This window comes from Aythya ferina (assembly GCF_964211825.1).
Source record: "Aythya ferina genome assembly, chromosome: 9".
NCBI classification, from domain to species: Eukaryota; Metazoa; Chordata; class Aves; order Anseriformes; family Anatidae; genus Aythya; species Aythya ferina.
In genome coordinates, this window is record NC_140305.1 from 13175638 (window position 1) to 13244315 (window position 68678).

Below are 68678 nucleotides of genomic sequence, written 5' to 3' on the forward strand. Positions count from 1 at the left end.
CCCTAATTATTCTTTCAAGTGTGACAAACAGTATTTTAATTATAACGTCAGGGCTCAGTAAGCAATTAGCTTCACGGGCGTAGCAGAAAAGACACACCACCAGGGACTTTAGCCTTAAAAGCGCCTGTGTGCAGGCTGGCAGATGTATCCTAAGAATTTGTTTATTTGCATTTGGTTTATGTGGTTTTGGTGACCTTTCGTTCAAATCAGCCAGTGACTTACAGGAGGCGAACTGCATACTCACTGAAAAGAAATGCGGTAAAATAATCTAGCCCGGGCCTTTCTGCTGAATATCACATTTCTGCTGAATATCACATCCCCGCGTCAAAGGCAGGGATGGCTGAAGCTAAGGGTAAAGGGACACAGTCCATGGATGGGGTGGCTGCAGGGACATTGCCCCCATGTTCCTGGTGGAGAACAGCAGCCCAGATGTGGGTTATCAGATATAAGGCCTGGCTGGCTGGGTGCATCCTGCACGGCTACAGGGGGAAAGGGGGGCAGAGAAAGGCTTCAGTCCCTTACTGGGACGAGGTAATGTGATGCCTAAACCCATGCCATGTGGTTTCAACGTAGGCTGGACCCGAGGCAGAACCTTTTGCCCTTTAAGGTCCTCAGAGGGTTGTTTGGAGGCCACATTTCCTACCTCACTTTGAGGCAGGACAGGGGCATGGTGAATGTGTAGGTCACCTATGGGCCTGGCACCATCAGAGGCTGTTTTATGCAGGGAGTGCCACGCAGGCTGCCTGCTTGCCTCACTGGGAAAGGCCATCAACATTTTCATTGGGAGCAGGGTGTATTTCAGGATGCATGTCACTGAAACCCACGCAAGGGTGGCTCTGCATGAGAAAATACCACAAGTACAAGACTAACACTGCAGTGGTCATCTTCGAGCCATTGGGACATAACAGTGCTTTGCTCTCAGCAACCTGAACCGTGAGGGTGTTATTGCTGCTGTCAACAGGTTATTTATTTTAAGGGAATAAATGAGGTTTGTTGGTTGAAACAGGCTGATTTTGTATTATCTGAATTTCTCAAAAAGAGCCTGTGGAAGTTCCTGCTCATTTAGTGTGCTAGTTTGGTGGATGCTTTTGCGATGATTTTTCTAACTCAGTTTGGGAATCCTCAGCCAAAAGACAACGCTCAGTTTTGTGGGTGGTCACTTCAGACCCGCAAGTTGCCTGCCTACCCGTGGGTCCCTAAGTGAGGTCCTTTTGGAAAATTCCTGGAGTCTGAGATATCGACTGTGTCTGAACTGCATACAAACACTGGGTGTAGAGGGGTTGTTTTGGGTTTAGAGGCTGAGGACATTGTCTGTGGGGAAGCTGTGGCACGGAGGGCTCTCTTGCAGTCACCAGCCTGGTCCACATCCCACCAAACTGAACTCTTGCATGTAGTTTTCAACTCAATTTTTCACCTTTTCTTGTGCCTCGTACTGCTAAGTACACAGGTTTTATGTCTCAGGGGAAAGGTGGGGCATCCTGGGTTGTGGTGTGGCACCACACTGTGACGGAAATAATGACTTATGAAATTTGGCACAGAAGAGGAAAAGGTCGGGAATGGCTGTACAGGAGATTCAAGGTTTCATAGAATCATGTAATCGCCTAGGTTTGAAAGACCTACAAGATAATGTCATTGTTTGTCATGTAACATTTTTATTTGACACTACGTCCCTTCAAAGCAGCCTGGTGATCTCCACCTGGCAACTGCCTGAAAGGAAGTTGCAGCAAGGAGTTGTCAGTCTCATTTCTCAGGTGGCAAGTGATGGGACACAGGGAAAATGGCCTAAAGTTGGGCCAGGGGAGTTTTAGAATGGATGTGAGAAAGAATTTCTTCCCCTAAAAAGTGGCTGGGCATTGGAATGGGCTGGTCAAACACTGGACAGGCCTCCTAGCGAGGTGGCTGATGTCCCAAGCCTGTCAGTGTCTGGCGCTGGGGCTCAATGATCTCTGCAGGACCCTTCCAACCGAGCTGCTCTAAAATCACAGAATCACAGAATCATTAAGGTTGGAAGAGCCCTCCAAGATCATCTGGTCCAACCATCCCCCTACCACCACTGTCACCACTGAACCCTGTCCCCAAGCACCACGTCCAACCTCTCCTTGAGCACCCCCAGGGACGGGGACTCCACCACCTCCCTGGGCAAACCCGTCCCAGTGCCTGACTGCTCTTTCTGAGCAGAAATTGCTCCTCATTTCCACCTTGAACCTCCCCTGGCACAGCTTGAGGCCATTCCCTGGTCCTATCACTGGATATCTGCGAGAAGAGGCCGACCCCCAGCTCCTTGAGGGGGCACCTCAAGCGAGGGGGGGGGCGGGGCGGGAGAAGAAAGAGAGCGGCTGACTAAAACGCTGCACCCTCAGCGGGCAAAGTTGAAAAACTACCTCAAAAAAAAAAAAAAAAAAAAAAAAAAGTGAAAAAAAATAATAATAAAAAAAAAGTGCTGAGGAGGAAACTTTCGAGGAGGGCGCCGCCGAGCGGGCACCTCGGCGGGGCGGGGGCCGGGTGGGAGAGAGGAGGAGGAGGAGGAGGAGGAGGAGAAGGAAGAAGGAGGAGGAGGAGGAGGAGGGAGGAAAAGAAGGAGGAGGAAGAGGAGGAGAAGAGGAGAGGAGGAGGAGAGGAGGAGGCCGCGCGTGCGCGGGGCGGCGGCGGGCGGGCGGGCGCAGCCATGAGCGGCGGGGCGGGGGCTGGCGGCCGCGGCGTGTGAGGAGGGGTCGGCGGGGCGGGGGGGCCCCGTCCTCCTCCTTCCTCCTCCTCCTCCTCCTCCTCCTCCTCCTGCTCCCTCCCCGCGGAGATGGTGCCGGGGCGCCGGGGCCCGGAGCACGGCGGCGGCGGGGGGCGGCGGGGCCGGCCCCTCTCTGCGGCGGCGGGGCCGTGCCGGTGGTGGTGGCGGTGGCGGCGGTGGGGCCCTCGCCGCCATCTCCTCCGCCTCCTGCCGCTGCTCCTGCTCCTGCTGCCCGCCGGCGCCGCCGGGCAGCTCGGCCCCGGTTTGGGCTCCGGGCCCCCGGCCTGGCCCCCCGCCGGCCCCGGGCCCAGCCTGAGCCTGTACCTGAGCGAGGAGGAGGTGCGGCGGCTGATCGGTGAGTGCGGCCCGGGCCGGGGCGGCGGGGGGCTGCGGGGCCTGGAGGGGACCTGGAGGGGAAAGGACGAGGGATCGGGGGGCTGTGGGGCTGGGCAGGGGGCTGTGGGGCTGGGGGTGGCGGATTTGGGGGACTGGGGGAGGATGGAAAGGGCTGGGGGAATGTGGGGGTCAGGAGGGGATGGTGGCGGTGGGGCTGGCCAGGTGTGGGGTGCCACGGGAGAGCTGGGGGGCATGGGCAGGACCCCAGGATTGAGGCTGTGTGGGGATCGGGGGGCTAAAGGGGAGGGGAGGTGCCTGGGCTCTCGTGCTGTGGTGGCGGGGGGCTGCCTAGGCTGGAGAGAGTGGGGGTGATGCGCCCTGGGAGCGGGGTGACCCCGCCGGAGATGAGCCGAGGCCCGGGATTTAATTAGCGCGGTGAGTGACATCGGGAGGGCAGAGAGGAGACCTGGCGATAATTGGGTGCGTGTGTGAAAGGAATCTTAATTTCCAGGCAGGCTGACAATTGCTGCGCGAGGACTTGGAGGCAGTTTGTGAAGTCCCCCATCTGGCCCGCTGCAGAAGGCTTTTCGTAGTAGCTTTGTGCTTGGAGAGTCTCTGATTTAAACAAAGATTTGTTTTCTGTGGGCTTTGGCTTGCTTAGGGTTGATGGATGGAGTCTCAGAACAAGTATGTTGGTATCCCCAGAGGTTTGTTTTTCAGTAGGTGTCCTATGGCTCTGTAAGCTGAAAAACAAAATCTAACAGCGGCTTATGACTTCCTTTGCATCAAATGGACAAAATAAAAATATCCCCAGTGAATTTGGGCTCTGTAAGCACGTAGCTGACTGCAGTCAGGGGACCCAGGGGGTGAATAACGCTGTAAACATTTTTTTCCCTTATGGCTTGCTCTGGCGATTAGCATTCTGCTGTCATCATTTTTACATCGCATGTGCTTGCTGCCAGATGCTCTGTTGCAGATAGAGGATAAAACAGTCAGGCTTGCTGTTTAGCTGAGTCTCTAAACAAGTAATTAATCTTGGAAATACTGAATGGTAAGGTTTGAGCTATCCAAAGTCTAGTGCCTGAAATGTGTCGTAGATGGACTTGCTCAGGCTTCAATTGGTCCACTACTGCAATTATTCATCATTAAGCATAACATGAGGAAGGAAGATATTTTTTTAAAGTTAAATTGCACCCCATAGTTTCCCTTATGGGCGTGCTAACATGGTTAATGTCACTTAGTGTTCAAGTTGTCTGTAGCTGTTTTACATCACTTAAAATATCTGCAATGAAATGATCTGTTCCGCAACCCCAAAGGCCTGGATAAACTGGAGTCTGCCATGGAAATAACAGGTTTCTAGTGCTCTGGAAGAAATATCAGTTTATAGATCCTGATGAACAGATTGCGTTTTTGGGGTATTCTGTCCTACGTACTAGCTGTCGCAGATAAGGTGTTGGGCATCTAGGCACAAATCTCGGGTACCTGCAGGTATTCCTCACGCAGAAGAAAGCCCAAAGGGACACAGATGCTTTGGTTCCAGTTCTTCACACTTCTGAAGACAAAACAATCTGCTCCTTTAAAATGTTCAGGTCTGTAGTATCTGTAGTGTGTTTACATCAAATTTATTGATAAAAATGCTCCCATCGGCGTGTGTGAGCTGCCCAAGTGAGCAGAGGTTTTCCAGATCCTGCAGCTTCTTTGAGGAAGCCAGTGGTTCAGTGGACACTGGGACAAGTCACAGTAGATAGGAAAATGACATCGCTTGTGCAAGTAAACTGTGAGGTTCACTGAAACTGCGACTATAAACATAAAAGCTAGTTTCTTGTATCTTTTGTTTCTAAACAAACTCAGTCCCTTGCTACTGTCTTGCTGTGGTTGAAGAGAAAACTCTGAGGTTCTCTGAAGTGCTAATAAACCCAAGTGTTAGACAGTTGCTACAGCCTGTGGTGTGTTTCCATGTTTCCCAATGTTGCTCCCGTGCTTGTTTAGATCCCAAACTTGATCAGGAACAAATGTAAGCACGCAAACATGTTAATTTGACCATAGGCTTTGATAGAGTGCATCCTCCCTGCAAAGCTGGAGCATCCTCAGCAGCTGGGGTAAGGTCTGCTGGTCCCACTGCTTGCCAGGTTGTACTGGCCTGGGGGAGCACTGCTCAGAAAGAGGAGTTCCGTGCCGTACTGAAACGCTCTTTGTGTTTTTAATTGAGATTGTAGCTCTTCTACGCAGAAGGTGAAGAAATATTGACTTAAGATTATTCGTGGCTGCTCTTTCTGTGAAGCAGAGGCAGCACAAATGGTATGGTTTACAGTGAGAACTGCCTGCTGCTTCCCTGGGCGTTTATGCCAGATTTCCACCGTTACTCCGTGTGATTCTGACCATGTGTCTGCCTCAAGATGAATCGTTTTGAAATCATCAGAACTTTACGTTTACAGACGAAAACTGGTGAAAACTGGCTCGTCTTGTTGTGTGAGATCGATTTGTATTTTGAAAAAGCTGCAGCATTCCCATGATCTGAAAGCAGGACTTGCTATATGGCAGGCAGATGCTCCCTCTGTCAGAAATATCTCTTTGCCGTTCCCGTGGAATTTGTTCTCAGACGTCCAAACTGTGAGCCTATGGGAAAGAAAAGCTGCGGTTTTCACATGTGCCGGGTGGCGATCCTGCCAGGCAGGGCTTGGCAGCGGGTGGGATGGAGGTAGGAAGAGATGGCAGAGGGTCAGGGCACAGCCTGAGCGGTGGCAGCAGCAGCCAGAGGTACGAAACTGGGGTGACGTGGGGTGATGTTTGCAGGGGAAAGCTGCCCACAGCACCACAACTCCTCTTAGGGACGTCTGCGAGCGCTGCCGGCGTGGTGCCCCGGAGCTTTTTGCAGTTGGTTTGTGTGGACGATGGCAGTTTATCTCTTTTTCCAGTTAGTGTGAATCCGTGCATAAAACTAAACGTACTGTTAGTCTGGCGAAGCAGCTTCCTCCACGTGCACGATGGCGCCGTGTGGTTGTAGCACTTCATTCTAGTGACTGGGCCATGGTGCTAACCACGCAGGGATGATGATGATAAATCAGTGCTGTATTTCAGGAGGTGCTCTGTGCTTTTAGTTAGTGACTTCCATTCAAATCCTCCCATGAAATCAGAATGTGGTATTCGTCTGCTGCAGTGCTTCATCACTTCTTCTTTACAGGGTTTGTGATAAAGGCACACGTATCCCTGCTTTGCAGATAACAAACCAAGATTTAGAAAGTAACGTCAAAAATAGCCATTAATATAGGTAGCCAGTTCTAATTATTAAGGAATTGATCAGATCTTTTAAAAGTTCATAGCGTTATTTAGCATTTAATGCATTCAGGGTGCATCTCTCTCAGACTTGAGTTTCAGCTGTGAGTTCCTGGCTGTTCTTCCTGTCCCTGCAGTATTTTTTATTCGTGGGCCGCAAACCTGTCAGCTGTGACACTGGTCTTGTGGATAGTCTTCCCGATAACACCGCTCTGGTTCTGGTTAGAGACGGGTCCAGCCTGAATATTAACAAGACTGAAGTCCTGTGGGGAAAAAAATACCACGTGGTCCTGTAATTAAAGCTATTGTAATGCATTTATATGAGGGGCTGTACTAAAGGGAGGGGGCTGATGTGATTGCAGGAGAATCTCTAAGTCAGAAGTCCTACAGCGTTTGCAGGGAGTTTGCAAAGTTACTCGCTTTGTCCTAGTTTCTTCTGGTTATTCATACTGAGTGTGGTGTGCTGTTGGTTTTGTTTGCTGTTGCTTAATTACAGAGTTAAATTAACATGCGACTTCTCTTACGTGTTCTAGAAATTCATTTGAAACCAGCATGCAGCTGCCTGAAAGGGGCTGTCTAGTTAAGTGAGGTGCAAAACTGATGCAAAATCTGTCACAGTGCCCCCTGCCCTGTCCCTGGGCACCACCACAAGGAGCCCGGCTCTGTCCTGCCCGCACCTCCCCGCAGGCACCCATGGGCACGGGTGGGCTCCCCCGGCCCTCCTCTGCTCCAGCCCCAGCTCCCGCAGCCTCTCCTTGCAGCAGGGGGGCTCCAGGCCCTCCAGCAGCTCAGTGGCCTTTTGCTGAACTGTCTCAGGTGGCTCCAGTTAACAGTGTGGAGCGGGTTTCTTAACGTTGCTCTTTGGGCAGCGAGCAAAAGGAACTCATCTGCAGCGCTTTGTGGTGTTTGCAGTGACCAGAGATCCTCTTGGAGAACTAACCCAGCAATAAAGGGACCTGAAAATCGGTGTGCTGGGATGTTAAAATTATTGGGACGTCCAAGTACCCATTTCCTGTGATTCGTGAAATGGTTCAGAGCCTTGGTCGAAGCCTGCTCACACCTTGTACACGATACCCAGGACAGAAACCACCCACCAGCGTGCCGCTGTCACTGCAGCCCAACGGATGAGCTGTCTGCTGAAGAGCGGGTGGCTGAGTACCCTGAGGTCCTGAAGCACGTGTCCGTGTGGTATGGGACCTGTAGCTCAGAATCTGGTTCTTTTGGGCAAACGTTCCTAAATCTTCATTTTCTACCTTTCAAGTGCTTGCCACTGAAGAACTGTAGATTTTTGCATGGTGTATGCAGAATGAGAAGGATTTTTTTTCACTTGAAATGAACTCAAAAGCTCACTGCAAGTGCACACCGCTAGCAGGAAAGCAAGCTTCTGCCCCGACGGATGCCGTGCACAAAACACTGAGCTGCTGCTGCTGGCCTCAAAGTGTGCTCGTGTGTGCTGCTGGAATGGATGCACCGGGTTAGGGTAACTATTTTATCACCTGTCCCTGGAAAGCCCTTTAGGTGATAGGTGCTTACGGATGGTTTTTCAGTGCTGTGGGTGGACGTCTCTCGAGCCCCCAGCAGGACGAGGGGTGGTGGGGCTGCGCGAGGCCGCGTGCAGCAACATCTGGCGTGTGGCGAGCTGCAGCAGGTTGGGACAAGTCGCTTGCATCACGGAGTTGAGCAATCTGTTTTCGGTTTGGAGCCCTCCAGTCTGCTTGGATGCTTGTCCGTCTGATTTACCGAGTACCACAGTTCATGTCAATATTGTTCTGAGGCTTATGAGAACAAGCTGCATTTGGAGTTCCTCTGCCTTTCTCCGTGCTGTTACCTCGCTGTTAATTTACTCAGCTCAAGCAGCGGACGGACGGCTTTTTCTTCAGAGATGTGAGCAGTCGCATAATGCCATGTTTGTACTGTTTACAAACCAGCAGAGGAATATGCTTTCATGAGTTGACAGTAGCCCGTGGAGGCAGCTTGTAGCCTGGGTGAGGACTGCCTGGAAATCCCTTGTTCTGCTGCCATTCCGAGGGCTGTTGGGCTGAGGGAGGGCCAGGTCTGAATTGCACTGATCTCCCCTGGATTGCTGCGGTGGGTTTCTGAGGCTGGGTTAGTCACATCAGCGTGTGTGCTGAGACTGGAGGATGCTGGAAACCATTTCGACTCCTGCGAGGCCCAGGTCTGTCCCGTGATAAATGTGTGTGGTTCCTGTAATGTTCATGTGTCGGGGCTTTGGGAGCAGTCTGACCTCTGAGCCTGCCAGGAAAACAAAATCCCAGAGCTGCGTTCCTCGCTCCTGTGGTTTTACACCTGCGTTCGGTTGGGCAGCGTCTTATTTCTCACCATTAATTGTTGGGCCTCTGAGCACGTGCTCTCCTTCTCCCTCTGGTTCGTGGGCAGAATGGGAACGAGAGAGGGGAAATGAAGGCGAAGAGCCAGCAAGAAGGGCTCACGGTGCTGGGAGGAAGGCAGAGACTGCCCTGAGCTGGAGGCAGTTCCTCTAGTAAAGCAGCGTGCACTTACAGTTGTACCTCAGGATGCAGCTGTGAAGGCAAGGAGGCTGAAGCTCATTTAATCAGATGCGCCTCAAGAATTAAAGTTTTTTTTTTCTTTTTTTTTTTTTTTCCTGAATGGCAGCAGCACCAGCAGATCCTGTGTAGGAATGAATGCTGACGCTCCCTGCGAATGCCTTGTGGCGGTACAAAGGGCGCGATGGCAGAGGCTTCAAACGCATTATTCCTCTTCCAGCTCTGCCTTTGTCCTTCTTTCAAGCGGATAACTCACATATTTGCCCTGACCGCTCTGGAGATCTGGGAGCAGAAGCAACAGCATGAAACTAATGCGATGCTTTAGAATTGCGCTGCCACTTACCGGGTGTTGAATGGCCGTAATTAAATTAACCAGTATATTGATTTCACCATGCTGCTTGGGAAAGATAAGGGCAGTAACGTAAGCGCTGGGGCTGCTGCTGGTCGGCTTGAGAAGCTGTAGCCGTGATGCCAGGGCTAGCACGGTGAGTTCGAGGAGGTTGGTGAGCCAAAAGTGCTTGTCCTCTGAGACGTGCTGGCCTTTAGGAAGCTACTTGGTGGCCTTGTGGAGTAATTCCTTATAAAATGAAAGCTGCAGAGCTTTAATTTTTCTTCTGAGTAGAGAGGTCACCATGGAGGTGAAGGGACCTGTTTAGGTTTGGGTGGAGTTTGGTGGTGTTTCAGCCAAGTCATGGCGTTGTGTCGAAACCTTCCCAAGTGCCTGAACAGGCATAGAGGCTAATTTGTCCCTTCGGCAGTGCTGTCAGTCACGGAATTAAAGCAGGAGTCTCAAAGTCAACGGACCTGATGCATTGAGGAAGGGCTCTGTGTGTGTGTTATGTTTTTTATAACTTCTACTCAGCTGGGTACTCCTTCCTGAGCTCCTTGTGCCCGTGTGGCTGCTGGTTGGGACACCGCTCAGAAGGTGCCAGTACTGCTGAGCTGGAGTGCTTGTCCTGCTGGGATCACTGTCAGCAGGGGGATGGATGAATCCAACTAAAAGGAAAAAAAAAAAAGTGGCACAGCTTCTGTGGGTAGGTGACACCAGAATATTGCAAACACACGCTGCTCGTGAGTCCAAGTGACTCATGGCGTATCTTGGTTAGGTGGTTACCTTTTGGCCAGGAGGATTACAGCAAAACAATCCTAAAGGGTTTGTGACACCTGTGAGTGTTTCACTTGAAGCTGTTTATGTCAAGACACCTTCTGTCGCACACTGGCAGTTCATGAGCGTGGGACCTTTTTTCCTGTTATCTAGTCCCAGTGGTGCCTTTCCTTCTAATTCAAAAGGAACAAATGAAACACATGGAACTTCTTGATACAATGATGATATCTGGGATGTTTGCCATTACTAACAATTTACTTTTTTATTTCATAAATGTGCCTAGCTACTGTGTGCTAACAATCAAGTTGTACATAATTTAATCATAAAGCAAACTTTACTGAGCAAATCAGAGTGCCCTCTGTCACCTCCAGCCCTGTCTCTGCACCATTCTTATCCCAGCCTTCCCACTTACCCTCGCCTGCTGCTTCGGGTACTAGATACGTAGGTTCCTGGTACCAATTTTTGCGTGCCTTCAAGTATCTCAGTGCCGTGCTTCTCTTCAGCATCTCTATTTTGGACTCAACCCTTCAGGTAACTCACGTGCACTGACCTGGCAAAGCCACTTCTGGTTGAGAGGTGCCACCACCTTTTCTTTTCCTTTTAAGTTTCAAACGAGCAAATTTCATTTTTAAGTGTTCTCAGGACAGTTTACTTGTATTCTACTGCATTTTTTTTTTTTTTGCAGTTAAGGACAGTGTGGTCTTCTAACCCTTTTCTCAGCTGTCTTTGTAGCCTATCTGTCAGAAAAATGAAGATTTTTCTCTAAGTGAAGGAAGAAAGAATAAGCAGACAGGCTGCTGGGGTGGAGTTGTTGCTATTGTTCAGAGACAAACAGCAGGGTAAGCAGCTGGGCATTAGGAGCCTTCAGCGTCTTATGGTGTAGATTAAGTTAAATATTGCCAACCTCATTCTGGATAATAGAAAGGTTGGGGTGGGGAAGAGGCCTTTTAGAGATCATCTCGTCCAACTTGCTTTTACTTCAGCAAGTGCCATCTCCACGGGGAGGCTTCCTGTTGAAGGTCTGCTCCGTGACGTCTACAAATGCCTTTCGGTGAGAAAAATGTTGTTTGCCGGTGTGCTGAACTTGCAAATTCAGCATCTGTAAGGTGAGTTGCATCAATTAGGTGAAAACAGCATCAGGAGGGTACATTGTGGGTGATCTGTCAGTGAATATTTGTCAGGAGTTAATGAGAGCTCTCAGCTAAGGGTTTTCCTTCCTGTTTGCTAGCTGCTGTGAAATTTCCTCCTCAGATCCCCTGCTATGGAGTCTCGGTTGGTTTTCAAGGATGCAGTCATACCTTGAAGTTCTGGAAAATAATTCCTTAGGTTGAAAGCCTTGCCTACTGTCTGGCATCTCCTGCTGGTGAAAAGTTAGCTCTGCAGAGGTGTACCAGCCCTTTGTGTAAATAACCAGTCTGTACGCTTTCTGCTCCGGCCAGGCACAGAGCAGTTGTGCTGTTGGCAGTGGGGCGTATGCCTCTGCTGGGAGAGGTTTTCTGGCCAGGTAAGAATGGATTTCAGTCTGGAGCCTCACCAGCCACCACGCTACACGAGCAAGCTGATGTAGAGCACCTGCAGAAAGAATTTGCCTGTTTCAGGATGCTTTGCTGACGTGTCAAGCCATGAATTTACTTCTGACCTTTTCTGTGCACTTGATACTTTTTTTTTTTTTTTTCCCCAAGGTGTGTGGTACTGGGTTAGAAGATGCTCCTTTCTAGCAAAGCACAGACTGAAAGGTTAGAAAAATGGTTTAAAGAGCTCTTGGGTGAGACAGAGATGCACAAAGGCAATGAACTATGCAGAGGTGGGAAGCTGTTTAAAGAAAAAGTGTGTGGGGGAGGATTCTTCTGTCTTGTTCTCCCAAGTCTCAGGGCTTAGGGGAAGGGCTATTCAATAGTCAGGGAAGGAAAGTTTCTAAGCAAAAGTTAAAAAATGTATTGCTGAGCACTGGCAGGTTTCTGCCTGCTGGTTTGTTTTCCAAGTTTGCCACTGCACCATGTCCCTTGGCTTTCTTTAGCACCTGGGTTATGAAAGCAAAAGCTGCTGCTTCCTCATATTCATACTGAGGTTTTACTCTTTTCCTACTGGCATGTTGGTCATCAGTCATCCTTCCCAGGGCCTTGTGACCCACTCAATGTTTAAAAGCAAATATTTCCGCCCAAATTCCCAACTGGCAGCCATAACTGGCAGGTTGTGTCATCGTGGAGAACTAAAAATGCAGTAGGAGGTCTTCATCTGTTGCTCGTTTTATTAAAAATCTGCTTTTGTTGTTGGGTATGCTGGCTGTGTGCAAATAGGATGTAAGGACCATTTATATTTTCAGATGTTTAGTGTTACATTTCCAATAGTTCACTGTTTTCTAAATGAAACTGATGCATATGGAATTTGTGTTTGATTTCCTTGGTTTTTAACTCCCAGTTGTGTTTTCAGCCTTGTGTATGTTGATTGCCGAGCGGAACTAATTAAATACATTCAAATTAGGAAGGCTCGCTCTGGGAAAGCGCTCTCTTTTACCCTACAAAAGAAGTCTCTGTTGCCAAGCGCTGATTTTTAATTTTACAGCCTTGTTTTCATGTGCTTAGCCTGGTGTATTAAAATATCAGAAGTCTTTCAGCACGTATGTGTGGAACCTTCTGTGGAAGTCACCAGCAAGGCTTAGGATCTGAGGCGGGCGTTTCAAGCTTTGGGTGCATTTATAATGAGTGAAGATGAGCAGAGGGGACAGAACTATATGGTACCTTCCCTCAACAAACTCAGTTGCTCAGTGCTGGGAAAAACCTTTGCTTTTAAGGCGTAGCTTGCACGGACCAGGGCAGTGGATGATGGTGAAAGGATGTTGAAGCCTGAGGTTCTTCGTCTCCCGTGGATGTTCATCCTGGAGCACACGTCCCTGCTCTGCTCAGAGGCTGACCCGGATGAGATCCTCAGGAGACGAGCTATCATTCTCTGGAGCACATGAAGCCCTGGAGAAATGCAGCATCTACACAAAACTAGGAAGTTGTTTCACCGTGCAGCTCTTTCCAATTAGTTTATTTTGGTGCCTGTGAGTCAGGAGCAAGAGTGGCTTGCTTTGTGATGGCTGCAGTGATTTTTGCATCACGCTGCAGAGATTTCTCAGCTGTTTATGTTTCTTCATGAAAAGAAGAGTTTCTTCATAAACTCTTACAAATTACAGACTAGCATATTGAGAAAATTGGCATTTATTTCAATCATTTGTGTACGCAGACAGGAGTCTACCAGAGGGCTGGGTAGGCAGCTGGGAGGGCCAGTTGTGTCAGCTGTTGTTACCAGACTGCTCTTACTGGGATGCTTCTTATTGCAATATGAGTATGAGCTCTAGTCTAACAGCAGTCTGCCTAACTCTTGTGCTGCACATTTGTTTTAAGTCTCTCATTTTTTTATTTTTTTTTTTATTTTTTTTTTTTTTTAGACAGGGTATTTGAGAATTGCAGTGGGATGATTTGAGGTCTGCTGCTTGGGGTTTTATCCAAAACAGGCTCTTCTTTAAGGAAAACGTGTTACTACTAGTGCGTGTTGTAGGACAGATTTGCTTCATGAGAATAAAGTCTAATTTTTCCCATGCTGGTAGAGGCAAGCTTCTTTTGTATATTGTGCTAAAAAAAAAAAAAAAAAAAAAAAGAGAAGAAGACTTGAAGCTAGACTGCTTTTGCACAAGGGCGTTTGAAAAGAAGTGTTTTGTTAGGCTGCTAGACTGACATGATCCAATTTTGTAGTGAACACAAGGGCTGCCCAGCATCTTTTGCATTTGGGAAGGAAAATCAGCCTCTCCCCTTCCTTTCTGAGCTTCTTCAGATGTTTTGTTATGTTAAACAGCGAGAAGAATGACACTTTCTCTGTGGTGCTGCTTAAATTCACCTTTTTGTCTGTGCTCAAGTTTAATTTATTCTTTCAAGCTTGTGCCCAAGGCTGGCGGGGTACGAAGTTGTGGAAGTCCATAATGAAATTTAGGGGTTGCCTGGGTAAAAGGGTGTCGCTTTTGCCTTGAAATGAAAGCAAAGCATTGGTCTTACAGCTCACGTGAGCTGGTGTAGGTTAGTCAGGTCCCAGTAATGAGAAACTAGATCCCTTGGTATTGTGCACATGGGCTTGTTCAAGGACGCTTGCCAAAGCACAACCGCAGCCGATGTTTTAAGTTGTTCACCGATGGCCGATGTACTGCTTAACCCAACGGAGGCATCCCCGCCAAGCTGCCTTTCCTCCCCTGCAGTTTGTAACCCAACAATTTTTGGTATTTCTTTTTAAGGTTCTCCTCCCTTTTCTTTAAGTTTTACTACTTTGGCTAGAAAATCATTATTGAAGAGCTTCCCATGTTCTGTAGTGGTTTGTAATGCATCCTGTTATTTCTTCTACAGCCTTTTTCTCCTTTTATCACTGCATATTGCAAAAACATACCAATTTAGGCTTGTTCCAGGAGGTTCTGTGTGCTCTGGTGTATTTGCCCTACTTAGGATGTGAGGTGGAGAGAGAGTTTAACATAGGAGGAGCCTGTCATCTGGCAGAATTACATTTATTTTTTCCAAATGGTGTCAGTCAGTATGATTTCATGGAGCATTATTACTTTGTTAGGCATTATTGAAATCTTAGGTACTTGGAAAACTAATCTTTCTTTCTTCCTTTCCCCAGCAACCTGCTACCTAGGCTGTTTATGTCTTACACTGCTACTGTGCTTGAAAGAGACTTACACATTAAAAAAGCAAACATCAAAAATTGAGATTGCAGGTTTGGATTCTAAGCATGGTTTGGAGAAGGGGGGGAAAAAACCTTTATCTGGATAAGGTCACAGTAACGTTTTAGCATAAGCTCTAGGTTACTGTTGCTGCAGTCTTGCCCTTCATTTGTGGTGCTTCTGAGCATCCTCACTAACTCAGGGAGCTAAACTGACTGAGAAGTGTTCCCCTGTGGTGTTTTTGTTGTTGTCTTGAACCTGCATCAGCTTTTTGCCAGCTTTACTTCCTGAACTTGGCTTGCTGAAGGTTTAAATGTTGCATGTAGATGCAAGTATGTGTGTCTGAATTAAAAAAAAAAAGGTGAAATGCAGAATAAAGGCAATTCTGAATTAAATAAACTGTCATGGTAATGGAGCCTCAAGAGTTTCCTGCAAACTCCTAAATCAGTTTTAATGGCCCGCACAGTTTCACCACGTGTAAAAAGGTAGGTAGATAACTAAGAACAAAAATCCTAACTGCACAGGAGTGGTTCACAGCCAGTACTCAACATAACCAAACCTATTTGACTCCTCAGTGAGGCTGAGCGTTGTCCTCTTCATCCGAATTTGTGGGAAGAGAGGAGCTGGAAGCAACTCACCCAAGGAGTTTGCTGTGGTGTCCTCACACGGGGTGGCTGCTGGGGCCTGGCAGGCTGTGCCACGTGGCTTTTTCTTGGAGAGAAAAGAACCTGTGCAACTCATGTGGAGTGAGATTGTTCCTGTGTATTTATCTGTTTCAGCATTTGGACGTGAATTTATCCATCTTCATAGAAGTCCAGTGAGACAGGCAGATTTCTGTTTAAGAATTAAGAGCTGTACTAGAAAACCTCTTAAATTATTTTTATTTGCCAGCATTTTAATTGGAGCATAATTTTTTTGAAGCAATAAAATTTGACATTGATTCTCATGCTGCTCTTAAATAATGCTTTTATACTCATGTAATCAACATCACTTGTTAGTATCTAGCTTTTTATGGAAGTACAGGCATTAAAACACTAGCGGTCTATATAATGAAATTACTCAATATTGTAGCGTGCTCCCTCTATTAAAGCTTAAAGATGTAATTGATCTGCTGCAGGGTAACTTGGTTTTGTACACCCTTAGATCGCGTTGCACATCAAGATATTTGTTTGCTGGCTTCAGTTAAAGGAGCCTTGTCCGTGACTTTTATAAAGGCCAACTTTTATAATGTCTGCTTTTATTGCTGTGCACGTGTTCATTTCCTATAATCAGTTTCTCTACAAGGGTTATATCAAAACAGGGACTGTCACCTTGAAAATCTCATGATGTTACAAGTTCTGAACCATCGTTTTCTTGAACCCCAAATCATTGGCAAGACCCTTTATCAGCGAGAGAAGGCGGCTTTATTCTGAAAGCAATTTCATTGTTCCACTGCGTTGTTTCACCTGCTAATTCTTTTGTCCTTGTAATTTATTGGAGTAACTTGTACGTACTGGGTTTAATATAAATACTTTTGTTTAATCAGTTTATGCCTGTAAATTTTCCCATTGTTCAGATCTAACAGCAAGTATCAGATAGTTGTCAGCTCTTTCACACACACCTGTCCATGTTGTCTACGTCTGATGCAGGTTTCATGTATATGGGTATGTGCACATAGAAATTAGGTGGGTCAGTTCTTTGGAAAGTTCTCATTCTCTTTTAATTTTGGTTCAAGGTAGGTGTGTGCTTGTCCCCCCCCCTCCTCTGTGTTTTGCTGGTGGATGCGCTCTTGTAATTCTCATTAATTCTTGAGTGGAAAAATTGACAAATTGGAGAGATGAGGTTTTACCTTTACTTATATATATAACTTAACACTGTCTCAGGCTGACTATAGGCAGCACATAAAGGATCACATGCGTCTTTTCCTGTTCAGGATCTTGTTTGAGTGTGTGCCTCCTTCGGACCTCTCCGTTCGGTGGATGCATTTTGTACATCCAGTCTCTAGGGTTCTCCCCCTCTGCGTCTGTGGTTCTATACCCTTAGGTTTTGGTTGTGTTTCAGGATGTTAATGAGCCAGCAGGGTATAAAAGTGGTTAACAGTAACAAGAAGGAAGAAGAATGTCTTGGCTGTATTTCTGTGTCTTGTGAAAGCAAGGTCGATTAAATCAAGTGCTGGAATAAGCAAGCACTTAGCACTCTGCCCTGATCTGTGCTCCGTTTTTGCACAAAACAGGAAGAATTATTTCTCTTAAGCTAATTCTCCCTTTCATCAAATGCAGCATGTCTACACAGTTTGTTCTATTTCTTAAGAAAGAAAAAAAAACAAAACACAGAAATCACCACCACCAAAACATACAACCTTTTGTACTTCCCGAAATTCTTGGAATAACTTCAGGGTGCCTTAAACGCTGTCTTGTTGGAGTGGTAGCCTCTCCGGTTTTCTTGACTATCTAGCCATAATAAAAATAGCTCCATTATTTATGTTCCCCATCGTACTGTGAAGATTTTAATTGAACTCTGTTCCTGCTGCGTAGCTCCTGCTTGGGGCATGCACCTGTGTCTGATGTGCTCGGCTGTTCTCTTACTGTGTCAGCGTTTTGCTGGGCATGGGTAGCATTGAACAGGGAGCAGTGGAAGAAGATGCCTCGAGATGAGACAAGATGGTGTTGATTACAAACAGTATTGTTTTGGCCTGAGAATATGGAGCTGACAATTAATTAAGCAGCTGTAGGGAGTGGGGCTAATTTGTAGTGGCGGCTTTGCCACTAATTGCTGATGACACCCAGGGCAGGCTGTAGGGTCCTACCCTGTGTTCATTGTGTCCTTGGAATATATGCAGTGAAAGATAACGGGATAACGGCGGCTTCAGGATGTTTAATATCAGAATATGCTTTTTTTTTTTTTTTTTTTTTTTTCCAAAAAATGCACTTTAATATTCTGTAGTAAATAGCTCTGTGGGTCTTTCAGTTTTCTAGGTTTACTGAAATGTTCAGAAAGCAAACAGTAGACATTGAACATTAGTATTACTTAGTGTACAAATGTCATTTCTCATTACGTGCTTTGTGTTTCCAGTGCAATTGCCTTGAAGTTGACTCCATTGTGCATGTTTGTCAGCCTCAGTGGTTTGGAGGGTGCTCAAGAAATGGGCTATTCCAGGAGCAATTACCTACAATTAAAGAGTTGATAATCCAAAGCAGTTTGTTTTGAGGGTACACAGTTGTAAATAAGAGCAAAATCGGACATGTGATTCCCAGCAGCAGACAGAGGTTCATTCATGAGGGTCTGTAAAGATCCTAGTGGAGTAAGGGCTCTTTTGGAGGTAGTGCATCGTGTGAAAAGTCTTGTTTCCTTCCACCACATTCCAGCTTCTACCTGTTTATTAGGCTGCGGCATCTCTGTGAAATTGTTGCTTTCCCAGGAGTTTGAAGCACTCTGACATGTGAGCACTGATCTCCAAACCTGCAATTGCATTTATGGACGTGAGGAAGTATGTGCTTAAACATCCAAGCAGTGAGTGGAGCTGGTGGTACTGAGAGCTGCTTTGTTGTGGTGTGGTGCTGCTGGATCTGTCCTGCTCTCTTACTGCTTTCCTTGTTTGTTTTGCTCTTATTACAGGTCTCGATGCAGAGTTATCTTATGTGAGGAATGATGTTGTTAATCATTACGCATTGTCCTTCAATCTCTTAATACCCAGCGAGACCAACAATCTTCACTTCAGTTGGCATGCTAAATCCAAGGTAAGCAGGCATAATTTGTGTTTGAGTATTTGCTGCATGATTCGCTTAGTGAATACCTGCTACTATAATTGCGTTTTTTTCTTTGCAAAAAATAGCATCTGGTAGTACAAAAGAAATGAACTAAGAAGCTAAAATAATAATTACGTGATTGCAGACAATAAATTAAAATACTCTATATCCAAAACATCCCTCTCTTCTTTTAGAAAGGGTAAGCACTTCTTTTGAAATATGTTATACTTCTTGCTTCGGAATAGACAGATAGACAAGCTCCTGGCTCTGTAATATCATCTGGTGGTGAATTGAACACACAGAAGTGGCAGCCATGAACTAAAGCCTCTGGAAATCAGATGCAGAGCACTTGTATTTTAGAGTTTTCCGGAAACAAATGCTTGGAGATGAGGAGAATCTATAAAAGTAGCATCTAGTATGTTATTATTTGAGTCTCAATTAAATGGAAGGGGATTTTCACTTTGCTTAATCACCATATTTGGGGCATGCAGTAACAGCTGTCATAAGATTGCATATGCTTTTACATTTCGAAGGATTTTCAGTTACTTATTTTTGTAAATGAAATGATCTGTTTAGTCTCTGCCAGACGTTTGTTCATTTTTTAAACTCAAGCAATAATTGTTCTGCTCTTAAACAATAAAGACTGCGATAAAGCAAGTAATGTTTAACAGCTCTACCAATGCAAATTCTAAAGACTGCTTCTGCCAGTGTTCTTTCCTCTGAGGTGTAACTTCTTACAAGATGTGAATTTTGGCCCACAGAATTATTGCAGACAATGCAAGCCAGCCCTTCTACTTCATACCACATTCCACTTTCACAGACATTTCAGTCACTTGCCATTTGAATAAGACCTTTGAAGGAGTTTCCTTGTTACTAACAGCTTCAGCTAAGAGCTACGTGCATTGCTGTGCCTGCCCTGAGTTTCCTTGTCCCATCTGTGAGTTTTGAATAGAATTTTTTTACAGAATCACAGAATGGTTGAGATTGGAAGGGACTCCTGGGGTCCATCTGGTCCAACCCCTGATTAAGAAGGGCCAGCCAAAGCAGGTTGTTGCCCATGGCCATGTCCAGAAGCCTTCTGAAGACCTCGAAGGTGAAGACTTCACAACCTCTTTGGGCAATCTGTTCCCCCTGCACAGTCCGAAAGTGCTTCCCGATGTTTACAGAGAACCTCTCGTGTTCCAGTTTGTGCCCCTTGTCCTGGCACTGGGCGCCACTGAACAGAGCCTGGCTCTGTCCTCATTGCACCCTCTCTTCAGGTATTTATGTACGTTGGTGAGATTTTCCCGAACATCCTTTTCTTTAGGCTGAAGTCCCAGCACTCTCAGCCTCTTCTCACAGGAAAGGTGCTCCAGTCCCTCCAGCATCTTGGTGGCCCTTTCTTGGACTTTCTCCAGTGCGTCCAGGTCTTTCTTGTCCTTGGGGGGCAGAACTGGACACGGTACCCGAGGTGTGGCCTTACCAATGCTGAGTAGAGCAGAAGGACCACTGCTGGTGATACTTTGCCTAATATATAGCCAAGAATACCATTAGTCTTCTTGGTGGCAAGGGCACGTTGCTGACTTACATTCAACTTGGTCTCCACCAGGACCTCCAGGTCCTTTTCTGCAGGCCACCCAGACGGAAAGCAGCTCTGGAGTTGTTCCTGCCCAGGGGCAGCACTCTGCATTTCTCCTTGTTGAACGCCCCAAGGTTTTTGTCAGCCCACCTCTCCAGCCTGTCAAGGACAGATGGCTGCATGGCCTGCTGGTGGGGTAGTTTTGTGCCCTCTGTGAATTACCAGAGGGTGCACTCTACCCCATCATCCAGGTCAGTCCCCCATTATCGACCCCTGGGGGTACTCTGCTCAGTACTGGCCTCCAGCTTGATTTTGCACCATGACCCTCTGGATCTGGCCCTTTAGCTACTTTTCCATGCACCTCACTGTCTGCTCAACAGCCATACTTCAACAGCTTCTCTACAAAAATCTTATGGGGAACACTGTCCAAGACCTTGCTGAACTCCAGGAAGACAACATCCACTTCTCCCTCCTCATCCATCTGGCTGTTCGTTTCATTACAGAAGCCAAGTTCCCCTTGGTGAATCTTTGTGACTCCTCCTGATGATGTCCTTGCTTTTGTCTTTTGCACATGTGTAGGTAGCCCTGCTTCAATTACTGTGATTGCACCACTTGACATCTTCAGTGCTAAATTTTGTAGGATTGGCATATTGCCATTTCTAGGAGTATGGGAACTGGGTTACGTTTCTACTGTTAGCATCTTGATTGAAAATTCAGTTTCCTGTAGCTTGCTAATATAAATGTATTCTATGACCTCTTGAGAAAGGGGAAAAAGGAAGCTGACATGCAGAGTCAAATGGAATTAGTTCAGCTGAGTCTGGAGGGTTAGGGTGAGTTTCCAACAGGAACGTGTAACTCAGCTACAGTAGGTCCTGTGCGTAATGAATGACCATTTGTGGAATCAACTTCTTCAAGTGAAAACAGAATTTCGACTTCAGGTGAAGATGTTTTTTAAGCAATTTCAGCTGTGTAGTTTATAAAACTGACTAAAGGAGTGGGATTTTTTTTGAATTCCTGTGGTGTTAACAAATTGCCTTTTGAACAAGCAAGCGTAAAAATATCATTGAGCGAGGTTAGTGGTTTTATTTATTTATTTTTTCATACTGTGATTTAATTTCTGACCCAAATTTTTGAAATTATTTCAAGAATGGCTTTTCTTTTGGCTTTCTTAATTTGAACCATCAAGAGTCTGATATTTAGACTTCATATAAGAAACCTTGAATTTGGGCACTTAAAATCACCAATATTCTCTAAAAATAAGAAACAGGCTTCTTAATGTTAAGAAAACTAATCAAAAGGTCCGCAGCATTTCTTTTTACTACTGTAGAGATTTCTTACATGTTTTCAATCTCCCAACTTTTGTTACAGGTTGAGTATAAACTGGGATTTCAGGTAGATAATCCCATGGCTATGGCTATGCCCCAGGCCAACATTTCTTTACAAGGAGAAGTTCCTCGCACCCTCTCAGGTAAACAGATCACCCCACGCCCCCAGACACATACAGCTAGCACTGCTAGAGCTTTCTGATGGTACTTGTCTCTTTCCAAAGTGTGTGTAGTGTTGCATAAAACCATAACCTTTCTCTATTAAATGTTATAAACTTACAGGTCTTCTGCAACAGTTATGACATTGCTGAAAGGGTATTATACATTGTGACTGCTAGTGTAAGAGTAACGTTTTTCCCCTTGTGTAGTGGAGGACGTTTCATTGAAATGAAACAATGTTTTTTGTGTTGTTATAGACACATGCATGTGTGTATATATATATATTTATATGCATCCATGTGCACACACAAATTTCCTTTCAACAATAATAATTAGCAATTGCATGGACTTAAAAAAAAAAAAAAAAAACAAAACAAAACACAGCTTTTAACTTTGCTAGCCTACAGAGACATCATTTCAAGATGTGTGGAAGTTGATAACATGTTAGAATTTATGGTAAGTTTAAAGTCAAGAAAACTATTCTGAATATGTATTAGCTGCTCTATAGAATTTGTACTAAAAACAAACGTGTTTGTTTCAGAAAGTGCACAAATGATCGTTGTTCCTTGATCGTTCAGTTATGGTTCCTCACTGCCTTGTGCTCTGTTAGATACACAAGTGGGAACAAAATGCATGTTTTGATGTTTTGGCTTTGTACCACTTCTTTGTGAAGGCAGAGACTAGGGAATTAGGCTTGTTGTGTCTGCTCTGCTGGCATCAATAATGCTGCTGTGTAAGCTAGAAAGTAAATACTGTACGATGAGTTTAAGCTTTGATTCCAGTCAGATTTGCAGAGACCAAAATATTTAAACTTAACTGTTGTAGAAAAAGCTGACCTTCATGGTGTTTGAGAAAGCAGTGAGGGAAATGGAAATTTTTGCATTTCTGCTCTAATGCAGTTTTATATTGTGAGAGCTCCAACGCTAGTGGAAGGCTAGTGATTTACCTCCATTTGCACGTTACTAAAATTATATCTGGAGGTAAACTTTTAATGTGGCTCACATAAGTAAATTTATTTCAAATTAAACTACTTAATGCTTTCATAGCTGTCAGAACTTACAAGACATAGACACTAAAATAGCATTTGTTTATTAATAGATTTTTTTTTTACAAAATGTACATTAAACATTGTTTATAAAGGCCCTTATGTATTTAATATTCTTTCACCATGATGTCTGAAATATGCTCAAACTTAATTGTAATGCCTGTTTGTTGTATCCTTGCAGTGTTTCGTGTCGAACTCTCCTGCACTGGCAGACTTGACTCTGAGGTCACAATACTGATGCAGCTCAACTTGACAATAAATTCATCCAAAAACATCACAGTTTTAAATTTCAAACGGAGGAAAATGTGCTACAAAAGTAAGACACTGTTTCAAATATTCAGTGGTTTTTAGTGTTAAAGCAGTATAGGAAAAAGATGTGGGAAGATGCACTTGTCCTTGGTCATGTAACAATCCACGAGAGTGAATTATGGAGAGGACAAGAAGTAACCAAGTAACGTTTTGATTTCCAGAGAAAAATGTGTGCAGTTGGTAGAAGCAGAAGCTGATGAATGAACAAATTCCCTAAGTGTTGTGCTGCAGTGTGACCTTCTCACATATATAGCAAAAAATATATATGTGTATTTTCTCTGTTGTACTTGCAAGGACGAAATCAGATTCTTCAAACCTGCAGCACTGTGAATATTCAAAGTTTCTTCTAAAAATTAACAGCCAAATCTACTTTATAAACTGAGATAAAACTAGCTACTTAATAAATGTGACCAGATGTTACTCTTTCAGACTTTGAGTACAAAATGATCTTAGTAGATTGATAATTCAGGCTTCAGGAATCCCAGATTGACTTTCCTGGGTTTTGACTTAAGAATCTGCAAGCACAATTTATTCTTGAATTGTTGCTATCTCCTGTTGCTGTTTCCTGGAAGTATTTTCATAGGCATCAAAAGAAGATTATTTTTGAGAATCCTGAGAGCTGTAATCTCCTTAAAAATGGCTTCTGTTTCCTGTCCTCAGGCAGCGTTTGAGCATGGCCACCTCTACACATTCCTCTCAGCACTGCTCAGTTTACATAGAGCCTTTGAGGACAGTAGTTAGGTTTCAGAGGGGAGCCTGCCACTTCCCTGGAGTCTGAATGTCCACGGATGCACTTTTGCAAAATGTGTATGAGAATGCGTGTGTGGCTTTTTACCACATAACACCGATACCCATGCTCCTTGTATTGATGTTATGACAAAATCATTCTTAATTCAAAATGTAGAATTAATTCTAGTAGAAACAGAGATCTTTCTGATACTGTTTAAGACAGAAAACTTACCTTTCGTTCATATTTTCTTGGGTACTTTTTCAAATGTTCTAAGTGGGGGAAATGTGGACTGTGTGTGTCTTCATACATTATTGAGATGCTAAGTGAGCTGAGGGGGTTTCCATAGGTACTGCACCAGCATCAGGGTGTGGGAAGTGGAGCCGCTTCTTAAATTATGCAGAAATAATTACAAAGATCACGTTTCTGTGGGTTCATAATCATGTCAATGGCTTTTTTGAAAGTTGTATGTGGAATGGTATACAGCATCGGGGGATTTCTAATTTAATTTAGTGCTTAAGTTAACAATATGCAGGAACTTGTGAGTGGTTTTGCTCGAGGCATTCCTAATACTTCCTCCTAAGGCTTAAAAAAAAAAAAAAAGCAAAACTCTCAGATCTTTTTTCCTTTTGCTTGATGTACTTTTTGACAAGTTTATCAGGCTGAACTAGCTTGCCAAGGAGTCGGAAGGGAACTGTACTGGGGAGGAGGCAGGTCTTTGCAGCTAGGAGCAGGAAGGGGGATGTGCAAGTGCATCTGGGCTTTTGCAGTCACGGAAATCCATGATACTGCCTCAGACGCATGTGAAACCTCAGTGAGGTTTATCTGAAGTAGCCTCCACAGCCTGTTTTCCCTTGGTTTGTCCCTCCTATGTTAGAGAGACCAGTAGTAAGCGTAATGAAGACATATCCCCTTCCTAAAGGACCATTTTCACCCCAGAACCCAAGCATTGTCTGTTTGGCTTTTATTTTTTTACTTTTTTTTTTAATATTTAAATTTCATCCTTCGGTTTTAAAACACTCATGGTTCCAGCATCAGATGAGAAGGCAAGGTGATCAGGGCTGCATTTCTTAACTTCTTCCTGGATGAGTTGCATTAGTCTGAGTAGTATTCATTGAACATTCAATTAATAAATGATTTCTTATCATACAGTAACCAATTATGTGAGGTTTTTGTTTTGTGACTGTATATATGCACTCTTACTCTCCACCTGCTTTTTCTACTATCTGCTGCTTTGGACTTTGTAGACAAGTCAAAGGGTTTTTAACTAGGTAGATCCAGTGGGTTCGGACATGGCCTCAGTGGACATGCATGTTAGTGATCACACATCTGACCTATGTGTCTTGAAGCCTGGTGATTTTTTTTTAATTTATTTATACAGTGGTTAGGAAATGGAAATCTAAAAATAACCATAGCCCTTAAGTCAACTTGCCTGTTTGGAAAAACAGGTTTGTTTTTCAAGAAATAGGCAATTGACTTTCTTTGAAGGACTTTAGTAATAAATACGTGCCGAACTTAACAGTTTTTTTCTCATCTGTTTAGAGCTTGAACCAGAAGTAAAATCTCCAACATCTGACAAAAATAGCAGCAAGGCTATCTGTAAGTAACTCTGAGTGTACCAGGTACTCCAAGTGTAAAGAAATGAAAAACTTGTGATGGTTTTTGTTTCTACAGCCTTCCCTATGAACATAAACCCCACTAAAATACCGGGTTTAGCAGAAACACCTGGGGAGTATTTGGTAACTTTAGCTGGGAGTATATCCTAGTGAAGAACTACTGTTCCTACTATTGTAACTTTTTTTTTTTAAATCGTGTCTCAGGGGCTCTGTTTTCCCATACATGACTCTGATCTGTCTTCTTGACTTCAGGACTTGTCTGGTTTGCTGTTTTGACTTGTCAGAATCAAATTAATAGAATTAGGTGGTTTCCTTTACTCTCACTCCACTTCTATCTGTCAGTGCCATTGATGGGCTGTGCTCAGCCTTTGTGGAACCCAAAATGTAAATGCTTTTCCCAATTTTCCCAAAATGCTTTTTGAAAGCAGCGGAGAGTTGCTTAGTTTCCCCTTCACCCCCCTCTGCCTCTTGCAGGGCAGTTGTTCTCCGCAACACCTTGTTGTAATCTACAGGTGGCTGGGGTTGCTCAGGGCCCCCTGATGATAAAGCAGCTAAGGCAAGACCTGCCACCTCCTGCTTCCAGTCCCTTTGCACTGTGTTGCACCCATGGTGCAGTTGCAGAATTTTGCCCTAAAGCTTTGTGTAGCTGAGAGCCTTTTGAGAAGGAGGCTTATCATTCTGTAGGAACCTGCCTTTTGTCCCAGCAAATAAATGGAGGCATTGAGTGACTGCTGGACTGTGCCCTGCCTTGCAGCAGCAGGAACCACCACTTTGAGGGGTACTGCAGTCTGCCTCTGTGCTGGCGTCATCTCCCAACTCCTGCTGGACCTGGGTGGTGGGGACACTTCGGGCGAGTCTGGGAGCAGTGCTGCCATCCTGCCATGTCAGCATGCTAGTTGATTTTTCTGAGAAAGGTTCAGTAACGTTTCACCTTTGTGTTTCAGTTGATCCTGTAAATGCAGCTCCCACCACTTCTACCCGCGTGTTCTACATCAGTGTAGGCGTGTGCTGCGCCGTTATATTCCTGGTGGCAATAATACTAGCTGTCCTGCATCTCCACAGTATGAAGAGGATAGAGTTGGATGACAGGTACGTATTCAAGGTTTTCCAGGCCATTTTTTGTGACAGAACTCCCAGGCTTGTGGGAATTCTGGCCTCCAAATTAGTCTTCTGTAGTGGCTTGCAATTTCTGTTCTCAATGTCAGCCTGCAGCAGTGACTACCTCTGCAGAGTTGTGCTGCGTGCTGTACTCCAGAAAGGCAGCAGTTGCAGATGCTCTGCTGGTTATGGTCTGGAGACTTGTGGCCCTCAGGTTTTTGCCAGAAGAATTGCGTGGATGATGTGCACAAGTGGTTGGTTACAAAACTGAAAATGTCTCTCTTCAAATGGGTTATCAATCCCATTAAACCAAAATGGCACGTGCACGAGAGGAGGACTTGCAATGTCAGCCCCAAGGGCAATACAGTTGGCATGTCCTTTACCTTTTTCATGTATTGAGCGGAGTTTTGCTGGGTGGGTTTAAACACTGAAGAGGAAAGCAGGGAGACTGAAGCTCTCTTGGAGGCTACGTGAACAATCTGCATTAGATGCAACTGTTAAGGATCCAAGGATTTTGAAACCGAACACTTCAGAAATGCAGTTGGGAATGTAGGTGGTCAGCACTGTTGAAAAAATAACCTTGAATGGTTTTTGTTCCTGCCTACGGTCTCTCAGGCTAGCTTGTCCTGCAGCTCAGACAGATGCCGACCTGTTTTTCTTTCAGTCTTTACTCTTTCTGTGTTCCCAGACCACTTGGTTTTGGGGGGATTCAGTGTGCCAAGTGTTAACAGTACCTGAAGGCTATTTCTCAGTGTCAGCTTTCCTGAATTCATTTGTTCCTAAATTGTCTAAATCTTTTAATCAGTAGTAGTTAAAGGATGTGCAGCTTTCTTTGTTCCATAAAGGAAAAGCATTAAATTTAGCATGTGAATATACGCATCTAAGAGTTTCTGAGAGTCTCAGTCTAGCAGCATTATTCTCCACTCCGTCATACTTGATTTTTGCAGCATGCACAAGAGCCAACAAAGACCCTGCAAAATGATCTTTCGGTGCTTGGCTGAGAAACTGCTTTAGTGTTTTAATTTAAACTGTCTCGCATTAGTAATAGATGTGATCAATGGCTGCTTGATGGAAAGGCTAGCCAAGGAATGTGTGAGAGAATAAACAACTTTTGATTTGTTTTTAAATAAGCTCAAAATGGCTCTGTAAAGAGGTTCTGAATCAACGATGATAATGTCATTAGGGTTAACAATGTCCCGGGAGCAAAAGAGGGTGAAAACCCCACTGCTATTGCTCTTAATTTCAAAAGGCAGAACTAAATAAAAATGAAAACGATTGTTAAATAAAAGCTACAAACAGGCAGCTGAGTTTATGGGCTGCATATGGACTATTTGAGAACATTGTATTGAAAGTTCAGTGCAAATGCTTCCATACCTCCTATCAAAGGCGCTTGAAAAAGTGCCAAGGAAAGTTGGCATGGCTTAACAGCAGGATAATGGGCGTTACTAAAAGCAAGAAGGCATCTTTCAAAAAGCTGAAATTTTGTCCAAGTGAGAAGATTTAACTTGTTTGTCTTTATGATCTTTCTTAAACCTAAAACCAGAGTAAAGCCAACCAAAAAAGTTGTTTCTCAAACTTGCAACAGGCATAAAACAAATGATTCTTTTTTCAGACTTGCCTGCAGCAGGAAGCCAGCCAGAGAAATCGGTACAGCTATTAGGTGATCAAGTTACAAAAGGAGTTTTTAGGGAAGATAAAGCCATAGCAGGAAAACAAAGCTCAAGTTCTGTGTTGGTGTTTAATGTGGTGACCATGGCAGAATGCTTCCTTCTGGGGGACTTGCTGGAGCATGAATCACAACGGGGAGCTTTGAAGATAGCACAAAAAGTTAAAATGAGTGGTAATAAGTTGCCAGCACCAGAGAATATTCTTTCAGAAACTAAAGGAAGTTAAGCTGGAATAGCTAGACCATCAGCTGTGCCTTTTAACCTTGTCCTAAAAAATATGCTGGAACCATATACCGGGAAGGCAATGAGTGTGGCAATAACTTAAAAAAAAATCTTGAGAGTTTTATGGCTGGTCTGGATCTCAGTAAGCCTGGTATTTTGTAGTGTGAGAATTAGTTTCTTTTCGAACAACAACAAAAATTAGTGATTATGGTACAGTGGGGAGAAATTGGCTTCTTTAAAGGAAGTCCTGCTCCAAAAACTTAACAGTGGGACTTGAGGGCATCAGCAAATACACGCAAAAAATCTTGCAGGGACAGCTAGCACTGCTAGCTCAGTGCTCAAGAGCAGCCCCAAAAGCAAATAAATGTTAACTGTGTGGCCATAGAGAGTTATACCCAAAAGCAATCGTGTTCTTTGTTCTGCTAACTGTGTCGGCAGTAGTGGAGACTACTCCGTAGTCTCCGAAAGGAGTGTGTGTGGGGACATGTTTGTGTGTGCTTGGGAGGGAGATCAAGAAGCTTGTTCCAGCCTTATCAACTGAGCTAATAACGGGTACTGTCTTTGCCTGCAGGGTTTCTCACCTGTTCTTAGTCCATTGCAGCTACAATAACTTTTTAAATAGCTTTTTTTTGGTAGTATTTTATCTTGTGGCTAAGGCAAGAAACATTTCACTACATCTTTGTGAAGTTTGTGTGTTTATTGAGTACTGTGTTCAGCTGTGGTCCTATCCTCCAAAAATCTCATTGTAGGACTTGTAGGAAGAGAAAAGAAGGGTGATGAGTGTGGATTGACAAAGTAGGCTAGTGAGAAACTTTAAAAAGGCCATTTGTCCAAAGTCCAGTCTGAAAAATTTTGTGCTTAATCTGATAATTTTGTATTTATTACAGTATCGAGCAGTTGTGTTCATGTCTATTTTTGTTTTTAAAACAGCATTAGTGACAGCAGTAGCTCCCAAGGTTTATCCCAACCTTCCACGCAGACAACGCAGTACTTGAGAGCCGATACACCAAACAATGCAACGCCAGTAACCAGTAAGTGTTAATCTAATTACAGAGCCTTGCAACAGACTGTCTTGGACCCAGCTGGAGTATTAGTGGTAGGGTCATACTGAGTCTGTATTCAGAAATACAGAAACAGAAGAGCAGGAAAAACTCCTGTCTCTATTAGTTTGTCTCTTTTGAGTTCATGGTGTGTGGTTCATGTGGTTTTATTTAGCCATGTCATAGTCAAGATTGAGGACTCCATAAGATCTGGGACATAGGATTCATCACATGAGTGTGATACTGCCTTTGGGTCAATGGGATATTCTCCCTGCACGTAGATCTGTCAGCGAGAAAGGCTGCCCCAGTGTCTGAAGCATCTGCTTTCTTAGTGCTGGAAAGAAGCTGACTTCTGCAGCATCAAGCAGAAGGTGGGATGGATCTGGCAGAGATAACAGTAAGGAAGGATCTGAATAGCCTTAGCCTGACCATTTGTTACTGACTGGAGACCAAAGCAAGTGACGTCGTTGACTCCTGATGGTTATTTTATTATTTTTGCCCTGTTGCTGCAACATGCAAAGAAACAGAATGGGGCAGAAAAACTTGACAAGGGTTATATATTTATGCCTCCTTTTTAACAGCTTTGCTTGAAAGAATACAGGGGGGAAAAAATATTTCCATAGAGAAATAGAGGGCGAGCAGTGAATTAAAAAAGAAGGGTGAAGCAGCAGTGATTTATATGCTCTGTGATGAACTGATATTAGCTGTGTTCTGAGCTAACTCAAATTCCTAACAATATTTGTTATTTGTCGAGTCTTTACTTCTGCAGTTATTGTCTGTCATCTCTAGGGGAGAAGTACCTCGTATAGCATAGTTCTAGTGAAGGGATCTTCCTGAGATAAGTAAGGAGGGATTGATGCAGCACTGGGTGTGCAGGTCAGTCTCATCTAAGGCTGGACTGACCATGAACATTTGCCTTGGCCCTTGTGCATACACACTGATCTCTTCTGACCGCTTCTGCAGAGCGACTGGCTTTTTGTTGACTTGGGTCTTTGAAATGGCACATAGCCTAGCTGTATGAGCGCTGGTGTTGGTGCTTGGAGGGGTATGGGTCTGCAGGACTGAACACTGAAAGAGAGCAGGACTTAGTCCAGACTAAATTGGCTGGCTCAAAGCACTGCTGGAGGGTCTGCTTTAAAAAATCTGAAAGTAGCCCAGGCTAAATTGGCTCAAATTTCTTCTAGAGCCTACTTTAAAAGATCTGAAGTGAGGTAAGGGTTTATGGTAAAAAGTGAGGGGAAAAATTGGGGGCCCAGCAGGAGGAGTGAACAGTCTCTGTTAATCTCAGTTGGCTGTTTCTTTCAGTAGAGTAGAAATTGCCAAGCTGAAATGGTACTGTGGTCCTTGAGATCTTTTCAGGAAGTGGCTTCTGTTGTCATCTGCTGCCACCAATGATTCTCTATCCTGTAATGCTTAAGAGTTTTGTATTAATAACCCGAAGAGTCTTTTTTTCAGCAATCTGATAAGTAGAAATGTCAATGTCTATCCTTTATACATTCTAATGTTTATCCTTTGGAGCTAGGTTAAAAACAATGATTAATGGCTTGATTTTTTATTTTTTTTTTATTTATAGCAACTAATAAGACCCCAAAATCTCTCCCATTTTTCTTCTGACTGCACTTAGTAGTGATACTAACCATCTGAAATCACAAGGGAGCAGTGCATGAGTATCACAATTACTGTTCAGCCCTAGTGTCTTCCTGTTTCCTGCCCAGGTGTGGAAGCAGGTGTTTACCTAGGACTGAACTCCTGCAGCTTTGGGAAAGTCTTGGCTTTCTTCTAAATTGAATGAATTACCTCCTGTAACAAAAGAGATTTTTGTAATCTGAGTTCATCTTCTATTTGTAGAAAGCTGCCTGGAAACTTTATATGGCAGAAGCATTAAGAGAAATGCATCTATTAAAAATTTCCTTTCCACATAGTTTGGAAGAAACCATGCTGTTAACATGTTATCAACCTCAGGTTTTCAGGTTGGCCCTCTAAGTGGCACTGTTTAGTTAAAATGATTCTTGGAAACTCATCAGTGAGCCTCATGCAAAACGGAAGACTAGAAAGCAAGGTAGCCTACAAACCAGGTCCTTATTGATGATTAAACTCTCCTCACCCAGATACATGTGGAAACAGCTGTAATGGCATCTGTTTGTTTAGTGTGTTCAGACCACGCTGCTTCAGAACGCCTTGTCTTTTAGGGGCAGGGGAACGCCCCCAGAAACAAAGGAAATGGTGAAAATGTATATAAGAAAAAAGATTGGATGCAGAAAATGAACAGGAGGATCACTGTTAGACCTTCGACAGTCGTTTTAACCTTGCATTCAATGACATTTAAATTTTAAAATTTATTGTCAGTGACTCTCAGGCTTTTTCTCTAATAATTCATGGTCTTGATCATGAAAAAAGTCAGGCCTCTTATGCCCAGAAGAGGGCACTGATATTTCTGGTTGTATTCCTGCTCCAGTGTTGGGGTAAGGTGTTTTCCTGATGCCACTAAGTCCTCCGGCAGTCTCCAGCCTCAGTCTTTACTTCCCTACTGGCAGGGAAGTGCAGCATTGTGTTAATCAGCTTCAGTACGCAAGAAGGAGCTTTATTTACCTGGTGTTAATAAATAAAGAGACTTGGTTGCGTGGCACTGTATAGAATTTGTGTGATTTTTTTTCTTCAGAGATTATTACATTCATGTGGCTTCTCCTGTTTTCTTTTTTTTTTTTTTTTGTTATCGTTTAATGCTCTACGTAACCTTAAGTACACACTGCTTGCATGTCTTTGTACCTGTAGGTGGTGCTGAGGTGAAGCAATGTGCTTGTGTTCTTATAATAAGGGTATTTATATTGGTTTGTTTGGCTCTGCTGGCTCCTCAGGTTATCCTACATTACGGATAGAGAAGAATGATCTTAAAAGTGTCACTCTCATGGAAGCAAAAGCTAAAGTGAAGGACATAGCCATCTCCAGGGAGAGGATAACTCTAAAGGATGTGCTCCAAGAAGGTATTTAAAGGACTCGGGACACTTGTTGGTTACAACAAGGGGTATATGTATGTATTTTTTATAGCTAGATTTTTCTGAAATTAATCACGGGTGATGTCTCAGGTCTTTATGACTTTGGTGGAGGTAAAGAATGATGGATGATGTTTGTATTTGGGGTGTGTGGGGTGTGGGGAAGCAGCTCCAGAATTTGTTAGAACAGGGGAGCGACTAATTGTGTAAAGTAAATAATTCAGGTTGTCTGTGTTTAATAACCTGGTTCTTTAAGAAAGAAAAATAAATGAAAGGGTGAGATGGCTAAGGAGTGAGGTAATCAGCTGAGGCTGTAGGTGGCAAAAACTCATTTCTGTAAATTGACAGATAACTTCATTTAAGGGGAAAAAAATGCCACTGTCATCTAAATTCAGTCAGTCTCCGCTTTTAGCTTCTACTCTGGACATCTAATCCACAGATGCAAAATTAACAGCTCTATTATGAAAAACGTGGTGATGACCCTTTTTTGATCTTGTTTAATGTTCATATCAGAAGTGTGCATATGCAGTAACAATGGGTTCTTGTTGATGTTGCATTTAGAAAATAGACTTAAATATTTAGGGGTTTTGCCTCTAATTGTTGCCACTGCAACTTCCAAGTCTGTGTCCCTGTCACCTGATGAGAAACCAAATTTTCCAAAGCTAGAGATGTGAGATACTAATCCCTTATAGGCAGAACTGCTAAGTGCTTTGCACCCCCCTTTGAAATACAACGGGAGAATGCTTTTCCATTTTTAGGAAGTAGCATTGTTCTCAATCCAATGGTTCTGCAGTAAGCTCTGTGCAGGTGAAGGATGTGTCTTGTGCTCCTGTATATTGTTTCTTGTCTGTAGCTGTAATGTTCAGAGCTATCTGATGACTGGATGTGTGATCACAAGCTGAGTTGGTGTCACAGCTGTCTCACAGAGCTGTTTTGCAGTCACATGGTAGATGATAGAAATTACTGCACTGTCCCTGTAAAGTATTTAGAAACCAGAAGATAGCCATACTTCATTCTAGGAGACGTACAGCCAGGCTAAGGCAATCCCTACAGAAGATCTTTCAGCCTAATCAAACAGGGCAAATCAACGGGAAAGGGATGTTAGGGGGGCCTGAAGTTGATGCACATGTTGGTGCCATCGTAATAGCATATTCAGAAAGAGTCACTAACTTGGTCTGTATAAAGCATTAATTCTGTGTGTTACCACACTGAGATTGTTCTTACTCCAGCTGTTTAACGTAGCTTTTCTTCCTGCAATATCTTTGTTAAAATATGTGAATGGAAAAATGTTGGAGACTGGAAAAACCAAAATAAAGCAAACAAAAAAACCTTCCAGCGGAGGTGAAACATTTGAATAATGTGATACTGTTTTTTCAATCTGTTCCATGTGTACTGGTTTGTTTGAATCCAGTACTTTTCTGTGAACGTTTCAAAAAAAAATGGTGTCTCTGAGGAATGTTTCAACCAGAGAATTCCTAACTAGTTGCGGGAGAAAAGGATGGAGCTGGAAGTTTTAGGGCAGGCAGTTAATGTGGACTGTGAATTGCAACAAACAGACCCATCATCAATACTGATGCTTAAATGGATTCTGTTGCTGTCATTGGTTCACTCCTGGCTTTTCTTTTTATATTTTCCACTCAAATTATCTAAAACTTTCAGCATCTACTACATATGGTTCTGGATCCAACTCCTGCTGGTGTAGCTGTGGTTGGGTTATTTATTGTCAGTAGTTCTATTGATTTAATAGGGCATTCAAGTATTGTACTTTGCCTTCCATTATTCAGAAGTATCTGCTATGGCTGATATGTTTTAAGGCAGTGTTTTCTGAATAAGTATTAAATTATGTCAATGTTATCAAAGTGTTTTAACTGCATAGTACTTACTGCTTTTTTTTTTTTTTTTTTCTTCATAGGTACATTTGGGCGCATTTTCCATGGAATTCTAATAGAGGAGAAGGACCCTAGTAAAGAGAAACAAGTTTTTGTCAAAACTGTTAAAGGTATGTTTACATAAAGGGTGTGTGTGTCCAGTTGTTCGGACTGTGGTACGTACTGAGTGTAACAAGTCCATCTTTAAAAACAATTAAGAAAAAGAATTCGAAAGGAAGCTGCTTAAAAATCAAAATCAATTTGGATGTTGTTGTCAGACATAGAAAAGAAATTTTATAAGGAAGAAGAATGTGTGTGTTCACCACTGCCTTTGGTTACTGCATCTTGGATACTTTTAGTTTAGTAATTCTTTTTGTAAAAATCTTATTTTTTTTTCCACTGGCATGGAAAAGTTATTTCCACCTACAGCCTTCCCCTCGCCTCCCAGTTGCTGAAAAGGCACCCCTTACGCATCCTAACATCTCCTATGAACATGGATGGCTGTACAGATGAGGCATGGTTTCTGTCAGCCTTGAACTCTGCAGCTAAAGCATGAGAATTATCATTTAGAATGGAATTTTTACAAATACAGCTTTTTTTTTCAAGAAATATGTTCAGTGATTTAAATCATAATTGGTAGGCTTTGGAAATGAGGTAAGTATAGATGGAAAGTGTATCACCTACGTCCTGTGGATTGTGTCCAGCATCTTCTCCATCTGTTAATCTGAGGTGTTCGTGTTATTTACATTGGGTATATTACGGCTGTTGTTTTTTCACAAAGTCTTTAATTCTTTCTTTTAAGATTCGGAGTGCCAGTTACTCTCATAATTTAAAGACATTTCTATTATTTCTTTGGGAGTGCCTCTGAGGTGGTACACTTTCATTCTGTAGCATTTTTCTTACCTGCTGAAGTCAGGTAGGACTTCTACAGAAGTAGGTATGCCACCCTTTGGAGGATCTTGGAACTTACTGCTTAGCAGGATTGTGGTAGTTGACTATTCCTGAGTACTGAAGTTGTCTTTGGCTTTGTTTTTGGTATAACAAAAGTAATGCTCCCCTTGTAAAAGGCAAGTATTTTCTAAATGATGTTTTTTTAGCAGGCATCCACTTAGCAAACATCCTCAGTAAAAAGAAAATTATGCTTCTTTCCAGTATCTTGGGAATTTTTCCTGATTTCTTCTTGTTTTTCTGTGTGCCCTTCCCTACCAAACAGTTCTGGCTGTCGTTTTGCTTTTATTTTATATAGTTTCAAAAAAAATGTATCCCTTGTCACATGAGCCTGGTGTTCTTCTGTGAAGAACAAGACTGTCTTAACTTGCAGCATCGTTCACAACTACTGCCTTAACTTGATACCCCTTTGCTGTGTTACTTTGATTCTTCTCTGCCCAGATGCAGAGTCAACAAATGCTATTCCTGTGACACCTAAAATAGTTGTGAGCTGGGGCAGCGTGGCATCTGTACAGCGCTATCAATAATGCTTACTCTATATTACATAGAATTAAATGACAAGCCATCATCTGCAAGAACACATCTTGATTTAGCTGCCTTCCATCACCACTTGTCCAGTTGCTTTACCAAAATGGGCTTTCCAGTCTACTCTTAAACACGTTTCTGTATTGCAATGGCTTGTGTTTTTGACACAGTACACAGCCTGCTTTTTCTTAACCTTTTTGCTTGCTGGCTTCGGTGAACTGGAGAGTGGTCTTAAGGGAGTAACGGTATTCACATAATTGTTAGAGAATTTCTCAGCTTTAAAAAGGATCTATAGGGACAAGTTTTATAATAGATTCTTCTGGTGCTTGCCTTTGAAATAATACTGGCTTGGGCAGCAGAACGTTGCTAGGAAAATAACTATAAACATCCCTTCTCTTTACTGCATTGCATTTGCAGTGCTAATATTAAGCAGCTTCCTCTTCATGCTCTGGCCGTGATTGCTGTGTGTGCAGCTGGGTCATGTACTAAGTTAGGAATTTGATCTGCTTGAGGGGGGGGAAAAAACTGCAAAAATTCTCTATTAACCTGATTTTTCCTTGATCTAGTTCATTCTGTGGCCACACACACACTTCTGTTTTGGCACAAACACAGGAGTAAGGCAGGACCACAAAAGTGAGATGGGTATGAGAACTATTAAACTAACTTAAATACTTCATTTGCTGAAGGCAAAAAAAAAGAGCCTGAGGGTTATGGAAAAGAAACAAGGAAAAAAAGGCTTTGTCTGTGGAACTAAGTTATCTGAACAAAAAGCAGGGGCTGCTATCTTGTTCTTCTCAGCAGTACACTCTGAGGTTGAAGAAGTCCAGTAATGCCCTCAATTACCAAAAAAAATAATATGAGAGGGTGTCAGACTTTCTGAAAAATGTGAACTGAAATTCTTTTAGCTGGTGCTGTGGTGAAGAAAGTACAAACAGTAAACAGTTCCATAACCTTCTTGAGAGGAAAGATCTTTCTTCTCATCGGGGTCGGACCTTAAGGCATCAAGGTAGTTGCTGCAGCTTTACATCCGGCATTGCCAATGACCCTTTGGTAGGAGAGCATCACAACAGGGCAAATAGAGTAAGTAAATTTGCTTTCAAACTATAATTTCATATTCTTAGAAAAAAAAATAATAATTGTTAATAATAATAATTCCAGTTAAGTGGAAAAGGTTTTGTTAGCATGGCTAGGCTAGCATCTACAATATTTTTATGCTATTCTCCATAAGAAACATCTGCAACCGATGGAGCTTTGTCTCGCGTTTTCATGCTGGGCTCTTTGGCATTGGCAGCAAGGAAAGGCTTAGATGTTGCCCCACTGACTCATCTTAATGCTTATAGAGGAACAGTAGAAACAATCAAGTCTAGTTTACAAAAATTCAAGTCTAATTTACCAAAAAAAAAAAGCTTTAATGTATTCAAACTTCATGTAGACATGACCTTAGTTGGTGTAGTTGTCTGCTGTGTCACTGGATACATCCCTTCAATGAAACACCAGCATATTGGCACACAAATAGCTTTGTGACCAGGTGACACCAATGCAAGCTGTGTTAGTTGCAGCAACTTTGCATTGTGCAGAGTAGGAAAGCAGTGGATTAAGCGATTTATCCTCTGGATGTGTCCAGGAATGTCCAACCAGCAGTATACAGGTGCCTGGAAGGCCTCTTTGAGCCATGATAACGTATGTTGGCTTGTCAGAGAAGACCTTCGCTGTACTAAGGGAGTTGTCAAGGGGTTATTGTGCCATTTGGGTAATGGTTTCTGAATACTTGTCATTGGGAAAACCTGTGAAGAAAGCTCATGCCATTGATGTGACAGCAGCTGTATGTCATAATGGGTATATTTCTTGCATTCCTTCTTCAGTTAATAATGCTTTATAAAATCCATAACCATTCAAGATGGGTTACATCGTAATAAAGTGGACAGGAGAATGTGCTGTCAGTTTTCTCATTTCATATCCAGGAGAAGATGAATATTCTGACAGGCATGCTCATCGGACAACAGATTTGTGAGTGTTTTCAGTTCAGAAAAGAGTATTTTTGCAGCCTTGTAAGTTTGCATCTTTCCTATTTTCTTACCTCTCCCCAGTGTTGATTCTGTTACCCAAAGCATCAAAGAGCTGGTTATGGCAGTGAGAGCAGCAGCCTTTTCCCCTTTCTTTCACCTTCTAGCCTTGTGGTGTGGAAGATTGCCGTAAAACAGAACAGTGCTACCTGAAGTCAAGAAACCTTGATTTTTCTAAGCTTAGCTTCAGACAAGAAAACAAGTACTGTCTGTTAAGAAAACTGGTAATACAGAAAAGGTAAGAAAATCTGGACCTGCCCACCTTTGTTCTGGGATACTCTTCAAGTGAAAGAGGCTATTCAAAGAGTGCCTGTGATTAGTTTCCAGGAATGTGTTGTTCACCATGTTCTCAAGCAGGGAATTACCTATTAGGTCAGACTCTCAAAGGCCAAGTTTGATCCTAATACCACAACATCAGTGCAGGAGGCAAATAGGTAGGAGTTTGCTTGTTCAGCATTATTTGACTAATTTCTTTTACGTCACAGAATTTGTCACTGGAATTGGACTCTTGTGTGTCTTGGGTCTTTCATCTGAAGCATTTGTGAAGTGACTGAATTGCTTTTTGACTAATTCAGTGACTTCTTGTTACATGGCTTGAAAGGTAATAGCACTACAGATTTGGTGACACTCGCTGAAATCTCAACACCGCGTCTAGGATATTGTCTGAAGGCAAAATTCATCCCTGAGTGCCAGAAGTTCACTCCAGATCCTTTAGAAAATATTTCTTTTTTGCTTAACTGTAGTACACTCCAGAGAAAAGTTGTAACATGCCCTGGATAGTGACAAAGCTTTCTACCTGCATGTTCATGAAATTCTCTAATTTATAACATGTTTTTTTTAATGCTATATCATCTAACACTTGAGAGCGTGTCTGGATGCTGCAGTCTTCCCTTATGTGGAGTGCTCTCTGCCAAAAAGAAGAGCTTAAAAGAAAAAATGAGTATCGGTTGGCAAAACTAGAGGCAGCTTTCTGGAAGCTCTAATAACTTTGGGAGTACGAAGATTGCATGCCCAGGGCAAAAAGTGTCATTTGTTCATACCTTCTCTAGATCCTTCATGTTGGCCTTGCAGTTAGTTGTTCTTTTCTAGTTAGTTTATGGTTTAACTGCATTAATTTTCTGGTCATAATCATGAAAGCTTCAGCTGCATTCATGTTCAGACTTTCTCGATAGATAACCCGCTTCTTTTTTTACTTTAAATGGTCATTCATAAAGATTAAGGATGTGTTGTCAGCAGCAAGAGCAAGAACATGTGTTTGTACTATATTTAGGCTGTCAGAATCCACGGATCAACAGGACCTGAATAGGTTCTTGGTGAGGAGACGAGAGACTTAACTGCCACCTAGTTTCCTCACTGTGTTTTTTTGCTGTGCAGTAGAATTATTTAATGTAGTTGTAATGTTTGTTTCCTTTCTGATAGGTGGTTTCCAACCACTCTAAACTTTGGGAATTGTCTCAGTTGGACTCAACTCAGTTTATCAGAGCTGGAGTTGCCTCTCTTGCCAGCAATTGTGAGATCTCTTGCCTTTATAATGGTGCAAAATAGCCTTTCTTGTGCATCTTTAGACCCTTGTACCTCAGAATAGAAACACAGTTTTGCATTTTGGTTTAGAGAGTACATTGTTTAATGGTGCTTTTCGTGCAAAGGAGAAAATCTTTCAGGAACAAATGGAATTGTATTATTCCAGGAACGCACGCAGTGAATTTGAGCTGTGCAGAGCCTTGAGTCATTTAGTACATTCTGGCCAAGGTACATTTTTATTAAAAACAACCAATCTTGCTATTCAAGATAACCTGACTGCGTCTGTGTCATTTTTCTAACCACTTAAAATTTTTCTTTTGTACAAGAAAGGAGTGTTTGAAAACAGTCCACCCATGGAAAAGCACTGGAAACAAAGTCACAGCATAAGTGAAGATTAACTCTTCAGGCTCCATCATTTTACTAACTTCAGCAAAGCTTTGAGTTTTGTTCATGTCGTCGTAGATCACTAAAGGACTTTTTCAGCAGCATTGGCCAATTGCAACATTATGCTATTGTTTGTTTTTTTGTTTTATGTGCCCTTAACTAGTTAAGAGCAGATGCTCAAACCCCCTAGCTGTGAAGTTGTATGTTGAAGCCAGTCTGACTTAACTGTCCATGGCTTACAGACCTTTTACTGCCCTCATTCACGTGATGCCTCTTGGGGCCTATTTATGGCCTGGCTTGGTGACCTTTTAGGACTTCTTTTGTACATTTAGGTAGTGTCAGAACAAAGATTCTGAGAATTTACACCATGCAAAGCAGGGGAAAGCAAGAGGCATAATTAGATGAGTTGTATGTTTAATAAGCTTTGCCTTAACAAAGTTGAAGAGCTTCATATTGGGCATACGGTATACCACAACCTCGAGCGTACACAGTGGTTCCCAAGGTACCATTTTTAAATTGCATTGACTTCACATTCAGTAGCAGTACATTGTTAAAATGTACAAGTTTAAGTTCATTCTGTAAATGTCTTAAACATATAAATACCTTCCGAAAATAAATAAAAAGTCCTTAATGTCCCAAAATCAGAGTACGTGATCCTGCTTCTCTAGAAGACAGTTTACAACAACAACAACAAAATTAAGGAGTTCTGCTGCTTCTTGGAGTTTTCTTAAGTTTCATCATAGCAGGAGGATACATGAATTTAAATAATTAGGGAAAATAATAAATTCCTGGAAGTTGACTAAAAAAATAAAATGTACTGTATATTATTCAATCCTAGTTCATTAAGAAAGTATAGCGAGAGACCTTAAATAGTACAATCTACATAAAATAAAGTGCTGTACTTCAACATCTTAATTTAAATATCTGCTATTTTGTATGCTTCTGCAGGAAAAGATTGCCCTTTCATAATCCGAAGTACACTTATATTTACAAAGAGTTAAAACTAGTACCTGTATTTCACTTTTGTTAGCTGCTGCCCTTTCAGCAGATGCTGAAGCATTAAAGCAGTTATCTTCCTTCCCCAGTTCTACTTCAGGTTCATTTTTTACTTTCTGATTTAATTTGAACAGATCGCTGAGCAAAGAGCCTTTGACTTGTTGCTGTATGCTGCTGTGACTCCAGATTCCTTCACTGCTAAGTAGGCAAATAACACTACCCCAAATCATGCTTCGCTCCGCTCTTTTCTACGGTTTAAATCTGTGTGTACACTTGTAATATAAGAAAACCAGAACAGCATTCCCCACTTTAGTGGTGTTGTGTTGAATCACTTCCAGAATACATTAAAATTGGGCTTGAATTTGAAAATGTAAACTGCCTTGCTTTGGAAAATAAATGTGTGGTTGTGGCGTGGAAACAAACATTAGAAATAGCTTTGGTATTAAGATCGGAGGAGAAATCCTGCTGTGCTGGAATTCTAACAACACTAAGCATGGTGACCTACTCCATGGCCTCCTTGGGTTGTTGGATGGATGTTTGACTTAACATACGGAGTATTTGAGGTCTGTACGATGAGTGGTTGCCTTGTAAAGCAGAGAGCTGATGTGTGAAAGTACAGCCCTTACCTGAATGGCTCTGTGGCTCTCTCAGGCTTGTACCTGTAAGAGAACTGTGAAGAGGAGCAAGGGCTTTTAACCCCTTCACTTCAGTGGTGGGCAGATCAGATGTTGCTGGCATCTACCTTGTCACTCTCTGCTGGGACCTCCTCATGTTTTAAAGAATCAGTGTTTGTGTGTGTGTATGTCTCCCTCACCCTATAAAAAGTAGATTGGATTGTGACTAATTGTATTCATTTTGATTTGATTTATAGCTCCTAACTTCCTTTAACAGCTCATTCTCCTATTGAAGGGAAGTTCTAAAAATGTCTCCCAGAACAACAGAGGTGAACTCAGGATAGTCTTTGTTCAATTTCTTCCAAAGACCAAAGACTTACTGAGAAGGGTTAAAGCAGTGTTCAGATATGTGTAATCTTTGAACTGTGATTGAATTCTGCCTTGGGAGAAATTTTATGTAATGAATTGTTCTGCAGAAGCAGCCGTAATTAAAAAGAACGTGTTGATAGGAGGAGTATTTCTCACCTCAAGCTGAATATTTACAGTCAGGATTTTAATTTCCTAGTCTCAGTTCCTATGGACACAGTGTGGGACTGCTGCGCCTGCCCATGTGCTTTACTCCCTTCAATAACTTGAGCTAGTGGACTTTGTCATGGTATGTTTGGCAAAGCCTGCAAATCTGAAAGATAATTGAAGTAGTACAACCCGTGTGAAAACAGATAGCCATATATAAAGTGGATTGTATAAAACATTGATGTTGGGGAAAGTCTGCTGTGCAAGTCTGCAATGAGACAGATGGAAGTTGGCATAGGAAGAAGACACCTTAGATGGGTCCAAAAGTGAGAAAAGCTTTAGGTAAAATATCTCTTCAGATGCTGCTGTCAGGAGATGTATTCACTGGAAGCCTTGATTGCCTAGCTGCCGTGCTTTGTGGAGCTACTTCTGATAGGAATGCTGACAGAAATTGCTGTGTGTTGCTGTCCGTAGTAGGCTATGGAAAGGTTCTGGCGTATCTTGTTTGAATTTTGAAACCTTTGGTTACGTTGTGCTTTTCCTTTACCTTCCTGTTCTCTGAAGTAATTTATTTTAATGACCAAGGTGCGATCTGAAGTCTGAAGTTGTAATACAGCGTTTGCTAATTTGTGATTCTGGAAGATCTGACCTAAAATGTTGTTCTTGAAAGCCATCCAGCTAATCAGATAACCCAGCGCAATATTCAAGTAATTGCTGCTTTTCATCTCTGGTGGGTAATTTGAGGTGTGGAGTGACTCTTCATGACGTACAACCACCCAGTGAACGCACGGCACGATGCTCTGCCACTACTGCTGGAGTGCCCAGTCTCACAGCAAGCAAATTGGTGCAATTTTAGTGTCATTGCAAAACTCCCTGTAAACATGTCAGCTGTGTTACGATGATTCATGTGACTGATAGTGCTGGTAAATGAGGATTTAAAGCACAGTTTTGCAGATGGGATTGTGTAAGTGGTTAAAAATCAAGTAGGTGCTCTGTCCCTGGGAGCCAGGAGGGGCCTCAGCACATAAAACACTTGTCAGAGTTGTATGGGGAGATTAGCCTCATGCATGAAAGTGGCGGGGCCAAGAGCCCCATTGTGCCTGGCTGTATACAAATAATGTAATAGTGTGAGATAAACTTGTAGCCATATCAAAGCTTCCAGAAATCCTAGCCTGTTCTTGCTCCGTGCCCCAAGGTAGACTTTCCCAGTCGTTGCCTTGTAACAGCAAGGGTAAGATCATCTTCACAGTTCTGGGATGCACCTACATCTGTCTGAAATCGCTTCTGGTCTTGCTTTTGAGCACCTTACAAAAGTTGGGCCCTTCTTGTCCTAACTGAACATCTAGAATCACTGCTGTCTCCCAAATATTGGTCCTAACTCATGTCATCTCCATTTTATTTATTTATTTATTTATTTATTTTGCTATTCAAGTACTCAGCTGTTGGTGTGTGACGGTTTTGTGAAAATAGATGATGATTTCTCAGGGCTGAGCAGCAGTGACCTGACTGTACCTCAGCTCACGATCATCAGCCTTCAGCTCCATGGATTGCTGAGTGCAGAGGTATTCCCAATCACAAATAGCATTAATATCTCAAAGGGAAGTTTAGCTTTTTTAGGGCTTTGAAGATGTTGTTTAACAAGCCTTACCCAGGATTGTTCAGCTTCAACTCAACACTGTTTCCTGATGATGAATCTAATGCATATGAGACTGTGGCCTCCTCTGTTGTGGCTATTGTAATTTGAGAGATTTATAGCCCTGTGGGAGGTTTTCCCCCTTCTTTTCCCCCCATTCTCTTCTGTATACCTGTATGTGTAGCCATATGCAGATCAAATAACCTCACAGATCCCATACAGAAAGAAAACAAGCTGCAAAAGCTTGTGGGCATTCTTGTGTGTTTGACAAGATCATTCCACAAGTCTCGTTTTGTGTGGCTACAGAAACAAGAAAATACTAAATAAAACCATTGAAAAACAAAATACTAAAATGTGTGTGCTTACAGGTAGTGCTTAGAGATTTGAGGTATGGTTTCAGTAGAATGTTTGGCTCAGGCAGGAAGATGAAACCTATGGAATTTGCCTTAGTGTCTGCTCACTTGTGTCTCGCTGAGCTGGAGCTGACAGGTCAGGGCTGCCCCTGCACTGCCCAGGGGCTGTGAATTTCTTATATCAAAGCCAGAAAGGCTGTGGGGTTTCTTGACTGCTTACGTGAGTTTGCAATGCAGGATGGTCAGGTTGCCTGGATGATCGTGTCCTCTACAGCAAGATGTTTTATTGCCAAAATCATCTTTGGAATCTATGAAGACTTATCTGGCTATAATCTAATAAATGTGACTTTATGAAAATAAATGAGTTTAATTGCACTATTTATCATGTAACTAAAGAAAATGGTCATAAAATCAGGCTTAATTGCAATGGGAACTGTTGGAATAGCAGTACCCTGATTTTTTTTAATATTTTTGACCCGTTTTGGCTGGAATCGCTCAATTTTCAAAGTGATAATTTATGTTCTGTTTTGAATTATACCTAGTAAAACCACAGTAATCAAATTGTATTCTTCTAAATTGGCACAGGTCGAAGTTGGAGGAGGATTAGCCTTGCACTGCTATTGTTTGTTCTGTGTGTGTTGATTTGGTTGATTTTGTGTAAGTTTTTTCCATGCAGAAAACAAGGAAATAATATTGATAAGAAAACACAATGCGGATGCTGGGACTGTTTCACCAGATAAGATTTAGATTTCCGTATATACTTGAACGGGAGTCAATCATCCTTTGGGTGCTCAGGAGTTCTAGCATAGTCTGTCTGAGCTGAAAGAAAACACTGAAGTGTAACAATGACCTTGTGACAAACACCCTGTGTGATGGAAAGGGAAAGGCATCGACACAGCAGCGTTGTCTGATGATGGGTGTGTTGTCCGGACCAGATTTACTTGTTCTGTAGATTTTAAATCCAGTTTTAAGTAAACTCTGATTTAGCACTTCAGATCATTGCAATGGTGAATCTTGTAATTAAAAGCAAACCAGTTAAGCAAGCACAGAGCCGAAGAGCGTGTGAGCAAGTTCATCAACCCAAAGTCGCACCGGGTAATCTTTCGGCACTTTGTTGTACATTGGGATGAAGAAACTGTGGTCTGTTTGAATGCGAGTGGTTAATGCATTTAAAATGGAAGCTTTATACTAGTAACCTGCTAGCAGTTCCTCTGGCTTCTTGTAACGTGCTTTTGTGCCTTATTTTCTGTGCTGCTCGCCCTGTGGAACAGCTGGATGCTTCAGCCATTCGTGCCTATGTGAACTGATTTTAATGAAGCACCTTGTTTTTTCTCGTTCATTTACGAACCTGAGGTCTGTCTCCTTCAGATGAAGTTAGTCACTTAGAAAGGGCTAAAATAGCTGGATGCATCCCATAAGACACCAGAGCCATGAATGTCATGGCACTTGGAGTGCTGTTTCAGGGTTTGGTGGTCTTGGTGCTTCAGCCTGTGCAGGGGCTGGGCAGTGATGCTCCCTAGGGGTTTCCAAGCATACTCAGGGTTCAGTGCTTCTGCCCAGGACTTACATCTGAATTTTTAACATTGATTTCCCAGTCTCTTTGTTTTTTAGCATCTGGATGCTTTTACGAAGGCATGCCTCCTTTTTGTTTTCTTCCCAGCTGAGGTGGTGAAAGAGTGTCTGCGGCAGTTTGCCTTGGGATATCCTTTCTTCCCCTGGTGAAGTTTCTCAATCAGCTGATGTTTAGCAGTTCCCACGTTCTTGAGTTACACGACTTCTCTTTTGATGAACCCTTCGCCCTCCCTAGGTTCATCAGAAGGGCTGCAGTGTGCCTGGAGCTGCCTGTGCTTCCAGCAGGTCTAGGAAGCTGCAGGCGAGTATGTGTTGTAGGGAGAGCCCATCTAGTAGCTTGCCGTTGCCATGAGGGGGAGGCCACGCTCTCTCTCTGGGCCTTGTGCTTTCCTTCCCTACCTTGTGCTCTTCTGCACTGACCACATGCACCTCTCCTTCTGCCAGAAGTCATTTTTTCTTTTGCAAGATAAACAGTTCAGTTAGGAAAGGGTCCAGTGAGGTGCTAGAGCTGGTATGAGGAGGAGGGCAAGACCACGAAGGGAGAAGAGTGGATGTGTGTTCTGTTCCTTATCCTCTTTACCTCCATTTCCCCTCCTAGGGCAGTAAAATGTTTATTTGACTCAGATGAGATACGTAAATTCATTCTAATACAGCAAGGAGAACTGATTGGCCTCAGCTGGGTTCTCTCCTGTGCTAGCTTGCTGCAGGAGTGCTGGTTGTAACATGAAGGAGGGACAGAAGAGAGTGCACCTGGGTATGAAGAGGGGAGGTTTGTGTGAGCCCTGATTTACATTGCCTTAAGTTTGCCTATTGCTTCTTGCCACCTGGAAAACAACAAAACAAAAGAAAAAAATCAACACAAAAATGTTTGTGGGGAAGAGGGGTGCAGCCAGTGCTTCTGTCCAGAAGATGTTCTGCTTGCTGTGGGTTGCTGGAGTTATCAGAGAAGCTCAAGTTCCAGCTGGCAGCAGGGATTTCTTTGGCTTTTTTAAAGCTGGGGAGGAGAACTGCAAACATTTCTAAGGTTACCAAGAGTCAAGTGTTTCAAGTAGGGAGCACTAAATATGTGAATCTAGGAATAAATGGTCTCTATCAACATGAAAGTAAACTGTAGAAGCCTGAGTTGTGATTCAGCAGCAAACTGGTGCCTTCTGTGCACCTCTGTGCTTTTGGGAAACGCCAGGCAAGCTCCCCTGCTTCCAGCAGTGCTGGCCCTGGGCACGGGATTTGACCCATGCTGCCTGGTTCAAGAGGTTTGTGTGTGCCCAAAAGCTGTCAGGAAGTGGCAAGAGTACATTCTGTCAGCACCTGCAGTTTTTTTTCCTTTTTCGGCTTCACCCCATTTGTTTAAGCAGAAATATGCCCTAGAACTTGGCTTACTTGTGTGTGTTTTTTTTTTTTTTAAACTCCATTTAAAAAATGTAGGTAAACAAATTCTATTTGTGCTCAAGTGACCTTAGCTGACTTGCAAATCTGGACCAAATTTCAATTAATACATCGGTTTGTTGCCAACGTTATATCTGTAGCTTTTATTTTTTTTCATTAGATCAAGCTTCAGAGGTGCAGGTGACAATGATGCTGACTGAAAGCTGTAAACTCAGAGGACTTCATCACAGGTGAGCTACTCAGTATTTATAAGCCAAACTGTATCTGTGCAAGATGCAAGATGAAAATACTTGTGCTTAAAGCTCCTTGGGAGGAGGCAAGATAATTGTTTACAAATTGAGCAACATGTTATATATTTCAAAATTTTCAAGCCACAGAGAGCTGCAAAGATTTCTGCATGACTTCGAAATGCAGAGTTCCAGGCATGCTTCCTATTGCAAAGAGTGCCAGACACGCTTTTCGAGCAACACAGTCAGTGAAATCAGAGGGTAGCAGTATATGGGGGAAACTGAGAAAGTCTTTGGTTCGGTGTTCCAGGCCAAGCAGTGAGATATGGTTAAATATTCCTTTAATATATGGCTAGATATTCCTTTCATTCTCAGTTATTACAGAAAAAGCTGCTGCTGGCTTACACTGCTTCTTGCACGGGCTATTGTCTAATGTGGTGAGATCTTAGTAATGATGAGGAGAGGAAGTCTATATACAGGTTGATTATCATTTTAGGTAATCTACTAGTCCGCCTTGTACTATCCATGATTTTCTACATGGCACAGAGGAGTCCTGTGACTAGATATTTCTGTGTATCCATGTAGGACACTGCTCTTTAGGACTCTAGCACACATGTGTTGCCCCGGTATGGCATCGTAATGTCACTGGGATTTATTCCTTAGAATTACTGGCATGGTTTTGGGGGTGATGGCTTACATTTTAAAATGAATACCCCAAACAGCTTGCATTACTTGTGGTTTTGCAGCTTAGATTGAAGGCTGAAATTGCCCTTAAAGACCTTTGGTATTAGCAAGGATGCAGGTAAGAAGAAACCCACACTCACCATCAGGTTCCATGGCTGTAGTTCATTGTTTTCACTGGTAACATAAGGGAAGTTTAAGCAGAACTGTTAGTTCTACGATGGATTTAAAAGCTGCTTTACTAAGAATTTTTATAATTAAGGACTTGTCTAAGAGACAGGATTGTGTAAAGAGGAATAGCAGCTTCTTGGGGAAACACAATTAAAAACTGAAACTAAATGAAACAACCTTTCTCCTATCATTCAAAATCAGCTGTTATCCTTGCTTTTACAAGTCAAACTTCTTAAAATAAATAAATAAATAAATAAGTAAAAATCCCCAAAGCTGTTCTTCTCTGACGCCTGTCAAGCTGGAGTGTTTATTTTTGTTGAAGGTAGAGCTAAACGGGCACATAGAGTTCATGGGTGTAACACCTGACTACCAGACCACTTCTTACAAGGACATGGGATTTCAAAGTTCCCCTCTAAAAATAATCAGAAATCATTGAAACATTCCTGGGATGTTTCTGATAGAAAATACAGTCCCCCAAAAATGTTTCAGGGAAAATTGAAACTCTCTAGAGGTTGTTTCAAGTTTCTATGAATTTTTATGCTGATACTACAGGAAGATGTTCGTAAACAGTGCAGCACGAGGGTTATCTGAGCTGTCAGGAAGACTGAAACGCCTGTGGTAGGAGCCCTGAAGTACTTCTGCATTTATGACGCAATTTAATGTTAAGCTAATTCGAAACTAAAAGTTGCTGTTCTGGCATTTTGAAATGTTTTTTGTCTTCATGCAAATGATAACCTGTATTCACCAAATCTTAATTCAACCCTCTTGGACAAGTGAAAAATCTGGGGGTTCCTTCCTAATGGGAAGACACCCAAATATTTCTCTACCTTCTGCCTCCCCCAAATGCCTGCTGCCTCAGTTATTTGGAGGCCTTTTGCTCTGCGATCTGTGTCAAAGGTTAATGCTTTTCTTTAGTGTTGAATTACTTTCATTTAGCATGTTTAGGGATTGAAAAGATCTTTGTCAAATTTCAACTTCATAAAACTAGGAATTTTGCTCTCTTCCAGGAATCTGCTACCTATCACTCATGTCTGTATAGAAGAGGGAGAGAAACCAATGGTGCTGCTGCCGTACATGAACTGGGGGAACCTTAAGCTATTCTTGCGACAGTGCAAGCTGGTGGAGGCCAACAATCCTCAGGTAAACTCAGAAAATCTGTCACTTCCTGCCTGTTCAGCTTTTACTCAGAAGCCTTGGTTTGTCATCTGTGTTTGTGCCTTAAAAGAAATAGTTGTGTTATTTACCTGTCAATACGGTGACAATGAAAGAATTGACAAGCAGGTTCCTTAGTGTGTATTTATTTTGATTCATACAAGGAAAACATTCTTGGCTGCATTTATCACAGCTACTGAGAGACTAATGAAGCTGAGTTAAACTCTTGGTCAGGGTAGTAGCTGGTATATCAACATATCTGCTAAAAAAAAAAAAAAAAAAAGTGGAAATGGTATATGGTTGTGGATTTAAGTTACACAGGGGCAACTGGCAAGGGCTACCTGCCTCTGTTAATTTACAAGACCAATAAATTGTGATAAGCTGCTAAGATCTTTCAACTTTGATTCACTTGTTTTGCTGCTTAATCTGGGTTATAAATCTCTGTGCAGCACACTAATACTACCCTTTCCAAGAATTTAAACAAAGTGTGTTTATATTATTTCAAACAGGAGTTGCCTCTTAGTTGGTATAACCATACTTCCCACCTAGCAAAAACTGGGATGTTTGGTGTCAAAAATGCTTAATTGAAGATGGAACTTTTATACGAACACCTAAAGTAAACTCTTGAATTTTCTGAAATAATAATACGTGGTTCTTGTTCTTATTAACAAGCAGTTAACAAAGAAGTCAGCGTATTATTTTTTTTAATTTAGTATTTAGTTTATTTTAACCACAGTCTTGCAGCTTCAATGTCTACCTACATACTGGAGCTTTAAGAGCACTGTAGAAATGAAAGAGAAAGGGGGGTATAGATGTATGCAAGGGTTTGATTTATATGGAACTGCGGAATTGTAAAAGTGGGAGCAGCAGCCTTTAATAGTAGCTTTCAGCCATAGGCAGCAATGAGAATTTTGTCTGCTGCTTGGAAACAAGTTGGTTTCTAGAGAAACAGAAAGTGAACATAGTGTGATAAGAAGGTAAAATCTGCCTACATTCACCGCTAATCCATGGAAAAGCTGTGTAACAGTGAGAAAGTTGCAAATTGGAAACGTTTGCCCCTGCCATGTCAAGGAAAAACTGGGAGGAATTTTTTTTTTTTTAATAAAGAAAAGGTGGTAGTGTCTGTAAACAGCTAGAAAATGAGAAATTACCAGCTAGTAAAGGTTAGGGGAGAGGGGAAGGGCACTAGAATGCAAATAAAATACTAACCTAGTAGGCACTGAACTTGCAGTTTTGCATTGATTGCTCTTCTTTGCTCTTGCAGGCAATTTCCCAGCAGGATCTTGTACATATGGCTATTCAGATTGCCTGTGGAATGAGTTATTTGGCCAGACGGGAGGTCATTCACAAAGACCTGGCTGCTAGAAACTGCGTGTAAGTACTAAATGGGGTAGAGTCATTGTTGCAAAGTGTTACCTCACTAACCAGGGCTAAGATAGACTTTTTTTTTTAATTGACCCAATCTCTACTTGAAAACATACCGCTTTTTCTTTCCAAAGTTTTGTGCAAGTGCTCTTGTCAGTAAAAACTTTCTTTTAACTATAGGGTGAACCAGAATGCTTGTTTTTTTAAAAAGAACAGAGCATCCAATTCTGAAAGACTGATAGTAGCTTTTTGTCTTTCCTTGTTTTTTCAAATGCTCTCTTAAAGGAAGCCATTAATGTTAATAGGAACTTGGAATATCTTGGCAGTTCGCTAGTGAACAGGTTTTCCACCAGGTACTGTTGGACAGAGGATGCAGGAACATCTACCCTCTAGCCACCCCTCGTGCTTTTGAACCAATGCTACAATGCCACCTTAGCAAAATCTTTCACGCGGTATAAGGATGCTCAGTTTGATACAGTTCCTTAAACACTCTTAACTCCTGTTGTTTTTTTTCTTCTGGTGGCTGTATTGAAAAAGCGATACCACGGAAAGCAAAAGTCATAAGCAGTGCTCCAGGAAAGCTACCTGGTGGCAACCTCTCATTTCAGTGCAGAGGATTTATTGCCTCGTGACATTCCTGTGCAAAGGGTCAGCAGTCTAGCCAACTTTAGTCCCCGCCCTCCTGGGGCAAATTCCAGCTTCGTTTTAGTTGCCATACTTGTGATCCTGAGTGCTGGCAATAGTACTCAATTTGTGATGCATCTGGTGCTTCTTCTTCATGGCAAATGCAGGCAGGAGCTGAACATCTGCTGATCTCTGCTGCAGTACAAGAACTACTGGACTAGCCTTGGGTTTTTACATAGAAAAAGAGGTGGTCAATAGCCAGGATTCCTTGAAGGGCTTTATCTGCCACTCTCTTCTTTCCAAGTTTTTTTCCTGGGAGTACCTCTGTGTGGGAAAGACAAGGAGGAGTTGGTATGAAGTGTATCAGGTCTATGTGTCTGTGTTAATTTGGGGAAGGGAGCCAGGATTGTAGTGTTCTTAGCAGGTTTGTGAAGGAGGGAAATACTCAAGTGTCTTGGGCCCAGTTGGAAAGGACATAGTCCATAGTCCGTGACACAAGTCAGGGCTCTGTAGTCACTGGAAAGTACACTTTGTACTTGTTCATAGGCAGATCTTCTAGGAATTTCTCTGAACTTCATTTGTGCCTATTAAGAGTGAGAAGATATGGAAATGTCTTGGTCTATAAATTTTGAGGTCACTGAACAGACCCGAAAGCACACAGGAATGGGGTAAATGTGAAGGTACCTGGAATAATAAAGCAGCAAGCACACAAATTGAGCACTTATATTTAATTTGTCTCATCAAAATAAAGAAGTACTTGAAAAAATGAGGATGGCAAACACCATTAAAAAAAGACAACCAAAATCACAATGTTATTTTCTTATTCTTGTCACAAAATATTTAAGCTAACATTTTCCCCATATTCTGAAGTCAGATGTTTGAGAACACTGAATTTTGACTTTTTTTTTTTTTTTTAAGTTTAAAAGAGCATGAATTAATATCCCAGAGGGGGGGAAAAATCAGTAGGCAAGTTTATTCCATAAACACCAACTAAAGGTTCCTCTGTGCTACTTTGAGGCTTTTTTTGTTGTTGATTACAAGTAAGTTTTCCTTAGCCAGCTTCCAATTTCTGATTGCCCAACAATCAGAGTGAGTATCTTTTCCTGAGGCAGTGTTTGTGGAAATAAATATTTTATTAGAGCAAATAATATTGATTAGGGACGAGGTTTTAGGTCACAAATGATACCAGTTGCTTTATCAAGATACTATTAGACCTTGTTTTGCCTAAGTATTTAGCTCATAAATGCCACAAGGGTACTAGAGCTAAAATAATTCAACTGAAAGCATATCTCCAAGGGAACAATAATAATTAAGGGAGTTCTTTGTTTGCTTTAACTGTACTTTTCTGCATTTGTAAATGTTGCATTTTATTTAATGTAATATTTCTGATTTTTGTAGTGCTTATCCATTATCACAGAGTAAATACTTTAAATAGTATTTAATAACCACAGAATAAGTGTCTTGATCAAGAAGAATGCTAACCCTTTGATGTGTCGATAGCGTGATCAGCATTCCCCAATGAAACCCTGAGTTGGAAACTTAAAGTGGTGTGTAAATATTTTCTGTAAAACGGTAGTGCCGAGGTTGCTAAATACTTCTGTTCTTTTAAATTAGCATTGACGATGCACTTCAGGTTAAGATTACAGACAATGCGCTATCTCGAGACCTGTTTCCTATGGACTACCATTGCCTGGGGGATAATGAAAATAGACCAGTTCGATGGATGGCTCTCGAAAGCCTGGTTAACAATGAATTTTCCAGTGCTAGTGATGTGGTAAGTTTCGTTATTTTTTTTTTTTCCCTTACATTTTGTAAATATATTTTGATAACTTTTCTTCCCCCACCAAACCTTTCTCAGTAATTACAGAATCATGGCACTGAACAGATATCAGTGATTTATCCAGAACTGCTCTCCTGTTTCCTGCATTTGCTGCTTAGGATAGATAGTTTAAAGGTCAAGCAGGCACTTCTCGCCTGGCGGAATTAATTGTCTGTTGCTCCTTGTCCTACTTGGTAGTGTTAGCAGAAAAGACAGTTACATTCAGTGAGCAACCTGTATCAGCACGTTTGCTGTTTGAATGAACATGATCTGTAGTCCACTAAAGATCTAAGAAATAGTGATGGTTCTTAAAGGCTTTCCCCTCTGGGAGGTTGGCTTTGAATTTGGGATCAACAGGTGAAATTGTCAGTGTTTTTCTCGTGTATGGGGAAGCTCCAAGTTGGACAGAGTTACTTTGCAGGTAGGGAAAATGTGGGAAGAATTGTTTCCCTTGACCTACTGGCTATATTCATGGTAACAGAGCCCAGAATACAGCTGGCTTTTTGCTTCAAAGACACACTGCTGATGCATTCAGTTTGTTCATGAGGATCCCAAGGTCCTTTCCTGCAAAGCTGCTTTCTAGGCAGACAGCCCCAGCCTGTCCTGTTGCAGGGGGTTATTCCATCCCAGAGGCAGGACTTGGTATTTGCTTTTCTTGAATGTTGATATTCAATCCACTTCTCCAGTTCCTCTTCAGTCTGCAGAAGCCCTGACCTCCAGCCTGCCAGCTACTCTGCTGAGTTTGGTATCATCCAGAAACATCCTCAGAGTCCAGGGTGTTACTGGAGATGAAGCAGTGCTGATCGCTGAGCAGCGTCACTATAACCAGCTGCTAGTTGGACTCATGTTGCTGATCACAGCAGTTTGAGTCCAGCAGCCCAGCTGCTTTACTGAAAACACCTTGCCACTTGGGCTGTAGGGATGCTGTGGAAGATGATGTCAGTGGCCTTGCTAAAGCCAAGGTGAACATCCATCCGTTGCTCTTCCTGTACTCACTGTGTTCTCAGCAGAGTAGCAGGCAGCTTAGTTTGGCAGCTTGCCCTCAGTAAGGCCATGCTGGCTGTTCCCAGTCACCTTGGATGCATCCCCTCCGGTCCAATGGTCTTGTGTTGATGCACGTGATGAGCTTTGGTTCTCCAGACTCCCTCCCTGCATGCTCGTGCAGTCTCACTGTGTTCCTCAGGCAGCCTTCTCCTGGATCCACCTTTCTTTCCTTCCTTGGTGCCTGGGCTTAGTCAGTGCATCCATGGTGGCCTTGTACTGTGCTTGCTCAGCTTCCTGCACATCTGAACAGGCTGTTCTTGTGCTCACGGGAGGGTGTCCTGTGAGAAGAACAACCTTTGGTAATTTGAGTACTAATTAGATAAACCACTTCCCCTTACGATCTGTCTCTTCCTGCTAATGGGGTATTTTCTTTGGTAACAATGCTCTCCTTAACGTGGCTACATCCAAAGATTGCAATCTATTTCTTAAAATGTGCTAGTTTAGGAAATTTTTGAAAAGATCTGGTTGTGTTTTCCTCATTGCCATGGTTTTTGTACATCAAGCCATACAAATAATAATAATAAAAAAAAAAAAAAAATGAAAAGGAAAGAAAGAGAAAGAGTCAGCTCTGCTCCAGAAATAGTTCTGTTCTCATTATACCCATGTGGGGTTTTATTACACCAAACTTGAAGACAGACCAGGAAATAGAAATCGCCTATAAAGGCATGTTTTGATACTAAACGGGATCAATAAAAACATTGATTTCTTCTTACTCACTTTCTAAAATCTGGAACACAAACACATTTGCTGGTCATGAAGACTGGACTGGAAATGAATGTTTATGTAGCACTGCCAGTAGAATTTTATTAGGAAGCAGGCACCTCGGTCTCATAATCATTTTAGAAAACTTCAGTGCAATTCAGCTTACAGTATTTTAACACAAAACTCCCTTTTGTATTACATAAAGTCAGCTTCTACTATGTAGTTCGGTACTTCACATGTGTAGCTGTTTGAGTTTTGTAGCATGCAAAATGGGAGATGTTTCTGGGTATAGAATATGTGCCCTAATTATCATTTTTGCAATTACCTGGATACTTTTCACAAATATGTTGTAATATGTTTTTGTCTGTTCACTTGGAACAAATCTAAATACCAACTGCATGCAGCTTTATCGGTGCTGAAATCTGTTACAAGAGATTTAGGTGTTGTCTGCTAAGATGCAATTAGCATGTGTTCTAAACTTGCTTTTTGGATGCATTTCTTTAAAACAGTTTTCCTGGCTTGAAACATTTTTAATGTATTCCTCCTCTGCCAACAGTTATACCAGTCAGCTAAAGCATATTAAAACAATTCCTGATGACTTTTAATTGTGTTTTTTCCCCTCTCTGGTGGACATGAAGCTCTACCTTGTTATGCTGTTTGCATGCAGTTCCTTACAGAATTGGAAGTAGCTATATTCTTAAAGTAGTTTTGCTTGAATTGCTTTTTATTCTAACTCTCTAGGTGCTCTACCACCTGTTTGTTGGCATTTTCCTTACCTCCCTTGCCTCCACACACTGCTAATAGGTGTAGCTGTTCAGCAACAGGCCAGGTCTGTGTGCCTGCCATTCTCTGGCTCTGAGCTTCTCAAAGGACACTGGCAGCATCCCTTAATTTAAACACTCCTAATCAAAGCCACCTTTGATTAAAACTTGATTAAAGTTTTCAAGGCTGGGAGAAGAAATGCAGTTCTACCCCTTTTAAAATAAATCATGATGATTGCAGCACGTGTAACTTCTGTTGCAAATCTTCGTTGTGCAGTATCAGCATTCTCTTTTGGTTTTGTCTCTTTGCTCTCTGGATACCAGCTAGTTAAACCACTTTACTTGTACAATGCTTGTGCTTGTATTGATTGATTGAGTTTTCATCTTTATAAGCTCCTTTTAGAAGGAGTGTCAGATGAATGATGTGTTGAAGGCTGATCCAGCTGCCAGGTTTACTTAGATAAAATCTTTGTTTTTCTCAGAAGTCTTACTTCTGGGCGTATACTCAAAATATACAGAGAAATTTGATTTAGAAAAATGGTTTCATTCACTCTGCTGTTCAGAACCTTTGAATTTCATAGGACTTCTATGAGAAATTTTGGGTAGTGTTTTTGAAGGGGGTAAACATATGAAATCATTAAATCAATTTTTATTAAAATCAATAAAAATAAAGTTTAATGTTCCTTAGACTTGTTAAGTGGGCTGCATGCTTTTTCTTTTCAGTGGGCCTTTGGAGTAACACTGTGGGAGCTGATGACTCTGGGACAGACTCCATATGTCGACATCGACCCCTTTGAGATGGCTGCTTATTTAAAGGATGGCTATAGAATAGCTCAGCCGATCAACTGTCCCGATGAACTGTAAGTGTGCATCTTTGGAGAAAGGGTAAAATGTCTCTTTTGGAACCAGCATGTTAAGCCAACCTTATCAATGAAAGAGCCAGGTCTGCTTCTCCCTTTCCTGTTTGTTTGTTTTTGCTGACCCTTGTGTAAGTATTTGCGTGGCTTCGCAATGATCTGCCTCGAGGAATGCAAGCTGACATTTTTTGTTGTTGAGTTTCATTTAATCCTGACCCACCTCTCTTCCTTATTCTGATATGTGAGTGAGACGGGGTTAATCATCAGGCTGAGAAGAGGGAGCTGAAGGGGATGGAGGTTTTCCGCTTCGTATTTGTGGGGCTGTGGTGTAAGAAGCTGCTAGGTTTGTGGGGAGTTTCAGTTCTCTCAGCAAGACTAAAGAGAGAAGCAATCTGTGTAGTGACGCTCAAACAGCAGCACTCTCAGTGTTTAATCATAATCTTAATGGGATGGGAGAAGGCAAGAACACAGGCACCACCTCCTGCCTCACATGTTCTTCCAAATCCCCTTCCCGTAAACCTACCACAGAAGCGCTTTGAGCTATGCTTTTACAATACTTCAGCAATTTCCGATGAATTATGTATTACTTCCTCCTGGATTGCCTCTGACCTGTATTCTGAATCAAAACAGTGCCTCCAGTCATGGCGTGTTTATTGATCGTTCCAGGTGTCTGTCTGCAGCAGGAGTGATTCAGCACAGTGTATCAGAAAACGCAGGGTTCCTTTTCTCTTCCTCTGGTTGGCAGGCTTTCTTGTGCCAAATGTTGTGTTGTTTTTCATTTTCAGGCTTGGGACTGTGGTTGCCAAGTGTGTGTTCTCATGTCTTCTGTTTGTCTTCCAGGTTTGCTGTGATGGCCTGCTGTTGGGCCCTAGATCCTGAAGAAAGACCCAAGTTTCAGCAGCTGGTGCAATGTTTAACTGAATTCCATGCAGCATTGGGAGCCTACGTCTGAAACTGCGGGGAAAAGATTCAATTCACTGACTGGGAAGAAGGCATGGCATACGTTTGCAGCTCCATGCATCACTCGGACTCGCACACGTGATGTGTATAAAGCAACACTAAAGGGAGAAAGCACTTCTTCCAAAACACTGTGCCTTAGAATGCTTTAGTAGTCTGAAGTTTTTTGTAAGACCTCTTGATGTTGAATATTTTCTAGATTATCACTTTTGCTAAGTTAAATCGAGACCTTTTTATTTGCCAGCAGGATTTTTAAAGTGTAGTGATAGTGAACTTGAACACAAGGTTTGGATGGACTTTGCACTCTTACAACAGACAAGTGATATTTTTTTTGAAGGGTATATGGAACTGGTAGAAAAGTGAGGATAGGGGGGAATTAATGCAAAAAACACATTGCAGAAAAAATTCCCTGCTTTTTAAAAATGTTGAAACTGAATCTTTCTGACCAGCTCTAGTGTTTGTACTTGTATGTATCTGGAATAGCTTTTTAGTATCAACTTCTTCTATTTTGAGACAACAGCACATTGTGGTTGGATCCACAAGCGGCAACTTACTTTTTTAACCCATTCATGAATGTTTTTTTGGAAAAGCTGGTCTTCAGGATGCAATATCCCCTTTTTAAAGCAGTAAGTGATTATGTAAAAGTGATTCCAGTTTACCTCACACAGAGAGTAGCAAAGGGAGGGGTGGCCTGAAAATGGTACCCCTCCTTGCAGATAAAAGGCTGATGTGATTTTTAAGATGGTTTTATGTGCTAAATAGAGGCCTTCAGAGAAGTGCCAAAGCAGCCCTTGCTTGGGAGTCTTTCACCTCAGACTTCTGGATCACAGTTTCTCTTGTTGAAAAGGTACTGGTTGTTTTTTTTATGGGCTTTTATGGCCTGAAACGGGCTTAAATATATAAATATATATTTGTAAAGACACTTGCAGAGTAAAGAATGTTTTTCTATTACATCTAATGTGAAAGTTTGGTCCCTCACATTGCCTGTATGTACAGGTTGGTGGTTGTTATTGGGGGAAGAGTTGGTTTGAAGACACTGTGCATTGCTTTCCACCCTCCCTGCAGAGCTAGTCCCTGAGACTTTATATATTGTCCTGCTGCCTTCATTAACCCAAATATCCATTCCACCCCAGGTTATTTTGAGTTTGAACATTGAGAGTACTGAACAGAGTTTTTCAGGAAAATGTGTGATGATCCACTGACTGAATCACAGAATCGTTCATGTTGGGAAAGACCTCCAGCATCAAGTCCATCTGTTAAACCAGCACTGCCAAGTCTAGGCTGAGCCTCAATAACTTTCAGCTTCCACATACAACAAAACTATGTATGAAATAACCTTCAGTTCTCCAAATGCACTGTAGAATGCATCCTCTACAGTGATTGTAGGTTGCACCTTAGCATAATGTAAAGCATGGGGAATTTGCCTTTCGTCTCATGCCATCGTCAGAATAAAGCATCCATCACCTAGAGTGTTTGTGCAACTGCATGTTGGGGAGCATTGCCCTGACAGGCTCCATAGTGATCGCGGCATTTTAGGAGACTGGTCTGCAAGTACGAGCAGCTGGATTTGGCTGTGTTGTGCAGTTGTGCAGCTTTTGTTCTTTCCAGAGTTCTGAAATCTGAACCTAGTTGAAGGCAATTAATCCTTTCTAATTAGTATTGCGTGAGGCAGAGCTCTGGGCAGTCAGTTGTCATTCTCACAGGCTTCCCCTTTGCCTTGCTGAACTACAACAGAGCGTCCTCCAACATGCAGGACCTTTTCTGCCTGAGCTCCAGTACTACTTATCTGTGGCTATGGAGCCAAGGCTTGCTTTATCCTAGAAGGAAAAATTCCTGCTGGCTCTAATATAACTCAAGTCTGGGCACGTTATGACGGGCTGTGTTTGCTTGAGTGAACTGAAACTGCTTACATTTGGTTGGCTTTGGACTCGCTTGGTTTGGGGGTAGCAGTGAGGTTTTGTTTGTGTGGTTTTCTGAGATCTTGTTCATTTCTGACCCAGGAAAACTACCCAGTGTCAACACTTGTTTACGAAGACTTGGTTAAAGCTGTCAGTGGCAGAATTACTCAAATCAAGATCTCTGTTATGGTGGGGATCTAAAGTTATTTTTGAGATTAGAAAAAAGCTCAAAGTGAAGACGGTACACACGCTGTATTTCATAGGGTAGCATACGCTTTGCTAAGTGTACTGCAGCGGTTGCACACAAAATGTGTGGGGTTGGTTCATCTCTGGTTGGTACGTACCCAAAGTGATGTCTACCTGCTGCGGTCTCAAGGTGGGCCGTGGATGTGCTGAGCTTTGATCGGCACTGGCTAGGGGAATGGCAAACTACATCAACAGGCTGTCTCTTAGCTGCTCTGAGTGTGCACATTGACAGAGGCAAAAAGTGTTCAGTGTGTTATGGTACAGATACGATTACCGCTTTTGGAATCTCTCCTTTCATTTAAACATGCTTCACTACAGGAGTTAAGGCTCAGGTATGCATTTTACTGATAGCACAGCTACCTTACCTTGAGGAGATGCTGCGAAGGCATTTATTGCATCCAAGATTGCAGATAGCTTTCATGGATGCATTTTTCTTCGCTGCTGCGTGCGATACATCTTAGCTTCATGACCCTGTGGGCAGGCTCTGAGGAGCAAGGCATTAAGGTAGAAGACGAAAATACAGACTTCTTGGAAGGAGAATATTGTCAGCAGCTGCTACCACTTTGGACTCAAAGTATGGAGGTGATGTTTTGTGTGTGGGACAGACAGGAGATGAGAGCTAAAGGAGAAGGAAACAGCTGTGAAAATGCTAATCAAATTTCTGAGGAAAAGAGCAGGATGGGCTTGGAGTTCTCTCTACCTAATGCTTTGGAGCATGGAAGCTGCTTGCTCTGGCTTCTTTGTAAAATAATGTCGCTGGAGACTTCTGCAAGAGCAATTTCAAAGTGCTGATGTTGGAACTGTATGGGAGGTGTTATAGGGCTGGGGAGAGGCATCTGTCAGTAGCTCTTTTGGTGGGCTTAGGAACAAAAAATAAGCAAACCAGGTGGGATGGGTGAGCTTCAGAATCTGTAGCACTCCTGTCTTGGAAAAAAGCTAAAGGAGAGGCAAAGGAGAACAGAAAGGAAACAGCAGGAGAGTGATGCTTGGAGGAGCTAGATGGAACACGACTGGTGTGTAAATCAGGGAGGTAAAGGAGCTGTGGTTACAGGAAAGGGGGAAAATGATCGCTTCCAGGTTTTTCGGAGCCTAAGGACAGTGCTGGGAGAGAAAGTGGACAAGAAGTGGTAAAAGGCAGGAGGTGGTGAGCTTGAAGTTGGGTGACTTAGAGGAGAAGGTGCCTGAAGTACGGGGCATTGTGGGGCTCCCTCCAGGGTCAGGGGACAGGGCTGGCTGGGGCAACATCACATGGAGAGTAGGGCTGCGGAGTGAATGAGGGGATCGAGTCATAGGGAGGAAAAATAATGGGAAGAGAAGCCTGAGAGCAGACAATTCATCAGCAGTAATGGTTTGAGCTCTGTGGAGGTGGTAAAGAAGGGATACGAAAAGGACCAGGAAAGCAGTGCCAAGGGAATGGCTGCTCCATGGACAGTTTTTCCATGCGACTCAAACAAGAGGGGCCTCAGAGGATCAAAGCTTTCTTCTCGTCTGTTTTGGCCAGCCTTCATGTTCACATTGTCCTCTCTTTCTCACCACAACTGTTTGCAGGTTTTCAGGGAAGGGTGAGGCTGATGTGGCAGAAGAGCAGAGGGAGAAGATGCACGTGAAGATGTTGCCACTTGTTTCTACCAGATATGACCTTGTTTTATTGACGTTTATTTAATTTTACTTGAGTTTGGCACTCAGAATCAGCACCCCACCCCAAAGTGTTTGTCTTGACAGCCTTTGTCCTAGGATTTGTGAGTAGGTTTTCAGCTATTTGCTCTGGAAAAGACGCACGTGTGGTGTACTCTAAGCTGCGTGCAAGGAAAAGGGCTTGAGTCAGCTGGTGCTTTTCAGCATGAAAAACTGCTGGGGCTGTGGATACTGTAGAAGGGCACTGAGTTTTGAGGTTTGAGCAATTCTGCAGTAGCTGATGGGTATGAATAATTCTGCAGATAAGCAGGATTAAAAAGGGGGGGGACATCCATGATAAGAGTGCAGCAGTATTATAATGCATGTTTTCCTCATGGGTAAATCTGCGTACTTGGCCTTAGGTGCAAATCTGGAATTTGGTCCTAAAGTAAGACAGCTCTGAAACGCTAACCTTCGAAAGCAGGCAAATCCATGTGCCACACAGACCAATGCTGGTGTGAAAAATCTCACTCGACACAAATGAAAGTGAACGTGTGTAAAGGGTGTGTATGGAAGCGTCGCGGTGAGTGCTCTGGGGACTGGTGTGTTTTCTAGCTAAATCATGGTGTATTTTTTTCAGCATTGCACAGGGCTTGTAGCACAAGAACTTTGACTATGCACATTCAAGGTGGTGTTAACTCAGGTTAAGACATCTGTCAGGTGATTTCAGAGCTGCAGGACGCAAGGTGAGTTCAGCCCAGCCGTTATCTCAGCGAGAATCCATTGGAAGAAGTAGAAGAAATCGATCAAAATAAGGGAAAGGACAGGCTCCCAGAGGTTCAGACCAGATAGCTTGCCTGAGACTCAGAGCTCCTGATAAGGAGCAGTCAGACAGCTGATATCTGCAGTGCTGCTGGTAAGTGAGACTTTTATGCCCTTGCATGTGCAGGTTGTTTATGGCCAGATAAGGACATTCCTCCAGTCCTTGTGTGTTCCACGTGGAGATGCTCTCCGTAATTGCTGCCTCCACCCTGGTGAGGATGCAGAGAACATATCTCCTCTCTGGAGTGCCTCCATGCAGATACCAGAACGAAGCAGCATCGCAGGGAGGGTATATTTTGGGGGTGGAGAGAATGTGCTTTATTTGTAGTGGCTCCGAGCTGCGTTTGCATCTAATGCTGATAAGCACTTGCTGAATGTTGCCTGTTAATACGACGAAGGGGCTTGTATTACCATGCAGTAGTAGAAGGCAAGTTTTGATTATAAGACTCGGGGTTTTTTGGTCAGTTTTGGGCCTGATTGGTGCTGAGTGTGCTGGGCCTGGGACTCGGGAGAGCTCGCAATGTGCTCTCACATCCAGACTTGTAATGGTGGTGTTCAGTCCCTCTGGGATGGCACCAGCTGGATGCTCCTTGGCTTGTTGCTCTCTCACATTTAAGCCATCTGCCATTAAGCTGGAAAGGGCAATAACGTTAGTTCGGTCTCCTTCCTTTCATGGCACAGAAAATGTTCCCAGTCACATAAAGAAATGCGTGTGGCTCCCTGACGCCAGGCTTGCTTTCCCTCCGAGTCTGATGCTCCGGATAGCAAGTCAGGGCTGCATGGCAGCTGAGGCAGTGAGGCATGTCAGGTTTATAAATGCTCCAAAACAAAACATTTTCCACTGAGAAACCCAAGAAATATGTAAAGTTAAACAAAATAGCTACCCCAAGTGTATTTCTGATTCAGCTATCTGCTTCCGTGCATTCCTGGGGTGGGAGAGGCTGGATGCATCAAATAACCCCGTCCCCTCCCCTCCTGCCTTCCCAGCCTCCTTCTCAGCTCACAAGGCTCATCTCCAGCCTCAGCTTCCACCTTGTTTTCTCCTGCTCAAGCAAGATGCGCTTCCTCGTACTTTCTTCTTCCCTTTTTTCCTTAATAAGTTTCAGCTCAGCCTCTTCTGCTGTCTGCTGTTGTGTTGCCATCCCCACAGCTTTTGACGTGATGAGCTGGGTTGTCTTGGGGAGTAACCCTTCGGGAACAATTCCCGTGCCATACATCAGTCCGTGCAGAGCCAAAAGACGTTGCAGCCAGGAACCCTGGCGCTGGCTGCAAGCAATCCCCCGGTCTGCAGACGTGGGCTCATTAGTGAGACAAGATTAATCTTGCTGAAACTGTAACTGGGAAGAGAGGCACCTCTGTGGTGTGGTTCATTTCACCCTGCAGCTGACAATTACCATGGCTCGGACCTGTGTCCCAGGAGGAGCATACCTCCTGGCCAGGCAGTCTGCAGTGAAGGGGAGGTTGGCTGCTGGCTCGATGCGCTGCTTCTGCCCACTGTTTGAGCTAAGCTGTTGTGGGCCCCATCCTCTCTGGCCATCAGTGCTGTTTCTCTCAGCTCTTTGCTTCCCCTTCCTCCTCAGATACCTTCTTTAGACTGCAGCGAGAGCCCCCTTAAATTTGGGCAGCCCCTCGGCACGGGGACTTCCCCGATCCAGCAGGAGGAACCGCAGGAGCGCAGCGTGGCACAGCTTGTGCCGGAGAGACCCAAAGCCAGGTCTGGCTGCCTGGGGCTCCCCTTGGGGAGCTGTCCAACAACTGCCAAAAAAAAAAAAAGTTTTCAGCATTTTTATTCTTTGAACCAAGTTCTCTGCATATCCTGGGCTTGCCTGCTCAACAAAAGCTGATTGCCCTCTAAGGATGAGGGGTACGGGTAGCTAAGGAAAGTGACTCCGATGGGCTTGTGATGCCTCTGGAACAGACTCGGGGAAGGCTGGTAGCTGAAGGCCTGGGTGCTGAGAGCTTTTCTGCTGTGAGGTTTGGATGAAAGCAAGCAGGAATCTCTTCTGTACATGCTTGAGGTGCAATACCTGTGCAGAACACAAGTCAGATGTAGCTAGCATATAATAACTGTCATTGGGCTTACCTGGTCCTGGTGGCCCTGCTTGGGGCTGCTCAGCTCCGTTTTTGTTCCCTGTCCCTGTCCAAACCCCTCAGTCTAATGCTGCCATCGTTGCTGTGAGCACTTATTGGTTCTTCAAGCCCTTTACCTTTTCTTTTGTGTCCCAAGCTGCAGAATGCTCCCCAGAGATGGCCTTCCCCTAAACCCAAATGGAGCCAAGCTGGTGAAACTTTAAATGCAGCTGTCCTCTAAGTCTTGATTTGGAGCTAAGAGAAGCCTGCAGATATGGGAAAGTGCTATGTTGGGGATGATTCATTCTCTAGAAGTGAAACATAAACGAATTTTCTGTCCTCAGTGATGCAAATGGTACAGAAGTTGGCAACACCTTCCTAGGAAATGCTGAAGAACAAACTGAATAATAGTGTTTGGCTGAAATAGGGCTTGAAAGAACAGGGAAGTGGACTGACTAAACTTGTCCTTGCACAAATGTAAGAAGTCTTGGAGGAGGGGAGGCAGTAACCTGGCTGTAAATGAGAATATTGATATGATGGGCGTATGAGAAGGATGATAAAAGCAGCAGAAGTGGCGAGATAGGCAAATAGAAGGTGATGACGGGGATGGTGACCTGACCGAAGACCTCGGTCTTTTATGTTGGGTAAATGTCTTAGCAGAGCACAGTCTGGAGTTTCTCTTGCTGATGCATGAACAGCTATTTTCATGGAGCAGCTGGACAGCCCCCCCTCCAAAAAATAGAATAATCCAGCTTCATCCTGAACCAGGATGCCTAGAGCCAGCCTTAACATGGCTGCAGAGCTGCTTTGTACCAGTGACCGAACTGGGCTGGGATTAGGAGCCCTCACTGATGCAGTTGAAGCAACGAAAAGCTTTAAAAGCATTTAACTTTTGAAAAGGGGAACTTCATAAAACAAACACAGTGTAAAAACCAAAATGGATGCTGTGAAAGGGGTAACGTGCTCTGGTTTGAGTGCTGGCCTCACATTACTAGAGGGCTAAAATCCAAGCTTTAAATGCTCTCTGCCAGCTGGCTAGGGACTTGCATGTCAGCAGATCAGAAACATCTCCTATGTGCTTTTAAGTTTAAGGGCAAATCATGCTGCCGTGACGATATTTCAGCTGGCATGCCCTGAGAAGTCTTGGGTGGTGTTGTGGCTTAGCATCCAGGCCCTCCATGGGCAGGAAAGAGCCAAGCAGAGGGCATCAAGAAGCAGAAAAACCCTGCCCTGGGGCAGGAGCATCTTCAGCTGGGAAGCAAGGAGGTGGAGGTTGGAGTGCTCCTGTCTGGGGGGAGCCCCAGTGAGCAGCAGCCCTTTATTCTGCCCAGCTTTTCCTGCAGAGCTCATTTTGTTTATGTACTTCATCGTGCTCAGGCTGGTGCTTCCAGCTATGGAAAGCCACCAGGAGGGTTTTGAGTGGGTTAAATAGTGTGAGTTTTGCTTGTGTTCAAAACTCCAGAAGGAATTGCTGATAGCTGCTTTGGGACTAGCGGGATGGGGGGAAAACCTGTGCTGCAGCTCTTCCATGTGGCAGGGTGTCACCGTAACTTACCTTCCAAATTTTGCCTCTGAAACAAAGGAACAGGCTAGTGAAGTGATGGAAGAGACCGAGCACGAGCTCGTGATGTACTGGGCTGATGAACCCCACTGCAACATCTGCCTGTAAAACCACTTTGATCTGTGTACATCCCCTCTCCAGGCAGGATGATGCTGGTGGCTGAATTAAAGTTTCGGACGGCCCCAGCAGATGTCCCTCGCTCTCTGTTTGCGGCTCGGTGTGTGCGAACAGCCCATCTCCATCGCAGAGGTGCTGCTGGTGCCCTTTGTCACTCAGGCATCTCAGCCCTTTGTAGCTGTTGGCCACGGGGATGAATTAAGCTTGAGGCTACTTCAGGTCAGTCGCCCTTTCTGCTCCGATGTTATTTGACGTCGGGATGTCTTGGTGCTGCCTGCAGAGGCTCTGTTCTGGCAGTGTCCATGTTGCGATACAGCAGAGATCGCGGCTTCGGGGAAAAAGCTGTGGATTCCAGCTCTGTGTTTGGAGACAGCGGTGTTGTTGTAAGTCAGAGCCAATCCCCTGTTCCTGTAGGGAGTTCTTGTGCCTTGGGGAGCTTTTTGGGATGTGTGCTCGACTTCTCGAGCTTTCTGTACTGATGTAGCTCGGGATGATTTTGGCCGTTCCCCAGTCTCTGTGTGGTGCCAACATCGCAGAACATCTGACCATGCTTGCAACTTGGGGTTTGGCTCTCCAGTTGCAATTTCCAAAGCCTCTCAGCCAGGAAGGAGAACAACGTGAATACTTGGGAGTGACTTGAATACTTCTTTCCTAGAAACAAGAGGACTTCTCTGGGGCAGAACAAACTGCCCTCACGTTCATGTCACAGATCCTCAGGTCTGCTCAGGCTGAGACCATCTCTGTAGCTGACTTTTCCTTCCAGTTGTAACAGTGTGTTTCGTGCCCCTGCAGAAGAGATGCTCGGTGCTGCAGCTTCTGTATGAACTCGGATTTCCATTCAGTCACAACACTGATGTGGCTGTGTGTTCACCACCCTCCCCATGGGGCTGTGCCAGCTCAATTCAAGCATTTCCACCCCCAAAGTATTGTCCTTCTATTGCTTGGCTGTACCAAGAAAACTACAACCCTACCAAGATACGTGAGGAGTCTTAGCTAAGAGTGATCTAAATGTTTTGGGAAAACTCCATGATAAAAATTAATCTTTCAGCCTGACCTCCTACAGCTTCAATTGCCTTAGGCCAATGGTGAAGTCAAAGCTGTTCTGCTCCTTCTCTTAGCATTCCTTACCAACTGCAGTTCCCTTCCCTTGTTAGTGAAGAGCTACTGCCTGCAAGTTAAAGATTTTGGGGCAGCCGTGCTGGGTCAGATCAAGGGTCTGACTGTCAGTGCTGTCTTCTCTCCAGCACTGGTCAGAGCAGAGACACAGAGGGAAGAGGCATCACATCCCCCTGAGTCTTTCAGTCCTCAGCTCTTCCCAGCATGGGTGATTTTCCAAGCCCAGAAATGCTTCTGTCTTCTAAGATAGGGACTTCTCTTGTGCAATCTTCTCTTAAAACCGTGTGGGTATTAAACAGCCCCGCTGTCCTGCAGCGAGGAGCTTTGCAGCTTGACTGTTAGAATCCTAGCCCCGCTAGGATTGCCCCTTCTCCTGGTGTACTCATGTAATGAGGAGTACATCTCATCAGCAACAATTACCCCTACTGGGAGCTTAAGTATGACTCCCAAACAAGTTAAAAAATAAATTAAAAAATAATATTAAGAAAAGCTTAATGACCTTAGTTGTACATGCAAAGCTCCACATTTTGTTACAAGAAGGGACTTGTGGATATTGTCTCTGAGTCTTTATTAAAAATACATAACTCTTTCAAAGCTCTTTTGTTCTTTTGGATAGTAGGAACCACTCTGGGTGTGTTTCTCTAATCTTGAAATCTGTGAGCTTTAAAGGAAAAAAAAATCAAGCTAATTAAAACATTTTTTTGCATGTATTCCTTCCTCGTGTGGCACAGGGCTACAGAGTTGGCTACAGGATAGGGAAACTTCTCTCAGATGCTCCTGGCTTCTCTCCCAGCCCAGTGACCACTGCATAAGCAGAAATCTGTTACTATTATCCCCTCCCTACATGTCTGCTTGAGTGGCACCGGAGCAGTTTGAACTCCAATGTTTAGCTTTTTATGGATAACATCCTATTTCTCAGCATCCCTGCTCAATAGAGGCTGAGTCCCAGGGGGGAAATTTGGAGCCATAGGAAGGAGAGGTGGGTGGGAGAGTGCATTAAGCCGCCTTCCCTGCCACAAATATATTTCCTCTTTGTAGCCCTTGATGAGATGCCGTGTAGTCGCAGGGAGCTTGTGTGCTGCCACTATTTTTTTTTTTTTCTCGTTCCTGCATCCTGGCGAAGTTCATCGGAGATTAATTGGTGTGAGGCTTGTGTCTTCCCCTAACTGCGTGGAGCAGGAGCCCTTCCCCACTTGCTCTGCTGGTGTTCGGGGCATGCGTGGGGCTCTGCTGGTTGCACCGTGAGCCTTGGTGGTTGCTGCCCCATAGCTTAGTGGTGGTGTGGAGCACCTCTGGGGCTTGTCCTGTGCCTGGAGTGGACCCAAGGGTCCTGGACCGGTTGGGGGACTTGCAGCTGGACCATGCCCAGAGCTGATATGTGGCTGGCACTTGCAGAGCATCCCCTCCCTATTCATGCCAGCTCAAGCAGTGACCCCCTGCTCATTCCCCAGCTACGAGCAGCATCTCCAGCCCCAGGGGGCTTCCTCCTCCACTGGCAGTTGGTGCCAGCCAGTCCCCAGGGCTCAGGAGCTGGAGTGTTCCTGGCTCTCCTGCCCTGCCATCGGGTTGCTAAGGTCGAGCAGCAATAGGGACAGAGCCTGGAGGTGAGGGGTTACTGCTGCTGCTGCTTACAGAGACCTCTTGGTGCTTTGGTGACTGTCACAGCAACCACGTGAGCTCTGCAAGGAGCAAAAGCAACACACAGCACAAAATGGTCAAATCATGCTTTTTAGCATTTTTTTTTTTTTAAAGTCTGCTTTCTTAAAAATCTTGATACCTGGAATCACATCCTGATGTGAAAATCTCGTCGAGGAGCCTAGAAGTTCCTGGCCCTGGAGAACTGAAAACTAGAAAGCACCCAGGCTGTAACGGGAGCTAAGGCACCCTCCTCCCACTCTCCGTGGGGAGCCGAGTGTGCCTGGGGGCTGCATGGGGGCGAGGAGCAGGAACCACCCAGGAGCTGGGACTGGGAGCATCCCTCGGGGCTGCAGCACATGGCCTGGGCGTGCTCAGCATCGGGTGCCAGGGGCTTCTTGATTTTTACCTTTGTGAGGGAAAAGAAAAAGGATTATTCCTCTCCTTTTGGAGAAAAAAAAGTGTTTTTCAGTCGCATGGGGAGTAAATACCGGTAAGACGTAAATCCTTCAGCAGCGCCCAGGTCGCTTGGACAGCGCGAGCACAGGAAATCAGGAAATTGTCACTGCTCGGTGCTCGCCTGCACAAATATTGTAATCTTCTGAAACCATTTGGTGGAGGAAGTGGTTTTAAGTGTTGATTAATTCCTCGGTCATTTATTATTATTATTATTAGTTTTTATTTTTGTCTTGAGCATTTCAATTTCCCAACCTCCAGTTTTCATCCTCTCCCTG

General features: G+C 43.5%; 1 protein-coding gene across 2 annotated transcripts; it reads left to right on the forward strand.

Annotated features, from left to right (window-relative positions):
* The first annotated feature begins 2713 nt into the window (after nucleotides 1-2713).
* RYK (receptor like tyrosine kinase) lies at nucleotides 2714-57787 on the forward strand. Of its 2 annotated transcripts, none has more exons than XM_084529653.1 (15): nucleotides 2714-3077; nucleotides 18243-18364; nucleotides 21300-21399; nucleotides 22642-22776; nucleotides 25039-25095; nucleotides 26057-26201; nucleotides 29030-29130; nucleotides 31986-32120; nucleotides 34042-34128; nucleotides 46666-46735; nucleotides 48592-48724; nucleotides 50001-50110; nucleotides 52340-52499; nucleotides 55775-55911; nucleotides 56749-57787. In XM_084529653.1, the coding sequence occupies exons 1-15, from the start codon at nucleotides 2792-2794 to the stop codon at nucleotides 56858-56860; spliced, it is 1890 nt and encodes a 629-aa protein (XP_084385779.1). In that variant the 5' UTR covers nucleotides 2714-2791; the 3' UTR covers nucleotides 56861-57787. The 2 variants fall into 2 exon arrangements, with proteins under 2 accessions (XP_084385779.1, XP_084385780.1); XM_084529654.1 differs by having other exon boundaries at nucleotides 2715-3077; nucleotides 31995-32120.
* The last annotated feature ends 10891 nt before the right edge of the window (nucleotides 57788-68678 follow it).

Coding starts and splice junctions, on each gene's coding strand:
- RYK (XM_084529653.1), top strand. CDS start 2,792: ATGGTGCCGGGGCGCCGGGGCCCGGAGCACGGCGGCGGCGGGGGGCGG. Junction 46,736..48,591: donor CTCAGAGGACTTCATCACAG/GTGAGCTACTCA, acceptor GCTCTCTTCCAG/GAATCTGCTACCTATCACTC. Junction 48,725..50,000: donor TGGAGGCCAACAATCCTCAG/GTAAACTCAGAA, acceptor TTGCTCTTGCAG/GCAATTTCCCAGCAGGATCT.